The following is a 72,089-nucleotide window of genomic DNA, read 5'->3' on the forward strand; positions in this document are numbered from 1 at the left end:
GGTGACCATCAATTATTGTAAAAGTTCGGTAATGTAATTTTCAATGAGTTAGATAAAGGGCTAAATGCATCAAGGGTATAGGCAGAAAGCAGGAACAGGATTCTAAATTGGATGATTAGCCATGATTGTGTTGAATTTGTATTTTATATAACACTTTATGTTACCTTAGAATATCCCAGAATGCTTCACAGCTAATTAAATACATTTAAAATTACCACTATAAAGTAGGACAGTGGAAAGGAAAGGTGAAGCGAGGAAAGATAAGATCAGGAGACAATTGCTGGATGATCTAGTTTCTGGTTCATCGCCATAGAAAGGGAAAAGAGAGAGTTTGAAGTAAAATTAGATTGCATTGGTCCCAAGGCATGCTAAACCCAATGGCCACTCAGAACAGGAGACAACAATTATACCCATTACTGTTTCAATATTGCACTGGTGGTAACATAGCTGTAACACTTGTGCAACTGTTTAGGATTGTTGTCACAACTGAATTATAAAAAATACACACAACAATTAATGCAGCAATTCACATTGATAAGTACGTTTATTTTCATCTGTCTAGTTACCATTTTTTTTGTGTTAAATGGCAGTCAGTTGTTCACAGAACATGGTAGGGCAAACAGGCAAACATTCAGCTATGTTCCCTGGCCCCTGCTATTGGAGAGCCACAGTTCAATATGTAATGAGGCAGGAAAAGGAAATGGATCTTAAATCACAAGTTACAGTTACTAAGCCATGAAAATAATCTGATGTTGAGGTACAGTTAGCAAGTAGGGCCAGTGTAAGGTCTTTATCTTTTATCCGCGTTTTCATTAGAGCCAGAATGTTACAGTATATTTGAAACCATGATTCCCACGATTATTTCCCCGTAGTTTATTGCACAGCAGCTGAACTGGGTTTAGAGATATACTATTGTGAACTTTGGGCTGCAAAGACCATACTCAGAAGGCAAAAGCTCATAGGCTGTATGAGTAATCAGCTTTGTGAACCCTTGTCACTGTGCTGGATGCAGTCCTCCTCCTGCTCATCGATTCGTCTGACTGAGCAGAAGCACAATGTCATCAATCCCTTAATGTCTGCCTACAGCAGAGATGTTGTGGCAGAGGAGCTAGGGAAGCAGTGACTGCAGTTGCTCTTCAAATGTCATCCTTTCAAAATTGATGTACCAACATTAAGTCCATGGTAATTCATATCTACTGAGGGATGGGTTTTAGCTCATACTGACTGTTGGTGGGCTAAGTAAGGGATGGTCTAAGATGGGACAGTGAATGACAAAGGAGCCTCACACTAAGTACAATGAAATTAAAGAAATGTAATTCACAAAAAAAATCAAAATCCTTGAATAAAAAAGGAATTTAACTTGTTCAGTCAACTTGAAGCAATGGTCACAGCCAAAGTCCTTATTTCAGGCTGGTTTATCCACCTACACTGTACTCTGAGCTGTCAGCATATCTTAGATCTGGGCCAGCTCTTTTGAGGGGCTGTCAGTCGGGGGTGCTTAATTTTTTCTGGGCCCAGTGAGGCATTGGGTACCGTGTCTGGTCAAGTGAGATGTTCAGTCATGAACCCAAATGATTAACATATCCTCTGGTAAATACTTTATCCTGTATCCAAACTAACCAATCAAGTATTAGACATCAGATCGTGGTAAGCAACCAGAGCAGTGACCTTCAACTCCTTACTCCCGTGGGGGCACTGCACTCATTGGGAACTGGGATTGAAAAATGGTGGCTGCTTTGGGTAAAGGGGATTGTAGATTTACCCTCAATTTTATACAGTGATACCATTGAATTTATTAGCCTTTCAGTTTATTGAAGGTAAAAAAAAGCCATTGACCAAAGTTAAGGAGTCCTGCTGTCATTAACAATACATCATTAATCTAGGAGTAAAATGCTGGAACTTCCACACTCAGGAATCCAGTCTTTGTGACATTCGAGCAGTGGAATTCCACTCATAAACAGCTGGCAATTTTTGGAAGCAGTTTATCTCTACTCTTCTTCTTATGTTTCCATTTAATCTTTCGCCAGGTTACCACAGAAAATAGTCAAGAAAGCACCAACTTGTCAGCTGTCCTGTTAGTATCGTACGTTACAGGGAGATTCAGAGTCCAGACCATTCTTGAAAAAGCAAACTGGTTGAAGTGCACAATCCAGTGCATTGTTCGCAGAGTATTCAATGTCTTGTTGCATTATGATTCAATCGTACATAGTTGTAGAGTCTATTACAACACAGGGGAAGACCATCATCCACGCTGGCTTTCTGTAGAATAATCAAACAAGTCCCATTCAAGTCCCATCCCCTGCTTCAGCCTTGTAGCCTGCAAGTTTACTTCCCCAAGTGCCAATCCATTTCCTTTTGCAATCTTCTTCATTTCCACTTTCACCACATTCATAGGCCATGAGCTCCAGGTCCTTTCCACTTGCTGCTTTAAAAGGTTCTTATATGACCCTCTGTTTCTTGATTGGAACCTTATATCTGTGTCTCCTATCCCTTGTCCCATCAACTAATGGGTTTTTGTGTCTTTGTCTACCTTATCTAAACCTGCCATAATTGTATCTACCTCATCACATGTCCTGTTAACCTCCGATGCTTCAAGGAGAAAAACTGCAGCTTCTCCTTCCCTCGTAGCTAACATTGCACCACCCTGAAACCAATCCGGTAAATCTATTCTGCATCCACTGAAGGACCTTCGCTAAAATGAGTTGGCCAGAAGTGACCTAACCAAAGCTTCATTAATGTTCAACATAACTTCCCTGCTTTTGTACTCAGTATCTCTATTTATGAAGCCCAAGATCCCATATGCTTTTCTACCTACTCAGTACCCTTCCGGGACCAGATGCAATCTCAAAAAACGTTACTGAGTTGGTTACTGGGTTCGATAACTCATTGTATCAATCAGACTTGAAACTTGATTGAATTAGATGCAGGAACAGATCTGACTCAATATTTGATTTAAGTGTACTCAATGAGACACATGTATGCTATTCTAAAAATCTGCATTACAAATGAGGGGCTAATACCACTGATCAGAAATGTGACAGCATTGCCTTTGATATTTCTGATCAGAAACCATAGACATCTTGTTTTAAAAACCCATTCTTAAGAACATTAGAATTGGAACTGGAGTAGACCATATTTCCTTTTAAGTGTTTATTCTATGACTGTGACCTGTAATTCTGGATCCTCCAGTCAGAGGAAAACAGCTTTCCAGCAACTACCCTGACAAGCCATACCCTTGATAGTGCCAGTAGGAACACCATCGGTAGAATTAGTACTGACCTAAGTGGACTGTGTAATACCTCACTTGCTTAGGTAGGTACCTTCTTTATGTTCTTATTCTCCCTGTTTCAAAACTTAGCCCAGGCTCATGATCCCAGGGTTCATTTTGGAGATCAGCGGTTAAAAGTTCAAGTGGGATTAATTTCGAGATCGCTGCTTAAAAGCTCAGTCTCCAGTGCTATTGCTTCTCCTCTCAATCACGCATCTGCTACAGAAAAATATAAAGGGCTTAGGATTCTGGGACTGAATATAAAGCACAATGTTTTTTATTGTAATAAGTGCTGGGTCAAACGGCCACATATTCTGGTCTGTTTGTTCTGTCTGGAAAGCTCCTGGGTATTGCTTTACAAATGGGACACATAGTGAGTGTGGGCTAGATATTCAATAAAAGGAAACAGGTTCTTTACAGTGGAACCCAGTCTATCTCTCACCTGAGATCCATTCACAAACACAAGTTCAATTGAAGGCTAATTTCTGGTTGATTTGCTCAGTTCCAAATTGAGGCCAATTAGTTTAACTTCACCTGACAGCAGCTAACTGAGCAGAGAACAAAAATGGAGCCAGAGACTTTCCTGTATATTTCAGAAGGACAACAGGTCAATATATGCAGAACTAAACCAGCAGGGATTGAATTTAAACTAAGGGGTTAAATAACCTGCAAGGAGCATCCACAGGAGTTGTTCCTGCCACTTCTCCAGGGTTTCCAGCTTCCAGTGTAGTTATGGTGTACACACTAGGGCAAAGTACCACAGATACAGCCAGTATTTAATGTCTTATCTCAGCTCAGTGGTAAAAATTACTTCTAGTATTAATAATTATCTTCAAAAGAGAAAAACTGATGACAGTTTTACCTCAAAAATATCCATTTGGCATATTTACATGATTGCAAATTCTCTATATAGCAGTAAGCACTTGACCCAGCCTTTTCAGTAACACTGCACCATATATACACTTCTATAGAATTTTCAGTTTTTGTAAAACCAACATGTTGCAATCCACCTTTGAAGCTGGTAGAGATCCTGGCTCAGAGATAGGGACACTACCACTGTGTCACAAGAATTTCCCTGTGCAGAAGTTCAAGGAGGCCAGAACTGGTCTCACATGTTGGAGCAAAACAGGTGTCAGCAAATTAGCAGCATGTTTTACACTTGCCCAACTCTCCTTTCTGTCTAAGTTGGTTGAGAATAAAACATGATTCCAATTCACTGTCTTACATTTTATGCCACTGTCCAAGACCACTTCCAGCCTGTATATATGCCCTGAGTCCAGCAATTTTTGGCCTTTGAACACAAGCATTACACTTTGTTTCTCTTTTGACAATACACTTCCCAGTAAGCATTTCCAAGTATTAAGGAAGATGCAGAGTAGAAATGGTTCTGGTTGGGCAACAGCGTTGAGTTTCATAATTCTATTGTGTCACTGCTGATACTCAGCTGGTCAATTTGCCTGCAGATCTTGATGAACTCCACTTGTGTTGCTGAATCTGGGGGATCATTTTTATCCATGGTTTCTGGAGAAGACAAAGCTTGAAACTGCTTTGTTAACTGGGGGATACCATGAAGGCTTGTTGGAGAGGAGTCTCTGAAAGATTTTTGCTCAGGGTCAGTAGTTGAGAAGCCCGACTTCTCAGGTCTGGAGCAAAGCACCAAAGAGGATCCATCTTGTGAAGTTCTGCAGATGGAGTTGACAGAGCTATCCTCCCACCTTTCTGAAGACAAGGCTTGTGTCATGTTGAGCTTCTTGAAGGTGTTGGTGATACCTCTGGCAATCTCTGTTCTTTCCACACCAACACAAGATGATGTCCGATATAGGCCTCTGTCTGCTGAATTCTCCTTGAAGACTTCATTGGTGCTCGCTGGCATTGACCTGTTGCCACAAAGGGACATATTGCTTGAACTGTGTAATTTTGACCAATGGAATAGACTTTCGGGAATGAGAGCCTCACTGAAAAGAGCTTCATCTATACTACGTCTTAGATTAATAGGTGAGGGTGGTCTTAGATCAACTGTGGAATCACTGTCTATCTGAACACTGATGAAGGAAGAAGTCCTGGAGGATCCACCATGTTTTAAATGGAAGTCCAGGTTTCTTATTTCACTGGTCTCACTGCTGTGATAGATCAAGTTGCTCTCCTCACCGCTGCTCAATTGGTTGTCAGGCATGGTGTAGAGGGGAACACATTCTGATTCATTTTGGATAATCACATCACAGTTTAATGTTTTCACCTGGTGGGGAGTTGACCATTGATTAGTGTTTGAAAGGATAGGAGCTTTCATGGATACATGTGTTGGAGACAGGCAAAACATTTTGTTCCAGTGGTTACGGTCTGATGTTTTAGAGGTACAGAACAATGGATAGATTCCAATAAGGGACATGGTGAGGCACATCCCTACTTCACATAAGCTGGTACCAAAATGGAAAATCCACCAAGGCCATGGCTGGAAAACGTGATCGCCAGCCAATCCTAGTCGGTATAGAATAGCATATAACTGTAATGCAGCACAGCTCAAGCTGAACACTGCAGTCCACATGGCCAGTTTGGCTACTCTTCCCCAGTGCTCTGTTTCTCTGAGGGGCCCAGCATTTAAAGTCTCCAGGCATGGTGTTGAAGTCTTCATGCTGTAGACCTGCATGCCAACCATACGTGCATGACAGTAAAATGTGAAATACAGGATAGACAAAATGGTTACCAAAACTACAAAGATCCCATGTGACACAAAGAGGAGGAAGGGAGCTTGCTTTAGCAGAGTAATGACCAAGATTGTGCCAATAGTGAGTGTGAAGTGGAGAAAGATAATTGTGGTTAGGAAGCATGAACGCTGGAATCTTGATGTCCCTGCTTGTGGCCCAGACCTCAATGACAGGATGAGGACTACGACTCCAAAAGCAGAAGTAAGGCAAGGGAAGACCAAATCATAGAGAAGTAAGGCAACCATTGCAGGTAATTTGTGCTGATAACAGTAGGCATCGTAAAGGAAGATAAAAGTTCTTATTGAGCTTGTCAAGAATAGCAATCCATTGATAACCATGAAATAACCTAGGCCTGGTGGAGATCTGAAGGGAAGACAAAGGATACCAATAGCAGAGATGACTGTTACCAGGCAAAAGAGTGACCCCAATCCATAAACATGGAGGTCCCATGCCAATCCCCATTCAGCCAATGCAGTGTTCCAGTCTGTGTGGAGGAGTACAAATAATGGAGGGACACTTAGGAAGTGAGGGTTGAAAGATGCGTTTTGTCCTCCTCCTTCAGTGTCAGGATGAATGGTGTTCCAGACCTTATCTGAACTGCAGTTTCCATCCTTATTACCATTGGATACAGGGGTGGGGCCTATATCAGAAGAGTTTTCATCTCCAAGGATCAAATCTAGGCAAAAGAGGGAGAAGTTACAATGTAGAAACACCATAGCTGTAGCACAAGTATCTCAATATTCTACCCACTAACAATGTATTTAAAGCAACACAAACATAGAATTTATTTTAAGGATAGCATGGTGGCTTAGTGGTTAACACTGCTGCCACATAGCGCCAGGGACCTGGGTTCAAATCCAGCCATGGGTGACTGTGGACTTTGTACATTCTCCCCATGTTTGCTTTGGTTACTTCTGGGTGCTCTGGTTTCTTCCACAGTCCAAAGATGTGTAGGTTAGGTGGATTGGCCTTGCTAAATTGCCCCATGGTATCTAGGGATGTGCAGCGTAAGGATGGGGGAGCTGGGTCTGAATGGGATGTTCTTTGGAGTGTTAGTGCAGATTCAGTGGGCTGAATGTCCACTTTCTACACTGTACGGACTCTATATTTCCATCATAAATTATAGTGATGAGAGAATTCTTGGTAAGGAATTTCCAATGTGCAAAACTCCCCTGTCTTTGAATGAAACAGATTGACCATTTAAATCACTACGTAGAAATCAAATCCTTTGTTAACATTTGAATGTATTAAACATCCTTGGCATAAGAATTTTCTATTTGGGTTAAACTCTGGTTAATCACATGTTTTGCTCATATACATTAATATGACTGCATTTTTAAACTATATTAGTTTGAAGTTGTCAGGTTGAGCACTTTGGGGCCAATTCTAACACCAGGTCTGTGAATTAAAATCTCATTGGTTCTCACTGTTGGTATTTCTCCAAAGTCAGAAATCACATGTCACCAGGTTATAGTCCAACAGGCTTATTTGATATCACAAGCTTTTGGAATGCTGCTCCTTTGTCAGGTGAAGTGGAGGGAAGCACATAGGACGGAATTTATAGGCAGAGAATTCATTGCAAGATAATTTCAGGTAATTAAGAGTGTGAAAAAATAGTACAAATGGTGTGAGTGGCTGTTGAAAGGCTGAATAACAAAAGAACAAAAGAGAAGTGCGGTATAAGAACAGGGTTATGGCCATCCAGGTCTGAGCCGATCATCATGCCCCGACTAAACCAGAAAACAAACCTTCTTCCTTTATTTGTCCATATCCCTCTAAACCGTCCCTATTCATGTAGCCATCCAGACACCTCTCAAATGATGCGATCCGTGCTTCCTTCCACTACCTCATCTGGCAGTGCATTCCAGGTTCGTACCACTCTCTGCATGAAAAACGTCTCACACATTTCTCTTAAAATTTGCCTTCTCACCTTGAACCTGTGCCCCCTTGTAAATGAAACTTCAAGCCTGGGAAAAAGCCTCTGGCTATCTTTCGTATCTTTGCCCGCCATAATTTTGTAGACCTTTGTCAGGTCTCCTCTCAATCGCCATCTTTCCAGTGAAAACATTCCTAGCCTTTTTAACCTTTCCTCAAAGCCAACGCCCTTGAGATCTTGCACCCATCCTGGTGAACCTTCTCTGTCCTTTATCCACAGCTTCCTCATCCTTCTGATACCATGGCGACCAAAGCTGCACACGATATTCCAAATGCAGCCTAACAAGGGTTTGATATTGCTGCAACATGTTTTGCCAACTCTTGTACTCCATGCCCTGGCCGATGAAGGCAAGCATGCCATATGCCTTCTTAATCACTTTGGCCACCTGTGTTGCCACTTTTAGGGAACTGTGGACCTGCATGCCCAGATTTGTCTCTTTGTTAACATTGTTAAAGTTTCTGCCATTAACAGTATAATTCACATCTAAAATTGACCCTCCTTGCGTTTGTCTGGAAGACTTTGCAGGTGATCAAAAGTGTCAAACAGCTTGAGTAAATTGTCAGCAGCTGAATAGCAAATAAAGGGATGACCTGTGATCCGACAATAACAAAATATCAAAAATAAGATGGTATGCTCCAAGGTCAGAAATGGGTCATATCAAGCATTTCAAGGTCAGAGGTAATGCTTTGGCATTAACACAGACTTGAAAAGGACACCATCAACAGAATCACCATGATATTTCCATTCAATGTGACCATGATTCTTGTGGTATTGACAAGTTAGTGTTGAATTGTGAGCTATTTGTGCTCTCACCAGGTGCCTAATTACTTCTGGTTTCTGGCTGTGCTAGATTCATTTATTTTTGGATTCTTTCTGCAGTGAAAAGAGACAGATTTAATGTCATCATTCTGTTCTGAACTCAAATTACTGTTGCCAACTCTAGTTTGCCTTCCAGGTGCCTGGCCTTCCTCCCATAGTTCACCCAACACATTCACACATGTGCACATCTTCCATATAAATTGAGAATTGAATAGACACCTTATTGAATGATTATTGACCAACAGTAAAATGGCCTTTCTTCCCCGCCACCCCGTCCAATACTTTTACAGCTAGTAAATTTATGCTAGAAACCTTAGGCTGGATTTTCCAAGGAGTGATATCACATTGAGATTGTCACTCTATTCCTTATTTCCCTAACAAAAGTGCGCTGCATTTCTGATAGGAGACTCCGATGAGGGCTCCTTCAGAAATGTGGAGCCATTCTGACAGGTCACTCATCACAGATCAACCTGGAGGAAGTCAGTCACATTTCCCTTTGTCACAGCCAACTTCCCGAAACGTCAGCTTTTGTGCTCCTGAGATGCTGCTTGGCCTGCTGGGTTCATCCAGCTTCACACTTTGTTATCTTCATTCCACAGTGCCCTATTCTTTAAAGGTCCAGCATCAAAGACAACCACTTTGACAGCTCCTGTGAAAGGGTAAGTACACAAGATAAGTGAGGTTAGACTGTCAAGAGTGTAATGTGCAGGCAAATGGTGAGGTGTTTAGAATTAAGTCATGGTATATTGGATCTAGTGGGGGTGAGGGAGCACACGGGTCCCAATGGTTGAGGAGGGTTGGGTGGGGGGGAGGTGAATATTAGGTCCTGGGGTGGCAGGATGTCAGCTCTGGTGCTGGGGTTGTGTCGAGTCCCAACAGGAGAGTGGATATTAAGTCCTGGGGATGGATAGGGGTATCAGGTCCAGAGGTGGAATAGGGAGGTCTTGGTTCCTGGGCTAGAAGGGGTGTATCAGTTCCTTGGGGGTGGGGAGGGTCCCAAATGGAGAGACGGTGTTTGTTCAGGTCAGGGGGTTTAAGGGGTCTGATGGAGGTGTCGTTGAGGACATATAAGGTACATTGGACCCAGTCAAAAGGTTACTCAGGAATTAGACTAGGTTTTTAATAGTCTGACTTTTCCCAAGTAACAATTTACTTAACTGAAATGGAACCCTCCAAATTCAACAATTTGCTGCTAAAATGTTGTTATTCTTGGGAGAGAGATAATGGGAACTGCAGATGCTGGAGAATTCACGATAACAAAGTGCGGAGCTGGATGAACACAGCAGGCCAAGCAGCATCTCAGGAGCACAAAAGCTGACCTGTTTTTCCAAATCCTGTAGTCATTCATATGGTAAAAGAGGTGAACAGTTTTGTTGAGGTTTCACCAAGTACTGGAAGGTCTACAACAAAAATATATTGCTGGAGAAACTCAGCAGGTCTGGCGTCAACTGTGGGAAGAAAGCAGAGCTAAAATTTCGATTCTGGTGATTCTTTCGAACTAGAAGATCTACATTTCCTGGAGATAGTAAGGACTGCGGATGCTGGAAGTCAAAGTTGATAAAATATGGAGCTGGATGAGCACAGCAGGTCAGATAGCATCAGGAAATCAGTAAAGTCGATATTTTAGGTCTGGACCCTTCATCAATACTGATCTACATTTCCTGAGCTTGTCTGTCTTGCATTGTTCTAGCAACGAAAGCTATAGCAAACAACTTCTGAGACAACACCAAAAAGATTTTTATTAATGTCAATAATTGCTTCCCCTTCCTCATAGGTTGACAATAGGTTCATAAGGTTGATAGCTCAGCACATGAACTGCCCATAATAGAAGTACAGAATATGTTCAAGCTATTCATATGATGTTGCCCTGACTGAATAATGAAGTTTCCTTTTTTACTCCAGGTTCTGCTTTAGGTCTTCATTTTAGTGATGTGGCATCTCTTGCTCAGGAATTAGAGGATAAAGATACTGATGGCATAGGATTAAAAGGTAATGAAGAACATAGCTAAATTCAGCAATGAACAAAAAATAACATTAATCTAGGGCTAAATAGACTGTAAGTTCAATGTGTGTTTTCATTTTTGGGTTCACATTGAACTTGGGTTCGACAAGTGAAACCAGTCTCATACTTACACTGTAAATGGACAAGTGTGTGTCTCAGAATGAGGCAGGTATTTTTGTGGAGGCTGACTGGAGCTTTCCGATGTGAACTGTGATGCATCAAGACGATCACCCTGACCTCCTGAGTTGATTAGGCTACTTAAAATTCAGCTACCGTAATCTTCCAAATGAAGGGACAGCAAAAATCATTATGATGCAGGAGTCTAGGGATTTACTGGGGCTACCATGTAAGGGGTATGGTAAGTAAGTTTGCTTGTGACATCAAAATTGCTGGTGTAGTGGACAGTGAAGCAAATAATATTGGAGTACAACAGGACCTTGATCAGATGAGCCAATGGTCCAAGGAGTGGCTGACAGCATTTAAGCAAGTGTGAGGTGTTGGATTTTGGTAAGGCACATCAGAGCGGTACTTATAAACTTAATAGTAGAGTCCTGGGGAGTGTTGCTGAACAAAAAGACCTTGGAGTGCAGGTTCGCAGTTCCTTGAAGATGGAGTCATAGGCAGGCAGGGTAGTGACGCAGGCGTTTGGTACGCTTGCTTATATTGGTCAGTGCATTGAGTACAGGAGTTGGATGTCATGTTGCAGTTGTAAAGGACAAGTTAGGCCATTTTTGAAATACTGCATTCAATTCTGCTCTCCCAGCAAGAAGAAAGATGTTATTAAACTTGAAAGGGCTCAGAAAAAATTTAGAAGGATATTGCCGGGTTGGAGGGTTTGAGCTATAGGGAGACGCTGAATAGACTGGGGCTATTTTCCTTGGAGCATCGGAGGCTGAGGAGTGACCTTATAGAGGTATATAAAAGCATAAATGACATGGATAAGGTGAATAACCAGGGCCTCTTCCCCAGGATATGGGAATCCAAAACTAGAAGGCATAGGTTTAAGGAGAGACGGGCAAGATTTATATGGGCCTAAGAGGCAACTTTTCATGCAGAGTGACGCTTGTGTGGAAGGAGCTGCCAGGGGAAGTGGTGGAGGCAGATATTATTACAGCATTTAAAAGACATCTGGATGGGTATATGAATAGGTAGGGTTTAGAGGGGCATGGCCCCAATGCTGGCAAATCGGACTAGTTTAATTGGGGATAACTGGTCAGCATGGACAAGTTGGGCCAAAGAGTCTGTTTCCATTCTGTAGAGATCAAGACTGTCTATGGCTCAAAATGGATACTTTTGGATATTTCCAGGCACAGGGAGTTCTCTGGACAACTTATTTGAAGTTGTATTTTGTTGGGGATTCAGCAGGGTCCTGATGTACAATCCCATTAATGTTTGAGAAATGACTATCTGACCATCAGGGTGGATGCTGGGAGGTTGCTTCCATAATGTGGGGAGACTAGGACCCGTGGGCACAGCCTTAGTATTAGAGGAGGTAAATTTAGAACGGAAATGAGGAGACATTTCTTCAGCCAGAGAGTGGTGGGCCTGTGGAATTCATTGCCACGGAGCGCCATGGAGGCCGGGATGTTAATGTCTTCAAGGCAGAGATTGATAATTTCTTCTCGCAAGGAATTAAGGGCTACGGGGAGAGTGCAGGGAAGTGGAGTTGAAATGCCCATCAGCCATGATTAAATGGCAGAGTGGACACGATGGGCTGAATGGCCTTACTTCCACTCCTATGTCTTATGGTCTTATAGAAGATCTGGCCTTTATTTTTCAATCATCCCACTGGCACTTTTCCTTTTTTTCCAGCAGTGTGTTCAGGAGATTAGCTTTTAGTTCCTGCAGACTCCAGAACAATCCTAGAGTGTTGTCAATTCTACCCGAAAGCCAGGCTTTATTAATGAAAAGGTGACGCACTTTAACCTCTTTCCTTTCCAATTATTCAACTTTTCTGTAAATGGGAAAGCACGGTAGGAATGTGCTCAGAGCTATCCAAAGTATTTTGCAACTACATCCTCATTTTTGAAAGGAAACCTTTCATTTGGACTGGTAATCAATTTACAGCAAGGTCTTACAGACAATGTAACCAGTTAACTTATTTCAGACTGATAGAAGAAATTTGACAAGCACACGTCCCTGCTCTTCTTCAAAGTAATAGTGTATATTTCAAATCCACCTAAATATGCAACAACAATTCAATTTAAATTCAGCACACTTGGCAACATCTCTAAATCCTCAGTAGCACACTGAATTGTCAGCTAGAATGTACAAGTCCTGGAGCTGGCTTGAACCTGGACTCAGAGACAAAACAGAGTGACTGAGCCACACAAGTAACTGATGGAATCATCAAATAAAAATAAAAACCCATCTTCATCATTCTTCCTTTTCCCTTTAAAAGGTAAGTGCTATTCTGATTAATCAATACCTTTTGATTAATGTCACTTCCTCTTCTGGTCTTTTGAACCTTCATGGCCTTCTGCATGCTGACCTTTGGCTAGTCATCTGGCTTTCTTAATTGAAGAAAAATTCACTTGTTGAAGTGCAAAGTCAACAGCTTCCCGCCCAGTGTGAAGTCAGTTTTTAACATCCAGTTTTCTGTGTACATTTGAAACTGTTAGGACCACAATCATTTCAGCACCAATGTGCCACAGTTTAATGCCTCCCCACAGACCGTGTTTCACTCAGCTTCAAACAAAAAGCCATTCACTCATCTGATAGTAACCAATGTAGTCCTGACCCTCAAACTTGTTTGATTGAGATTACAGATAAATTACAGGAAGAACATTCCATTATTACTCACAGGAGTTGTCAATGAATTCATTTAGTCTAATGACAGCCTTCATAACTCTCTCTCAACCAGTATGGCCATCACCAACTTTAATGAGATGGCAGGTAACCAGGTCTTATCTTTAGAATGGAGAAACTAATCAGAATGAGTGACGGAGTGTGGTGCAAGAAATACGCAGAGTAAAAAGGATAAAAGTAAAAGGAGCACAAATATATTGAGAGCAGACCACACACACACACAGACATAGACACAGACAGACACACACACACACACACAGGAAAAGAAGTTATTCATCAAGACAAAGGCGTGTAAAGCAAGCACACACACACACACACACACACACACAGTTACAGTTAAACATGAAGGGATATGAAAAGGAAGAAAACAGGAAAGGAGATGAAGGAGTGACTGAAGGAATGAAGCTAAAAGCACACAAAGACTGACAGAACGAAATAGTGCTCACATACAGTGACCCTGTGTCATACCATCCCAGGTATTAATTACAAGTTAATACTGGGAAAATCCTAGGTGTACATTTTTTTAGTTATGAAGTAACAGAGTAAAATTCCCCAGCTTACCATCAAACATTTCTAGGGTGGGCACAGCATGTGTTAGGTACAGAATGAAGCTCCATCCCTGCTGTCCCAGGATGAGGAAGTGATCAGGCAATGTTAGAAAACAAGTGTGTGTGGGCAACAGATAATTCCCAAGGTTAAGCCCATCAGCACTCAAGTTCTAATTTTAAGGTAAGGAAATACTCGTAGAAGCAGCAGTTAATCATCTGAAAGACCCAGACGAGAGTCAGAAGTTACAGGACAGGGGGACCTTTGAAGAATAGGTAATACTGCACTCAGGGAAGCTTTGGGCCTACTGCAACTTTGACACCTTCCTATGAGAATGGAGGTGGCATTGTACGAATCATAAATCACAACAGCAGTTTCAAAGGAAGATAAAATGGAAACTACAATTTCATCCTAATCCAGAAGGAGAGGTTGGTACAGCAACACAGGAGAAGGCCAGAGATAACACGGTGTAGAGCTGGATGAACACAGCAGGCCAAGCAGCATCAGAGGAGCAGGAAGGCTGACGTTTCGGGCCTAGACCTTTCTTCAGGAACTGGAGAAGGCCATTCATCTTATAATTCCTGGCTTAAATCTTTTATAGAATTTTTCCATTGCTGGCCTTTTCCATGGGCCTGTATTTATTTCCCTTCAAATCTTTCACTTCACAGTTCTGTTGTCAGATTTAATCTGTTGTATGTGTCTGCCTATTTCAAATCTGTATCCTCCTGAAGTCTCATTATTATATGCTCCATTGTTTACTACATCTTTGAGTTCCATCTCATTTTTAAACTTTGAAATGATGCCCTGTATAGCCAAGACTAAGTCATTAATATGCATCAAAAAGAACCCCTCTCACTGCATTCCAGGCTACTCCCCTATACACTTCCTTCCAGTTTGAATAACAATTGTTCATCGTTGCTCTCTACTATATTTATTTCACTCTTTGAGGATTCATTTGGAAAACATCAGGAAGAGGCCTAACCCACCAAACTGCTTCCTGTTGTCCAGTCCCACAGTCGGTCCCTGTGCCCAGGAACTTTCTGATGGTGGAGGTGGGTGTAGGGAAGGGAAGGGAGGCTCTATCCGACCTCCTGATTCAAAAGGTCTCTTACTAAAAATATATTTTTTTAAAAAATTTGCTGTGATGAACTAGGAGACAGAAGAAAATTAAAAACAGAAACTGCAATAACATGTCTCTACAGGAAATAGATTAACTTAATTATCTGTCATACTACAAAAAGGAAAATTCTAAATTTAAATTGATGGAACGGAAAACTCTTAGTACAGTCATTGTACAAAAACTAAATGCCACATATGATTTGTCCACTACTGTGCAACTTCCTCAGAAAAATAAATCCTGCATAGAATCCTGACAGTGTGAAAGCAGGCCATTCAGCCCATCAAGTCTACACCATCCCTCCAAAGAACATCTTACCCTAACCCTATATTCACAAAGGAGTTTTTAAATTGATTCCAAAAATGTTGGAGAACACTGGGTCTACTGAGAGGGAGAAATTGAAGGAAATCAATATTAAAGTGAAATGGTATTGAGAAAATAGATAGCATTAAAGGCTGACAAATCCCCAGGACCTGATAATTTACATCCCAGAGTACTTAAGGAAGTGGCCCTCAAAACTGTAGATACATCGTTCAAGATTCTGTAGACTGTGGACAGTTCCCGTGGATAGAAGGTTAGTTATCATAACCTCACTATTTGAAAAAGGAGGTAGAAAGAATACAGAAATTGTAGACTTGTTAGCCTAACATTGGTAGTGGTGTAAATGCTAGGGTCCAGAGGAAAAGATTTAATAGTAGAGCACTAGAAAACAGCATAGATTTACAAAATCATGCTTGACAAATCTACTGGAATTTTTGGAGGATATAACTAACAGAGTAAATGGAGGGAAACTAGTAGATATTAATTGCTTGGACATTCAGAAGGCTTTTGATAAGACCCCACGTAAGAGATTAGCTTGTAAATGTAAAGTGCATGGGTTTGGAGATAGTACGCTAATATGGATGTAAAACCAGTTGGTAAATAGAAAACAAAGAATAGGAACAAACAAGTCTTTTTCCAGTTGGTGGGCAGTGACTATTGGGGAACCAAAGGGATCAGTGACTAGACCCCCACTGTTTGCAATATATATGAATGATTTAGAGGAGGGAACTAAATGTGATAACTCCATGTTTACAGACAGCACAAAGCTGGGCAGAAAATGAACTGTGAGGACGATGCAGTGATGCTTCAGAGTGATTTGGAAAAGTTGAGTTAGTGGGTTTTTGCATGACATATAAAGTGTAATGTAGATAAATCTGAGGTTATCTTCTAGCAAAAAACAGGAAGGCAGATTATTATTGAAGGATAATACAATGTGAAAGGAAAGGGTGCAAAAGGACCTGAGTGTCATGGTACACCAGTCACTGAAGGTAGGCATTCAGTGGAGTCAGTGGTGATGAAGGCAAAATGGTATGTTGGCCTTTATAGTGAGAGGATACATGTAGAGAAGCAGGGATGTCTTGCTACAATAGTGCAGGGTCTTAATCTAGACCACATCTGGAGTATTGACGCAATTCTGGTCTCATTATCTGAGAAAGGATGTTCTAGCTATGGAGTGAGAGCAATGAAGGTTTACCAGACTGATCCCTGGTACAGCAGGATTAACATTTTAGATAGGCTGAGGCTATATTCTCTGGAGTTTCAAAGAATGACAGAAGCTCTCATAGAAATGTACAGCATTCTAATTGCTCAAGGAAGAATAAGTACAGGAAAGATGTTCCCAATGACCAGGGATTCAAGAACCAGGGTTCACAATTTAAGCATAAGGCATACGCTATTTAGGACTGACATGAGGAGAAATTTCTTCATCCAAACAGTAAAAATGGTGAGGCTGTGGAATTCTCTACCACAGAAAGCAGCTGCGGCCAAACATTCAATGTTTTCAAGAAAGAATTAGATATAGTTCTTAGGGCTAAAGGGATCAAAGTGTAGTGGGAGAAAGTGAAAACATGATACTGAGATGGATGATCAAACATAATCATACTGAATGGTCTATTCCTGGTCTTATTTCTATTCAAGGAAACTGCTCAAAAGACCACAGGAGTTAGACTAAATAGATAGGTCTTTCACAGAGCTGCCAAAGCAATAGTGGATTGAATGGACTTCTGTGATTCATACAAATATTCCCCCATTGATAGTTACTGGCTTCAACAACATTAACAGGATCTCCTCCAGAACACTAATGATATGTGTAATTGTAGCTGCCTCCTCTTCTCCCTAGCTGATGACAGGCCTACTCAATAATTCATTGCTGTCTTCTGTAGCTTTCAAATGCTGCATCCAAAGTCTTAAGGGACAGGAGGCAAATTAATAGTGAAATGTGTATCCATTTAATCAGGTTAATGCAAATTAATCTGGTTGTATGCTGTAATAGAGTCCCATAATAAGGTCAGCAGGAGATCCTAACCATACCTGAAGTTGTGTTTGCTGAAACGATTATGAATGTGGTTCCTGTATTGACCTATTGCACAGACACAGTGGTTGACAATGTACAGTGGACAAAGTCACTGCAGACTGATTGACAGTAATAATGCAGTGAGATGTGTAATAAACAGCTTAATCAATGTTCCCCATTTTACACTCTCTTCAAAGTTAAAATGGCACCAGTGCTCTACAGGGCGTTATACAGTTCAGGGTGGATGGCTATGCTTCCCTATCCTTAACACTGTACACTGCAGTCAGCGCCATTCTTCACTTTCTGCACTGCTTTGAAGACACCTTTGATTGAGAAACCATAATCCCCACAACTCTACAGCAACCCAGCATGTATACTATCATTCCTGGGACCCCTCATATTTCACAAGTCATAGAAAATAAATTAACTGCTGGTCACATATGATGAATTGGGAATCTAGATATGGCTAATTGCACTTCTGGTTAGTTAATAAGTGGTTAGAACCACTTTGACCTGGGAGTCTCAGTTCTTATTTCCACAGCATATACATATGCACTTTTTATCTTTCTGTTTTGTCATAGCAATGGATCATAATCCCGGATTACTTTCAGACATGTTGAATTTTTAATCTCAACATAAGTTTTTAAAAGAGGACACACAGCTAAAAGGTGACTGCAGGTATAAATTGACTTGTTATGTAGTAAAGCTTTGTCGGGAACCTTGGAAGGTCACATCTGAGATTGCAAGGCAACTACAAACAGAAACCCATCAAAGGGAAAGAGGTGACGGAAAACCAGCTGGATTGTGATCTCCAGTAGCTACAAATGTATTGAGGAGCTGATTGGTGCTCTCAGCAGAAAGCCATCTTCAGTGGATTATGTCCCAACTTCAGGCATATTCATATTTTAATCTTACAGGATTATGTAAAAAAAAGTTTGAAAATAAATGCAACCCCTGGTCTGTGTATGGTGACTTGATGTCACTTGACTGTGCGCTGTAAAGGTCACAACTTGAAGATAGCCATTTGACACCCTTTCACTGTAGGTATGGAAAGACATTTACAGGGTTAGGAGCCAGAAAACCAGTAAAGTCACTGCTGAAGAGGAAACGGGTTGACATCAGTTGGCTAATTTGCAGAACCAAGAAACTTGAAATCAACTGTTTCACTACGAATGTCACCATTACTGATAATCATCCAAACTAATGGCTGTAATACTGTACCATATACTCTTCATGGAATCCAGAGACTGATTAGTATATTTTTTATTACCATTTCACTTAATTCACGTCTCTAATCTGTGTGTCACATTTTATTATCTTTTCTCATGTTTAGTAAGTAAAACTAACCCTTCTGTTAACTCAAGATAGGATGGTTAATTTTGCTTTTTTAAAACATAAATACATTTAGATAGGGAAAAGGTACCCATAAGGGAAAGGTATCTTTTAAAATTTACTCCTGATTGATCACAACAAAGTTATGTGCAGTTAAGAACATGAGCCAAATAGCTATTTGGGAGTATTATGTACGGAATCATAACAATCCAGGACCCTTGTCTGGAAATAGCTATAACGGTTTATTTGTTTGTTAGTAAAATTGTGGCTTGGAAGACAGAGTGCCTGAATATTACTGATTGGTACAACTTTGCTTTTTAGTTTATTTCACAAGTATGCACAAATAAAGTATTGCGTATAAAGTACTTTCTACTAAACTGAGTGCAAGGGGCTAAAAATATTGGAATAGTAGCTAAATTCATGGTGTCAGCAGTTTCTACAGGACTGGAGTGTTATAACAGGGCAGAACAGCTTTATCGAAAATCCCCTGGACATTGTTAAACCCTGTGAACTGTAAAGCTCCATGTGAACGATTGAGAAGGATTTGTGGGCTTTACAGAATTGTACAGACTCAGCCAAAACTCTCCTTTCACTGGTTTGGAGATGGGCCCTATGTTTATGATGCATAATTTCCGAATGACTGAGCTGAGAAAGTGTTACACTGAGTGGCCCAGGGGGCTTGCCATGTAGTTTCCTGTAGTCAAAACCCAGCTTGGGTTGGGAGGTGGGTGGCTCTGTGTGATTGCTTATTGATTGCTGCTTTTAATGAGAAAAATCTGAGAAAAAATTGAGGTACAGGGAGATTCCATGTAGATGAACTGTTTTATAGATGGTGGGAAACTTATTTTGAGGTAAGAATCTCTTGCCTATCACATCAGGACTTCAATCTTGAACATCAACAGTAATTTCAAGCTTTTTTTCTGGATATCTTTCACTGGAGTTTTTGATTACAATGGGATCACAAATATCTAAATATCCATAGATACAATGAAACTCTTCTATTAAAACTAATGAACCTGCATGTCCTCACTGGTAACACCCCAATTTCAAACCATTGCTTTAGTTTTCAGATGCAAAGGAAATGCTTATGGTAGAAGCACAAGGAATTAATTAAAAGAGTGAAAGAGGAAGAAAAGAGGAGAAAAAAAGATTTTACACGATTGATCAGTCACTGAAGGTGACCTCACTCCCCTCTGTGTCCTCATTCCGTGCCCACATCCTCACTACACCCCATATCCTCACTATTCCCGTGTCCTCACTTAACTATATCCTCACACTCTCCCTGCATCCTTACTGCATGTGTCTTCACTCCCACCATGCCCTCCTCTCCACTGCATTCTCAGTCTCTCATGTCCTTGCTTCCCTAGCATCTTCATTCCACCCATATCCTCTTCCCCCCACTACATCCGCACACTCTTCCACAGCAATCCCCCATTCAATTCAAGAGATTTGTGTGGTCAATAAACACCAACATAGGTCAGAGTTAGTAGGAACTGCCAATGCTGGTGTCTGAGGTAACAAGGTGTTGAGCTGGATGAACATAGCGGGAACCCTTGGGTCCAGACCCGAAACATCAGCTTTCCTGCTCCTCTGATACTGCCTGGCATGCTGTGTTCATCCCGCTCTACACCAACATAGGTCAGTTGGGTCAAATGATTAATCCCTTATTCTGGAAAAAATTTGCACCAAGTTCAACATTATTCAGAAAGGGAAATAACCTCAGAGTGTCCAATCTGTTAAACCCATTCAGATTCTTGTGTGTTACAATGAGATTACTTTTCATTCTTATCTCTAGAAAATATAGACCTAGTTTACTCAGCCTTACATTAAAGGACATATCTTTCATCCCAGGAAACTACCTGATGCATATTTGACATACTGCCTAAGAAAAATACATCCTTCCTAGACATGGTGACCAAAACTGCACTCAGTATTCCCCATTCACTTGCAACAATATCCCCTTGCAATAAAGGCCAACATGCCATTTGCTTTCCTAATTGCTGCTGCACCCGCATGTGGATTCATGTGCACTAAAGTGTCTCTGAACAAGAATATTTATAAGTGCCCATAGTGTCCAGGGAGGTGCAGGCTGGGTGGATAAGCCATGGGAAATGTGGGGTTGCAGGGATAGGGTGAGGTACTGTGGGTGTGGGAGGGACACTCTTTGGATGGTCAGTGTGGACTCGATAGGCTGAATGACCTACTTCCACACTGTAGGGATTCTATGATTCCACATCTTTTAAAAATATTTTCTGCTTTTCTATTCCAATGCTGAAGTGAATAACCTCGTACTTCTCCGTATTATACTCCATCTATCACCCTGTTATTCGATTTGTTAACCTGTCTAGATTGCTTTACATCCTCTTTGTGTTCACCTCAGACCTTACATCCCCAGTCACCTTTGTATCCCCAGCAAATTTGGAATATCGCTCTAGTTCTCTTTGTCTAGGTCATTAATATTAATTGTGAATGGCTGTCAGCAACCGTTCACCAAAGAACACCTCGTGTTGCAGAGTAATTGAGCCTCCCCCTACAGTTTTTCTTCTGTCATTGGGAGAGTTGGTTGGTCTTCCAGAGACTAAATAATTCTCCAAAACAGTTGCAGATAACAGTTTTATTGTTTGGAAGTTTGGTGAGACCAAGTAAGATCCAACCACATCATCAGTAATTTGTTTTATATAAGAGCACCACACATGGCAGCACGGTGGCTAATGGTTAGCACTGCTGCCTCACAGCATCAGGGACCCGGTTCAATTCCATTTTTGGGAGATTATCTGTTTGGAGGTTGCACATTCTCTTCGTTTCTGTGTGGGTTTCTTCTGGGTGTTCTGGTCTCCTCCCACAGTCCTAAAATGTGCAGGTTAGGTGGATTGGCCATGCTAAATTGCCCATAGTGTCCAAGGAGGTGCAGGCTGGGTGGATAAGCCATGGGAAATGTGGGGTTACAGGGATAGGGTGAGGTACTGTGGGTGTGGGAGGGACACTCTTTGGAGGGTCAGTGTGGACTCGATAGGCTGAATGACCTACTTCCACACTGTAGGGATTCTATGATTCAGAAGGTAAAGGAATGGAATATGGAACTTAAAGCTTATACCTGGACTACATCTCCTCTTACCCACCTTCCTGCAAGAATGCGACCCCCTACTCCCAATACCTCCGCCCCTGCCATGTCTGCTCCCAAGATGGGGTGTTCCATTCCTGAACATGCCAGATGTCCTCTTATTTCAAGGACCACAACATCCTCCCTTTGGTGGTCGAAAAGGCTCTCGACTGCATCTCTTGCGTTTCCCGCACCTCTGCCCTCATATTCCCTTCCCCCAACAAAAATAAAGATAGAATCCCCCTTGTCCTCACGCTAGCGGAGGTGGTAGATGCAGCCACGTTAGCATCTTTTAAGATATATCTGGTCAGGTACATGGATGGGTGGGGAGCAAATGGACACAGACCCTGAGAAAATAGATGACAGGTTAGACAGAGGATCTAGATCGGCGCAGGCTTGGAGGGCCGAAGGGCCTGTTCCTGTGCTGTAATTTTCTTTGTTCTTTGTATCATCCCGCTAACGTATCCGATCTGCCATTTCCATCCCACAACCAAAGATATGTTTCCCTCCCCACCCCTATCTGCCTTTCATAGGGACCACTCTCTCCATGACTCACTCATCTACTCCACACTCCCTGGCACCTTTCCCTGCAACCGCAGGAAATGCTACACCTGCCCCTACACCTCTTCCCTCACCTCCATCCAAGGCATTAAACAAACCTTTCACATCAGACAGAGGTTCACCTGCACATCCATCAATATGGTCCACTGCATCTGCTGTGGCCTCTCTACATCGGTGAGACCAAGCAGAGACTCAGAGACCGTTTTTTAGAGCACCTGCACTTTGTTTGTGACAAGCAACAGTACCTTCTGGTCACGAGCCATTTCAACTCCCCCTCTTACTCCCCGGACGCCATGTCCATTCTGGGTCTCCTCCAGAGTCAGCACTTAATATCCCACCTGGGGAGTCTACAGTCCATTGGCCTAAATATGGACTTTACCAGTTTCAAAATCTCCCCACCCATGGACTCATTCCTTGACTAACCCTTCCTCTCATCCTCGTCTTCTTGACCTGACACAACCCATCCATCTTCTGTCCCACCTTGTCACTCCACCCACCTCACTGACCAATCCCCACCACTGCTTACCTCTACTTACCTATCACAATCCCACCGACCTTCCCCAGCCCCTCCCCTCCTCTCTCTAAGTATTTCTGAGCTCCCTTCTCCCTCCCCCATTTCTGAAGAAGGGTCCCGACTTGAAACATCGGCTTTCCTGCTCCTCTGATGCTGCCTGGCCTGCTGTGCTCCTCTTGCTCCACACTGTGTTATCTCTGACTCCAGCATCGGCCGTTCTTACTTTCTCTTTGGAACCACTAGTATTCCAGAATCAGAAAGAGCTTGTATTTGAGAATCTAATTACATCACCACGACATCCCAAAACACTTTTATTATCAGCAAATTACTTTTATTCTGCAGTTAACCCAGCAGTCAATTTGATCACTTTGTGGCGTTATAAATAGAAAGTAAATTATCACATAAACTTTTCAGTGACTGGGAATTGGCTCAGAGCACTGGGAATAACTTTGCTTTTATTTAATTAAAATCCACAGTGTGCTGATTTCAGAGGTTACTGGACAGCCAAGAGAAGCAGGATGACAGATGAGAGATAATGATCAGACCTGTGTGCTGGATTTTACTTTCCACATCCCTGACCTGTATCCTATAATCCGGTGAGTTAGAAAGATGTTAGGTAACCCATCTCCCTTTAGGTGTGTTGATGGCTACTTATGGGCCTCATTCCATCATTCCACCTCTGTAGCTATTTTATGAGTGGCAGGGAATGGTAGAATCATGGTGGGCTTTTGGCAGGCATTAAGGGGGACTATTTCCTTTGGCAGCAATCTCCTGATCCCGAAGATCATGGCCCCCACTTTAGGCCTCCCTCTGGGCTGCGCGCGCGCGCGCACACACACACACACACACACACACACACACACCGCAATCCCGCCCCACGTGGTGGGGTAGGGTTAGCAGGTTGCTGGCTGCATCCCAATCCTCCAGACTTTTCCTGTTAGTGTCCAACTCTTCTGGGCAGCAGCATCTTGTATGGATTTAAGATCCACAGATGCAGCATCGTCGGAAAGAAAAGAAGTTTACATGGATCAGAAATCTTTTGCATCAGGAGCAAAGGGATGACTCCACCCAACCGACTGACTCCACCTGAGTAAACAGTTCACAAATAATTCCTTGAATCATGAATTAATATGGCACACGAGAACGTAGGAATGGAAGCATTCAGCCCCTTGAGCCTGTTTCACCTTTCAATGGCCTAACTCCATATATACCTGCCTTCGGCTCATATCCCTTAATACATTTGCTTAACAGGAAAAAATCAGATTCAGAATTAACAACCGATCCAGCACCCAATGCCATTTGTGGAGGAGAGTTCCAAACCTCTATCACCCTTTGTGTATAGAATTGCTTCCTAACATCTTTCTTGAATGGCCTAGCCCTCATTCTCAGACTATGCCTCCTAGTTCTAGAATCTCTAATCAGTGGAAATAGTTTATTTCTCTGTACCCTGAATTTTTATATTGATATCTTGAAAGCTTCGATCAGAACATTCCTTAACCATTTAAAATCTAGAGAATATTAACCTAATTTGTGTAATCTCTCTTTATAACAACTCCAAAGTCCAAGTGACATTCTTGTAAACCTATTTTGTCCTCCCTCAAAGGCCAATTTATCCTTCTTAGGATGTGGTGCCCAGATCTGCCCACAGTGGGTCTAGCCAGGGTTCTGTATAACTGCAGCATAATTTCTGCATCCTTGTACTCCTATCCTCTAGATATAAAGGTGAGCATTCTATTAGCTTTCTTGAATATTTTCTGAAGTTATTTGTGAATTCCTAAAAATCTGTGCAACTAAATCTCCAAGTCTCTTTGAACATCCACTGTATTTAACTTCATACCATCTAGAAAGTTCCACGATCTATCCTTTTTCAGTCCAAAATGGATAACCTCACACTTGCTTACATTGAACTCCATGTAGGAGTTCAGAAATCACATGACACTAGGATATAATCCAACAAAGTTTATTTGAAAACACAAGCATTTAGAATGTTACTAATTCTTCAGGTGTTAGTGAGAGACAGAGTACCAGACAGAATTTATAAGTGAGAGATCAAAGAATCACAGCACAGGATGTACTAAACAGACCTAAGATTCTGTTAAATCTTTAATCAGTTAGAAGGTTTTAATTGATTGATATGTACATGTAAATCTCTGATTTCCTTTCAAGCCATGGTCCTGAGAGGATTAATAGTTTTATCAATGTAAAGAAGAGGTGACATTTTAGGAACAAAAACAAAGTTTTCTAACCCTGTTCTGAGGAAGGATCACCAGACCCAAAACATTAACTCTGATTTTTCCTTCACAGATGCTGTCAGACCTGCTGAGCTTTTCCAACAAATTTGTTTTTGTTCCTGATTTACAGTATCTGCAGTTCTTTCGGTTTTTACCGGGTGACATTTTAGGTCAGACAATGCATGTTAGATGTGAGGCCTTTTGTAGAATCTGTTTGTGTTTTTGTTTGGAGTCAGACTGGTTTCATTTCGAAAGTAGGAATTTATAAAATGCCATATTGATTGACTGTCTATAAGATGTTTGCTTTTTGAATAAAATGGAATGTATCTGCAAATACAAATTCACTCCATAGATTCACGTGTGCTTGTGCATTTGTGTGTGTCTGTCAGTGGGGAGACAGAGTGTGTGCGACAGGGTTGGTGGGGAGGGGAGGGTTGGGGGGGGAGCAGAGAGAGAGAAAGAGAGAGAGTGTGTGTGTGTATACCATCTTTTAGGTGAGATGTTATACCAGAGCTGACTGCATCTCAAGTGGTTGGGAAAGATCCCTTGCCATTAATTTGCAAGGCAGAGAAAGTATCACCTCATCCTGACTTATAGTCATCTCTCAATCAACCTTGCAAAAAATGTCTGCTCATTATGACGTTGCTGTTTAATTGTGGGAGCTTGCTGTGAACAATTTGGCTGCTGTGTTTCCCATATTACAACAGTGGTCACATTTCAGACAAATGACTTAATTGGTTGCAAAGGTCGCGAGACATCAGTTGGTTTTAATAAAACCTACATAAATGCAAGTCTCTTTTTTCTTTTTGAATAATACTGAGAAATCTGCAATAAAGTTATAATCATTTTAATATTTAGAATGATGAAAGGATTTCCTTTTTCCCTGGACAGCTAATTTTGTATTATTTAATCTCATGCACTGGAAACACAACAGGGAACCTCATTACATAAAATAGCAGACTTTGCAAGTGAATTACAGGTGAACACAATTGAGGGATTCAATTTACAAAATAGCAACCTTTGGGACGGAGTTCTGGGGTACAATACAATGGATGATCACAGAGTTGGATCATTAGTAGTAAATCTGCACAAATCCTTAGTCCTGCCACCACGGATCTATCAATTCATAAGTGCACCTTTAATATAATCCTCACAGCCAGATAATTATTATGTTGCAAGATCATTCTCATGTTAGGGCAAACCTTCGGATGGTTTTCCTTGCTCAAAAAGGGCTGTAGTGTGTAAGTTAGATCATAGAATCCCTATGGTGTGGGAACAGGTCCTTCAGCCCAACAAGTCCATACTGACCCTCAAAGCATCCCACCCAGACCCATCCCCCTAATCTACACATCCCTGAACACTATGGGCAATTTAGCATGGCCAATCCAGCTAGCCTGCACATCTTTGGACTGTGGGGGTAAACTAGAGCACCCAGAGGAAACTCACACAGGCACAAGGAGAATGTGCAAACTCTACAGTCACCTGAGGGTGGAATTGAACCCAAGTGCCTAGTACTGCGAGGCAGCAGTGCTAACCACTGCGACACTGTGCTGCTTTTTAACGTATTTCTTACTTTTTTATTCACATCACAATGAATGAGCTGGGGATGGTGGAGAAAGAGAGAGTGAAAGAGAGGAAGGCAGAGGGAAAATAAAAGACAAAGAGAGAAAGAGCAGGAGGTTATAAGAGGGGGTGATGCAGAGCACATGAGAGGGAGATGCATATGGAGAGCGTGATAAAGGCAGACACATTCACAATGTACAGGAGTGAGACTGAGTAATGAAGAGTAGAATAACTGTGAACAAGACCTCAAGACACAGCCAAAGCTAGAATCACAGTGACTCAGTCAGAGCTAGAGACTGATGCAGAATGAGAATGACAGTGTGCAGTCTGTTGGTATTGGTGCACACGTGCTGGATTCTAATAGGCTTCATCTACAGGAGCAAATGATATAAATCAGGCTCACATATGCACAGAATACCAATAGATGCTGCAGTGAGTCTGTGATCCTTCCTTTTAAGATTTTCCTCACATTTTCTACAACTACTTTTCCCTCCCAGCCATTCACCTTTCAGTCAAGTGATGTTCTGAGTGAATGCTGCGACCTACTGAATTACTGTTACTGAATAACAGTTTTGTTTTTCAGACTTTCTCTTGTCTTTTCTCTAATCCCATGAAAGCCCATTCTACAGAAACTAACCATTCTCTAATTCTAAACTTAGTGGCCATTCTTCGTTTCCAAGCCTGGTCTGTCAGTGTCAAGAAGTATATGAGCTATGAAGACCTTTATAAATTTCCTCTGCCGACCGCAAGGTTTTTAGATTTTTAGATTTAGATTTTAGATTTTATTGTCAAATAGTCGCTTCAAAAGGTAGCAGTTTGTATTTATATAGCACCTACAACATGGTAAGATGTGCTGAAATTACTTGTTGGAGCAGTTACCAAACACTGATATCTTTGGGCAGATTGTACAGTTTCTCCATCCATTTCCTGGCACCCAGAATTACAGTACCTTTAGCAGCCCTCTTCCCCAAGTATGAGTTGATTTTTGAAAGGGTACATTCATAATTTCTGAGCTTGGGCTATACAATTTGACTAAACAACCACTGGGATCCTTTGAAGATGAGAACAAAATCCTGTGAACTGAACACTGGATGGCCCCCTAATAAGGGGATGGAAGAGGATTCGACATTAGCTCTTCAAGCAAAAACAGTGGACACTTAACTGAACAAATGGTCTCCTTCTGGACTACACTACTCTCCAATTCTATAAGCATGCTGTATCAATTATATTCAAATGCATGCTCATTTATTTTTGTAATTCTTTGATTAGATATTCTAAAGGCACAAGAAATAAAACCAACTGGTTAACATGGCACCAATTTCAGTGGTTATTTGAAAACAGTAAATAGGAGCAGGATTAATCCATGTAGGCCCCTTGATCCAGTTCCAGAATTTCATAAGGTCACATCAGCACTTTCCAACTGGATCCCCATATTCCAATTGTGTTAGGTTCTCCACTCTACCAAACATACTCCGCAACTAAGCATCTTCTGCCCTTACACCAAGTGCACATTTATTATGTAATTGGGATTTTCTGAAATTTAGGAATGATTGTTACGAGAAAGTAGAGCTTTTATTTAAAAATCATTGTTTACCTGTTGTCTTTTCCTTGTTCTTTGTTTGGTGAATCTGGTAGTTTGGAGTAGAATGAATCGTTGTTACAGATAAAGAGTCCCACGTGCCTTTGTTGGGAGAACCCATTCCATCTGACCTGCTGGTTGATGCAGTCCTTTCCTGTGCAGTTTTAGAAGTTGTAGTGTTATTGAACAGCTCACCTTCACCGAACTGGGTGGCAGTCTTTGATGTTATAGGGTAAGTTGATGACCTAATGCTTGATTGGTCCACGATCAATGTAATAGCTTGATGTGTAATACTTGTTGAAGTTGGCCTCAAGATTCCAGGTTGCAGTTCTGATACCGAGAAAAGCACAGAACGGTCAGTGTTCAAAATATCAAAGGCTGGTTTACTTGTTGCCTTGGTCTTAGTTAGCAGCTCAGGATTTTGAGTGGTGACTACTCGTTGCTGAGGCCGAGGATACGTATAGATTGGCCCCACTGATCCTGCATGAGAAGGATCTTGTGGAGAATTATGAATAGTTTTCACCATTGCAACATCTATTGGGGAGAAGGACGATGTAGTTGTGGATCCTGTTGGCTGCAATGCAGTACTGGGTGGGTTTTGAACAGAAAAGTCACTAGATTCACCATATAACGTTTTGCTTGTTAACACTGGGCTATTTGAGGGAATGGGTCCTTGAGAATTTCCTTTAGAAAGTAGGATGTCTACCTGGTTTCCATTTGAAAAAGGCGTCATATGTAATTGTCCAGTATGCTGGGGTGTACCAACTTCTTCATGGTTGAACAACACAGCATTCATAGTCTTGTTACTGGACTCCAATTGGATGTGTGGTATCCGCAATGACTCTGTACTAGCTCCACTGTCAACTGGTAACACTGTAGGCACCCAAGATGTCAGCAATGGTCTCGTATCAACCTGCCTTGCTGAGGCATGTGGTCTAGGCACCTTAGAAACTGAAAGAGGACTCATACTACTTGCTGTTTCCGCAGTCAAAGCAGAAGACACAGGAGGTAGGTTTAGTTTGAATTCTTCTTGTCTTGTTGATAAATGGACAACTCCAGTCACATTTGGTTGTGAAGAAGGACTGTTAACTTGAGATACTTCATGTTCCCCAACTTGAAAAGATGCAACTTTTGATCCAATTATTATTGAGGAAATAATATTTGCAAGAATAATGCTTTTGCACAACATAGTGATATTTTCCAGGTGCACTATGAATTGGCCCTTAACTATTTAGAAATAGTCTTCAAGACACCTGAAAAACAGATATATATATAATTAATAAATGTAATAAGTATCCTAAACTTTGTGCTCTAACAATATTTTTGTGCCAATAATGTAAAGGTTCACCTCAATGCAAGTTCAATGTGGAATTATACAATACAAAGCTAGGAGTTCTGCACTCTCTGTCAATTTCAGCTGGTGTAGTGTTAGGTGGTTTATTAATGGTTCTAGTGTCTCCAAATTGCAAAGTGAGAAAAAAGCAGTACAGAAGTCCTGGAAATGTGCCTGTGTGGCTAGTAGGTGAAGATAGGCTTGGGTTTGGCTATGGTGCCTCCCAAAGTTTAATAGCACACCAACAATCACTGTCTGGATTTACATGTAAAATCCTTCACTGACGCATGGAAAATCAATAAACATCCAGCAAAAGATAATGTCTTCAGAAGAGAAAACATAGTTAAAGAAGACTAATTGACAAGGAATAGTATTAATTTAGAGATTCTATCTTAGAGTCGCACACTTGCTATAGTTTGTTACAAGCGTATAATCTTTCAAATTAATTACAATCTGTTGCATTTTGTAATTGCTTTCAAAGATGAGCTCTGTAGTTTATTGGTTTCACTTTTTAAACTTGCAGTTTATCTTACACACCAACTGTCCATATTGGGCTTTAGGAAATTATCAATGAGATCTGTGGTTGCCAATTCTGCAGGAATATGAGTAATCCCAGGATAATTCTGTATGTAGATTCAGCCAAGCACTAAACAAAAACATTTTTCTTGAGAGCTTCCACGCATTAGATGTGGAAACATTGGATATTGAGGTCTGGGAGGGGAGTGTGTCATGAGGATAGAGGTGTAAGAGAATCAGTGGCAGAAGACTGGAGAATGGATAGTTGGAGAGAGGATGTCATATAAACCAATTCAGCAGCCCTAATGATATTCCCTGTTATGTTTTATTTAAAAATCAGTGAAAGTGTACACAGTGGAGCTTACATTGACACAAATGTTGATATACACTCAACAAGCACATATGTATATATTCACAGATAGTAGGAACTGCAGATGCTGGAGAATCTGAGATAACAAGGTGTAGAGCTGGATGAACGCAGCAGGCCAAGCAGCATCAGAGGAGCAGGAAAGTGACGTTTTGGGCCTAGACCCTTTTTCACAAATGGGGGAGGGGACGGGGATTCTGAAATAAATAGGCAAGGAGGCGGAGGTGGATAGAAGATGGAAGAGTGTTTCAGTGGGACATAGATCCACAGAGGTCTTGGCTATACAAATAACACCAGCACGCGCAAATAAAAACATCTACAGTAGTTATTAGCTTTGTATAAGCATTAATTAACACAAGAAACGCTGGCATTTTGACTCTTTTAAAAGAGAGCTACTGAGAAGTATCAGTCAGAATGACTGTCGAACATTTCAGTTAGGACTTGCAATGCTTGCATATCTTTTTACAGAGAACAAATTTTGAGGACTACTGTATTTTGTTTTCTAAACTCAGCCTTCTTCAAAATGTTCTTGAGTGTTTATTCCCTGATTGGAGGTGGGGAGTGGCTTCATGCTTTGGAGTAAGAGTCATTGGCAGGGGATTGGAAGAGAGGGAATCTAATTCAATGCCTTGAGGCTTGATACTCAAATTCTGGTCTCTTGCATGTCCCTATTTTCATGACTTCACTATTTGGTGGCCTTCCCTCAACTTTCCTATCCCTCTTGCCTTTTAAAAAGCTTTTAATTGAGTTTGGTCACCTGTTTTAATATGTAGCTTGAAATCAAATCTCGTTAAAGCTTTTGTGGAACATTGTGGGATGTTTTACCAAGGTAAAATTGTTATGCAAATGCATTTTTTTATCGTCGGGAAGGAGTGATAGGATTCTGCCGTAACCTCCACATTTCCAACCTTGTACTACAGAATTCAATTCATAACTACTTCATTTTAGAAAAAGGAATGTTCTTGCAGATTTAAACTTACCACTACATAAATAATGGCCGTCTTGCTGAACAGGCAGGCAACATTATTATTGACTATCAAGCTTTTATTTGAGTCTAACAATCTGGCCATTTTATTTTGGAGAATGACAGGATTCCAATAATGATTCTTACCCTATTTATGAACATTACCTGTAATTCTGAATTTATGCAAGTTCACCATTCTTCTTGTTCCACATACTGTAACACCATGACAATTACAACACAGTCTCTGAAACAGAAGTCTTATTCTCTGGTTTTTAAAACAATTATTCTGAAGAATCATCACTGGAACTGGAACATTAACTCTGCTTTCTCTCCACAGAGATGCTGCCAGGCCTGCTGAGGTTTTCCAGCAATTTTTGTTTTTGTTTGTGTTTGAATTCCTTCATGGCTTCATCTCTCACTATGCCTTCTCAAATATTATATATCCTTCCCTTCTGTTTTCCAAATTTAGCATTTTATGCACCCAGTCACTTTTCACCCCATCATTGGAAGCCATGCTTTTTGTCACCTAGGTCCCTAGATCACTTATTGCCTCCCTATCATTCTTTAAGATTCTTCTTGAAGTCCATTTCCTTTGAGAATCATTTTAGACATCCCTCCAAATATCCTCCTTTTTTTCCCTGTGCCTCAGTACTTTCTGATTATGGCTCTGAAGTGCCTCAGGACATTTTTTTCTATGTGAGAGGCTATATAAACGCAAATTACCATCATTATGGATTCAAAACGTCCTATAAACACCAACTTGGTAAGGCATGGTGTTAAACCAAAATGAAGTAGAGACTGCCTTGTTGCCCTGGATTTCATGAGCTTCCCCAAGATGATAGAGATTTTCTGAAGACCTGGGGTTGGGTTTTTGTCAATTCCCCAACTCAATTGTCTCTCTCTCTCTCTCTTTGCCCATGAACAACAAACCACAGAGCACCCAAGAAACTGGGCTTTGTGTAAAGGCCATCTACAGACACAGGGTCTGGGAGAGTCATGGAAGGCCCTAGAAGGAAGGCATGTTGTGCAGTTATTATATTTTTCCCAGGTCTTATTCTACAAGTCATCCCTTGCCAACACACATGTCCCCGATTGTTCTCCCCAATCTATCAGGTGTAGTGTGTAGTCCAGAAGCATACTTTAGTTTTAGTACGGTGTCACGAGGGTCTGCAACATGACTGTATTTGCTCAGAAGAGCAGAGCTCATTCTGAGACGGAGAGGGGCATCATCCTTTATCTGTTCTTGGTGTAAGCAGCTAACCAAAGAATGTTCAGGGAACTAACTACCCTTTTTCAAATAGAGCCTTGGGTTTAAAAGATGAAATATGGTCAGATAGACAAGAAACTGTGGGACTTTGGACAATGGAACTGCTTTTCATAATAGTTTGATTTTCAACTTACCCCCAAATATCTGTTTCAGAATGGTCAGAGAGAGCTCCACCAATATTTCAATAGTCATTTTACGTATTAACTTGCTTCATCTCCAGAAAGATGCATTAACATAGTTTAAAATGTTAATTAATATCATCTACAAAGTCACAAACATAACTAGTACAGTTCAATGTGTTAACTAGAGCCACCAACTGATTTTGTTGCTCCAACCTAACCTGTATTGTTTGGCTATTTAAGACGTATTAATATTGTTTAATACTTGGTCAGTATTGTCAACTGAAGGGTTAACTCATTTAATTTGTGAAACAGCATCACTAATTGATGCTTGATCATAACATATATTGTTTAATATGTTACCCAGTGTCATTAACTGGGCATATTGTATAATTATATAATTGTAATTATTATATATTATATACATGAATATATCAAGAACCATTTGGCATATTAACCCTTCTCACCAACCAAACATAACAAGAACCAAATATGGGGCTAATTAAGAAAACCATTCAATGTTCAGCAAAAACGATGAACTCATTAAAAAAAAGGATTTTCCCAGATTGGTCTAAGAGTATCTTACCAAAGTTAAGACAAAAATACACGAGTATTGCTGTGGTATATAATTAACAGCTCCTGCTGCACCGGACTGTAGAACTGCTCTCCCGCTATTACAACGACAAGTTCAAAACATGAGAGCTCAAGACCCACAGGACATGGGGGTGTGCAGAGAGGAATATTTAATCTCGTGTTCTCTCCCTGTCCCAGTCCCTTTGAGATCTCTGCCTGTGATTCAATTGTTTGTATGCCCATCTTTCAACAGTTTAGCGCCAGTCTCTTGCTGATATCAGAGCAACGCATAAGCACCTTCCACTTATTGCGATAATGTTCAATCTGCGGCGCTGAGATCGCTCTATTTCTCATGCACACAGAAACACTCAATTCTAAAAGGCTTCTATTACCTTACTCCAGCGATCACTCTGCCCTCACTCCATCTCTTTTGGAAAAACGTTTTTTTTGTAACCGGCCTGGTCCCCTTGCAGGCTCGCAGTGCGGATAAGCAAAAAAAAAACACAAACAGCACAAAAGGAACGACTGAGTGAACGGCTCGTCCAGCGGCTGTTCAAGCTGGTGCAGAAGCCCGGGAGAGAGGCACGGCAAGGGAAGAGGTGGAATGAGAGGCTTCAACCTTTTTTCTTGTTGCACATTAGAGAGGGGAGGGGGGAGCGGGGTAGCGCAGTTGGTGCAGCTTTGGTGGTGGTCAGTTTCTACATTAGGCGAATGGGAGGAAGTGTTACTGCGACCGAGCCGTGGGACCAGCTTCTGCTGTCAAAGCGCTGGTACTGCAGGTCCAACATTCTATGTCTCCTGGCGGTGTCAGAAGATTAGGAGCTCGACCACTGTTGGCCAAATTCAGGCCACACGAGAACACATCAATTGTTTACTTCTCGACAGTGTCCACAACAGTTCTTAACCAATCACAGATAAACTGGGGAGAACGAACAGAGTGGATTTCGCTCAGCGTGTTGTCACATCAGGGAACTCTCCCTTATATACAACTAACAATGGATTTCTTTGCAAGTGGACTGTTTTCCAGTATTGTTTTCAGTACAGCAAGATTCTCCCCCTCCCCCCAAATATCATACTCTTCTTCCAAAGGATTTTCCCCCCAATAAGCAAGTAATTTCTATTTACATAGCGACCTAATGATGCCCCAAAGCCCAGCGCGATGTGTTCGCATGCTGCAAGATCTGGGCATCAGATTTGGTGGTGAGATACATTGGTGCTACGCAAGTACCAGCCGATGAACATCTCCAGCAAAAGAGAGAATCTAACCACATTTCCCCCGGATATTCAACAGTTTTACTGTCATTTTTATGCCTCATTATCAACAGCCTGGTGGTTACCATTGACCAGAAACTGAACTAGATCAGATGCAAAACTGTGGCTTTGTGTGAGGAAAATGGTGTCCCACAAATTTGATTCCTTTTTTTAATGAAGTAATCAGGATGATTGATGAGGGCAGAGTGGTAGATGTTGTTTACTTAGACTTTAGTAAAGCCTTTGACAAGGTTAGGCATGGTAAGGGAATTAGTAAAGTTGGATCAGATGGGATTCAGGGTGAGCTTGTCAAGTGAGTACAAAATTGACTTTATGGTAGGAGACAGACGGTGGTGGTAGAGGGTTTTTGTTTGGACTGGAGTCCACAAGAATTGGTACTGAGTCCTGGCTCAGTAGTTAGTGCTGCTGCCTCATAGTGCCAGGGACCTGGGTTCAATTCCAGTCTCAGGTGACTGTGTGGAGTTTGCACATTCTCCTCGTGTCTGCATGGGTTTCCTCCAGGTCCTCCAGTTTCCTCAAACAGTCCAAAATGTGCAGCCTAGGTATATTGTGTTGATTAGGTGTGTTATGAGGCGATGGGTCTGAGTCTGGGTGGGAAGCTCTGAGAGTTGGTGGGCCAAAGAGCCTGACTCCACACTGTAGGTATTCTATGATTTCTGTTTGTTATTTATGTAAATTATTTGGATGAGAATGTAGGAAACATGGTTAGTAAGTTTGCAGATGACACCAAAATTGGTGATATAGTTCACAGTGAAGACAGTTATTTAAAATTACAAAGAGATCTTGATCAATTGATCAATAGACTGAGGAGTGGCAGATGGAGTTTAATTTGGATAAATGTGAAGTATTGCATTTTGGTAGTACAAACAAGGGTAGGATTTGTACAATTTACGGTAGGGCATGGGTAGTGCTGTAGAACAGAATGGCTGAAGGATTTGTGTACATAATTCTTTGAAATTTGCATCACAGGTAAACAGGGTGGCTAAGAAGGTATTTAGCATACCTGCTTTTATTGTATGGACCTTTGAGTATACAAGTTGGAATGTAATGTTGAGGTTGTACAGGATGTTGGTGTGGGTACTTCTGGAATACTGTGTGCAGTTGTGGACACCTTGTTATAGGAAGGCTATTATTAAACTGGAGAGGGTTCAGAAAAGATGTACCATGATGTTTGCTGGGACTGGAAGGTTTGAGATATAAAAATACACTGGAAAGGCTGGGACCTTTTTCATTGGAAGGTAGGAGGTTGAAGGGTGACCTTATTGATGGTTAGAAAATCATGAAGGTCATAGATAAGGTGAATGACACGGGTGGGGGCGTTCAAGACAAGGGGGCATGTTTATAAGGTGAGAGGAGATAAAGACTGAGGGTCAACCTTTTTACACAGAGTGGTTTGTGTCTGGGATCAAATGCCAGAGAAAGTGGTGATTGCAGGTTCAGTTACAGCATATAAAAGAAATTTGGATAAGTTCATGAATAGGAAAGGTTTGGAGGGATATAGGACAAGCGCAGGCAGGTGGGACCATTTTAGTTTGGGAACACAGTTGCCATGGACTGGTTGGTCTAGAAGTCTGTTTCTATGCTTTATGACTTGCATGGCTACAAGGGCAAGTCAGAGACTAGGATTTCTGCAACAAGTAACTCACCTCCTGAATCCTCAAAGCCAGTTCTACCATCAATAAAGCATGAGTCAAGAAAGTGATGGCATACTCTCTATTCACCTGAATGAATGCCATTCCAGCAGCATTCAGAAGCCTGAAACCTTCCAGAACAAAGCAATCCATTCGACTGGCACCCAATTGACCAATTTAAACATTCATTCCCTTCACCATCGAATCTTAGTGACTGTGGTGTGTACCATATTGTACACAATGCACTGTAGCAACTCACCAAGGCGTCTTTGTCAGCATCTTCCAAAGCCATGACCTTTTCCTATGTAAATAGAGCAACCGAAACATAGCAACACCAGCAGCTGCATGTTCTCCTCCAAGCCATGCTCCGCCCTGACTTTGACCTATATTGCTGATAAAATCCTGATACATTGTGGATGTCTTTACACCACATGGACTGCAGTGGTTCAAAAAGGCAGCTCACCATTACCTTCTCAAGGGGATATTAAATTGGCATTAAATGCTGACTTTGGCAGTGATATTCATGGCACATGAAAGAATTTTTAAAAAAAACTTTGAAGTGTAGACACTGTTGCCATCTAGGCAATACAGCAGATAATTAATTACCACTATCAATGTAATAAAAGAACAGGTAATTTTTTTTTCATCATGTTCTTTGCAGCATAAATATTGGCAATATTGTCAAGGGAAAATTCCTCCAATCTTCTCCAAAAATAACATGGGATCTTTTATATTCCTTGAGATAAGCTCTCAGTTAAATAAATCATCAGAACTTTTTATCATTTGTTAATTCATGGCAAAACAAGTCTCATTGCCACAGCCACCATTTGTTGCCATCTTTGATAACCCTTGAACTGAGGGCAGTTAAGGGTCGCTGAGTTAGTGCTCGAGGGAAAGCTGAGCTATAGAAAATCAAAAATCCCCAAATACTGAGCCCTTACTTGTTCCAGTGGCAGTCATTACTACCCCCAATGTTTCTGGGCTCGGCTGGGTTAAACTTTCAATTCCTTATCATTGCTGAGCCAAGTACTGAGATCAAGGCAGGAGAAGAGACAAGGCACGTGATGATCAGTAAGTCTGATACAGGAACGTATCATACTTTGAACAGCACCAATTTCTTTTGGAGCTAAAGGCATACAACAAGTTCTCACAAAAAAATGCTTGAATTATGTTTTTTTGATGATGATGAAAGAGGGAGTAACAGATACTTCAACAAGTCAATATCCTGTCAGTCTGACACTGAAGTCTCAACCTTGACTGTAACAGGGAGGATGGAGGTTCCTTGGATGTGCATTGGGTTTTTGGATTGCTAAATCACTCAGATGCAGCATCTGTTGTGAATTTGACTGAGTCATGTTCACTATAAAGGTGGACTGGCCGTATAGAACATTAAAGGAATTTCAAGTGTCCGGGGATTGGGTTCAAAGCGTTGTGCTATTGCTTTCCCTTCCTCTCTAACAATCTATTAGAATCCGATACCTGGGAAACAACCCGACATTTTCCAATATCTATTTTATCTAACACAAACCTAAGAAAACCTTCCCAATCTGCTCAAGCTCTGGGGTGAAACCTGAACTCACAACTGCTGGTGAATTAGAGACAGTAAGAACTGCTGATGCTGGAGTCAGAGATAATATGGTGTGGAGCTAGAGGAACACAGCAGACCAGGCAGCATCAGAGGAACAGGAAAGCTGACGTTTTGGGTCAGGACCATTCTTCGGAAAGTACCCGATGGTGTGAGTGTTTAAAGTGTGTGATGGTGTGAGCAGAAGTGTGCAATGATTTAAATGTGGTGAGTGAGAATTTGGGTGTTTGAGATGAATTTTTTTACAAGGGATTTAACTCATCACCACTCAGTTTGTCTGAGAGCGCTGGTTGAAGGTGGTAAGCTCAATTCTCTGACTCACGCAGTCAGGGGTTGTACGCTGGTCATTTGCACTCTAGTATTGATGGCCACTGTAGGTGCATTGATATTGTGGCCAAACAGATTGATTATCAACCTGGAAATTCTTCCAACACAATGGTGGCAGGCATTAGGAGCAGGACAGTCAGCTGGTGTGCCACTCTTCACAGTGTGGCACCCCTGAAACTGTTTATAGCCTCTGGCTTCAGGCTAGCAATATGGAAAAACAATGGTGTGTTACATCTGACTCATGTGTTGATCAATGCAAGAAGCCAAAGTTGAGACTGCTTTGGTGCGTGTGACAAGGCTAAACATAAACATTTTCATCTGTATTTTAAAATAAAGACTTTTACACATTAAGGGGACTGGAAATTTAGAATTCTTTCTCCCAAAAGGCTGTTGAGACTGGAGGTGGGGTTGTGGGGGGGTGACCTTGGTGAGTGGGGGTGGTAGTGGGGGGGAGGGGTGTGTCACATGCAGTTGAACTATACAAACTGCGAATGATCAATTGTCGTTGAGCAAGGATAGTAAGGATTATGGAATTTAACTGCGTGGGTGGATTTAAGGTACTCGTTGTCTCAAATCTAACTGTTCAAGGGACTGAATAGCCTTTTCCTGTTCCCATTTCTATGAAACACCAAGTGGATCCCAAACACTGGGAGAACAAAAAAATAGAGGCAGTGAACTTTCAGCCATGCTACACATATTGATGAGCTTGGTTGGTGGATGAAACTGTTGTTACCCTGGAAGCAAGGGTGCCCTGAGAATGGTGCATGAGGAGGAAAGACAAAAGGCCATTTTATTGAAGTTAGTAAGGACTATTGTCAAGTGGCCGTAAATCTGTCTCAGTGTCACTCTGTGTACTTATCTGATCTCTTAGCTTTCTTTCTCTGCAGCCCGTATGCTGTCTAAAACCTCTGACTGGGCTGGCATCTGGTTCCACAGGCTGCCTGCTTTCACCTCCAGGCTGTACACATGACACAGACGACACATTGTTGATTGATAATTCATTCTTTTTTAAATGTCTATACAAATACAACTACTGGACAAAAAACTTAGGATCTTAAAAACTTCAGCTTCAGGATTGCAGAGAAAATATCCTGCTCTAATGCCGCAGTGTGATGACTGCGGTAAAATATTGACTAACAATTTTTGACTTCCGTCAACTGTTTTCAACACATAGGATCCAAACATTTTTTTAAAAAGGGAGAAAAAATATTTTAAAAGGCTGCAGCAATCAGATAGCATCAGAGATAATGGGAACTGCAGATGCTGGAGATTCCAAGATAATAAAATGTGAGGCTGGACGAACACAGCAGGCCAAGCAGCATCTCCACAGGTTGAAGAAGTTCGGTAAACCATTAATAAACAAGAATTGGTCTGATTTGACATTAAACACACCGAATCCCTTAAGTGCAGAAAGACACCATTCAGCCCATTGAGTCTGCATCAACCCTCAGCATAGTATTCCACTCAGACCTAGCCCTCCACCCTCTCTCTGTAACCCTGCATAATTACTCCATCCTGCATATTCCTGGACACAATGGGGCAATTTAGATTGGCCAAACAACCTAATCTGCATGTCTTTGGACTGTGGGAGGAAAACAGCACCTGGAGGAAACCCACACAGATACAGAGAGAACGTACAAACTCCACACAGTCACCCGAGGCTGGAATCAAACCGAGATCCCTGGTGCAGTGAAGCAGCAGTACTAACCACTGAATTATTGTCCTGCCTTAACTTTTGAGTAGCAACTTTTTAAAAGTCTGATGCACTGTCCATTGTGCTACAGATTTGCGAATTAATAAAAGACATTGAAATGCAAAATAATAAAATGTGAGGCTGGATGAACACAGCAGGCCCAGCAGCATCTCAGGAGCACAAAAGCTGACGTTTCGGGCCTAGACCCTTCATCAGAGAGGGGGATGGGGGGAGGGAACTGGAATAAATAGGGAGAGAGGGGGAGGCAGACCGAAGAGAGAGAGAAAAGAAGATAGGTGGAGAGAGTATAGGTGGGGAGGTAGGGAGGGGATAGGTCAGTCCAGGGAAGACGGACAGGTCAAGGAGGTGGGATGAGGTTAGTAGGTAGATGGGGGTGCGGCTTGGGGTGGGAGGAAGGGATGGGTGAGAGGAAGAACAGGTTAGGGAGGCAGAGACAGGTTGGACTGGTTTTGGGATGCAGTGGGTGGAGGGGAAGAGCTGGGCTGGTTGTGTGATACAGTAGGGGGAGGGGACAAACTGGGCTGGTTTTGGGATGCGGTGGGAGAAAGGGAGATTTTGAAGCTGGTGAAGTCCACATTGATACCATTGGGCTGCAGGGTTCCCAAGCGGAATATGAGTTGCTGTTCCTGCAACCTTCGGGTGGCATCATTGTGGCTCTGCAGGAGGCCCATGATGGACATGTCATCTAAAGAATGGGAGGGGGAGTGGAAATGGTTTGCGACTGGGAGGTGTAGTTGTTTATTGCGAACTGAGCGGAGGTGTTCTGCTAAGCGGTCCCCAAGCCTCCGCTTGGTTTCCCCAATGTAGAGGAAGCCACACTGGGTACAGTTGATGCAGTATACCACATTGGCAGATGTGCAGGTGAACCTCTGCTTAATGTGGAAAGTCATCTTGGGGCCTGGGATAAGGGTGAGGGAGGAGGTGTGGGGGCAAGTGTAGCATTTCCTGCAGTTGCAGGGGAAGGTGCCGGGTGTGGTGGGGTTGGAGGGCAGTGTGGAGCGAACAAGGGAGTCACGGAGAGCGAGGTCTCTCCGGAAAGCAGACAGGGGTGGGGATGGAAAAATGTCTTGGGTGGTGGGGTCGGATTGTAGATGGCGGAAGTGTCGGAGGATGATGCATTGTATCCGGAGGTTGGTGGGGTGGTGTGTGAGAACGAGGGGGATCCTCTTTGGGCGGTTGTGGCGGGGGCGGGGTGTGAGGGATGTGTTGCGGGAAATACGGGAGACGCGGTCAAGGACGTTCTCGACCACTGTGGGGGGAAAGTTGCGGTCCTTGAAGAACTTGGACATCTGGGGTGTGCGGGAGTGGAATGCCTCATCGTGGGAGCAGATGCGGCGGAGGCGGAGGAATTGGGAATAGGGGATGGAATTTTTGCAGGAGGGTGGGTGGGAGGAGGTGTATTCTAGGTAGCTGTGGGATTCGGTGGGCTTGAAATGGACATCACTTACAAGCTGGTTGCCTGAGATGGAGACTGAGAGATCCAGGAAGGTGAGGGATGTGCTGGAGATGGCCCAGGTGAACTGAAGGTTGGGGTGGAAGGTGTTGGTGAAGTGGATGAACTGTTTGAGCTCCTCTGGGGAGCAAGAGGCGGCGCCGATACAGTCATCAATGTACCAGAGGAAGAGGTGGGGTTTGGGGCCTGTGTAGGTGCGGAAGAGGGACTGTTCCACGTAACCTACAAAGAGGCAGGCAAAGAGGAAATGCAAATCTGTATCACCTGTTTGACTTACACCTCTATGAATAACTTTCACACACTGAATGAAAGAGTTGTTTGAAAACTATCTGGTTTTGAAAAACAATGATGCCAGACATGGTAATAAACAAACAAACTATATTTTAAACAGCAGCTTGGTCAGAGCTGCAGAGAGAGGAAAATAGATTTATGACAGCAGAACTGGAAGTCCCACTCACTCTTTGTTTTATTTCAGCCTCTCAAAAATGATGGCCAGCGATAAAGCAAATAGGAGAAACATTCATTGACCAAGAACCAAAAGAAACCTGCAGTTTTTGCTACTACCAAGGATACAAGACTTCAATTAAAGCTACCGTGGCCTTAGATTAAAACCTAGCTCCTCAAGGACTTGAAAGACTTTTATCTTACTTTTTGTATTATACACAGTCAGCTTTTTAAAACTTCAGCCTTTTATTTGTGTATGTTTTTGGTGTTGGATGTTTATTATAGTCTCTGGGTTTGTTTGTAATAATATTTTTCGTCCTTTCCTTCCAGAAAATGTTAAAGTTAATTGTTTACTTTGATGCCGGTAAACCATTATACTACACTTTTACTTGAAGGCAGATATAGTTGCATACAAAAAATAAAGCAAATCTTTGTTGTGGCCAACCGAGAGGGTTAGAAAAATGGGGAGCTGGTTCACTTCTCCTCACCTGGTTATAGCAGATTTATGTGTTTAAGGTGTACGAGTTAAACTAAAGAATGCTATGCATGCTTCCTAGTTTGTGTCTAGTTCTCCTCAGGCTGTTTAAATGGAAAACAGAGTGAAATGGTTTAGGATTGAGAAGATCATGTTTCCAATCTGGGCCCTTTGAAAGAAATTACAGGTGACCAGCATTTAAAAAGGGGCCAAGCATAGAAAAGGAGATGGCAAGTACATATAAAGGTACCTGTGCAACCCCACACACACACACACACACAAACACACACACACACACACACACACACACACACACACCTGCAGACTAGTACACACATTAATATCCAAATGTACACACGCACACATACATGCAAACAATAACATACACACTTGTGATTCTGTTTTTTCACCATTCTCTTTATTTCCTTTTAAAATATAATTTGTAATTTATTCCAGTTCTAATTCAAGATTCATAACTACCAATCTTCTCCATTACTCTCCCCACATTTGCTGCCAGGCAACTGAATGGTTCCAGCACATCCCATCCTTTTGTATTATACGTTTTGTTCCACAAATTTGCTTAATTATCTTTTAATAGTGAGAAAGTCAGGAAATTAAGCAGGTTGGGTGGAATTGATGCATCAGTATATAGCAGAAGGAATGAGGTCATTTGGCCAAATTGTTCATTTTTGTCCATATTTTCAAAAGCACCTAACATCTTCAGATTTCCTGTGTCAAGCCAGGTCTTGTACAGCAAACATTCCAGGTTCTGAAGCATTTTACTAAACACCTCCATTTGCTTTCTTTCCCCTGTCAATCAGCTGACTGAATGGAAAAACATATCCTTCTATTTGGCAATTGTTCCTCCTACCAACTGTCCAGGGCCAGATTGGAACATAGGAACACGAATAGTCCATTCAGCTCATTGAGGCTGTACTAGTCCATTCAATTTGAACACGATTGTTCTGTACCTAAACTCCACTTTGTTTTGCTAACCTTTATTACTGTTAACTAAATCAAACCTATCAATCATTTTAAAATGTTCAATTGACCTTCAACTTTAACAGCTTTTTTAAAAGAAATATTTGCATTTATGTGGCACTTTCACTATCACAGGATATTCCAGTGCAATTTTCATCTAACAAAGTACTTTTGGAGTATAGTGATGAAAAGAGTCGTCAACAGTGCTATCAAGTGGCACATACTCACCAATAACCTGCTCACTGATACCCAGTTTGGGATTTGCCAAGGTCACTCAGCTCCTGACCTCATGACACTTTGGTATAAAAATGGGCTAAACAGCTGAACTCAAGAAGTAAGAGTGACTGCCCTTGATATCAGTCAGCATTTGACTGAGTCTAGCACCAAGGAATACGAAGATAACCAAAGTTAATATGTATCAGGGAGAAGACTCTCCACTGATTGAGGTCATCCGTAGCAGAAAGAATGCTTACAGCCATAGTCATAGAGATGTAGAGCACAGAAACAGGCCCTTCAGTCCATCTCATCTACGCCGGCCAGATATCCTAAATAAATCTAGTCCCATTTGCCAGCATTTGGCCCATATCCCTCCAAACCTTTCCTATTCATATATCCGTCTGGATGCTTTATAAATGTTATATTTGTACCTGCCTCCTCCACTTCCTCTGGCGGCTTGTGGCTTCTGGAAGTCAATCACCTCAGCCATTGGACATTGCTGCAGGAGTTTGTTGGCATAATGTCCTTGCCAAAACCATCTTCAGCTTCTTTATTAATTACCTGCCTTCCATTATAAGATCAGAAGTCTGGATGATTGCTGATGGCTACACAACGCCCAGCATCATTCGTGACTGCTCACATACTGAAATAGTCCAATGTACAGTAAAAACTGAACAACATTCAGGCTGATAAATAACAAGTAATATTTGAGCCTCGCAAGGGCCAGGCAATGGACACCTTCAATAAGATAGAATCTGACCATCTCCCTTAATGTCGAATGGCCATCATTGAGTCTCCATTGGGATCTCATGGCAGTGAAGGGTGGTGTATTCTGGGAAGGTGGTAGGAAGTGCTTGGTGGTTGTCTTGATGGAATGGCTGGGGATGAGAGCGCCCTGGGGTGTAGACCTTCAGAGGATGCAGTTGATATGGAAAGGCACCCCTGAATGACATGGTCTCCCCAATTCTTTCTGGGCTTCTCCTCCACCTACCTGACCCAACTACTCCCACCAACTACAAAATCCCAGGTACAGCCATTAAGTCACCAATAACTGACATCTTAATGGCTTCATGCACAGCTAGGCCTGGTGGTCTCCCTAAACCTCCCCAGCCTCCCATAAAATTATAAACAGGTTGGGGTCAGCAGGAAGGTGACAGCAAAGTCTAGTCAGAAATTTTGTTCTTCACAGCCTTCAGCAGGGGTATACAAACAGCTTTGTTTTTTTTACCTTAAATCCTGAAATACAATATCAACCCACAATCCTTTGATCAGCTTGTAAACCTCAAACAGATCACACCCTGCTCTTCTATACTGTACTGAAGAGAATACAAGTTTAAATCTTGTCATCTTTCTTTATAATTTAAATATTTTAGCCCTGCTATCATTGGTTTGCATTGGTTGTGATAGTCAAATTCTCTACCGAGACTCACCATCTAGCTGCACCCATAATTTATTCAAATGAGATGTAGGATAGGTCATAGGACTCCACCCCAATGTGGGTCTACAAAGATCAGAAGGAAAACATTTTTGAGATAATGGGCAAAGTCCCAGTTGATATATGAAATGGATAGAGCTGGACCATTAGTCAAACCAAACTGAATGAATTCTAGGTACAGAGCAGAAATGAAATACCAGTTTCATCTTTTTAACCAGTGAATTTATTCCAAAACATCAAGTTAATATACAGCTCTCCCAAGTCAGTACGAGCCGTAATTTCATGGAAAAATAGAATCCCTACAGTATGGAAATAGGCCCCTCAGCCCAACAAGTCCACACCAACGGTTGGGGCATCCCCTCCAGGCCATCCCCATATAACCCACCTAAGGTACATATCCCTGGACACTACGGGCAATTTAGCATGGCCAATCCACCTAGCCTGCACATCTTTGGCCTGTGGGAGGAAACCGGAGCACCCGGAGGAAACCCACGCAGACACGGGGAGAATGTGGAAACTCCACACAGACAGTTGCCCGAGGCGGGAATCGAACCCAGGTCCCTGGTGCTGTGAGGCTGCAGTGATGACCACTCAGCTCTGGAGGCTGGGACATGTCTCTCATATGTCTGTCACCAAACTCCCGAATCAACTAATCTATTTGGAACTTGGTCATGGCAGCAGACTCCCAGAAGGACAACAGAAACACTTTAAGAATGTCTTCAAAGTATCTCTGAAACAGTCAAACATTCCCACTTTAACAAAGTGTGAGGCTGGATGAACACAGCAGGTCAAGCAGCATCTTAGGAGCACAAAAGCTGACGTTTCGGGCCTAGACCCTTCATCAGAAAAGGTTTTCTGATGATCCAGCTCCACACATTGTTATCAAGTATTCTCCAGCATCTGCAGTTCCCATTATCTCATTCCCACGTTAATCTGGTTCAATCAGGGAACTCTGACTGACAGATATAAACAGGGATGTCAGACATCCTGCTCACTCTGAGATCTGACTCTGAGGAAGGTGGATCAGAATCAAGGACTCCCCACATGCAAATAATGGGTGATTCTGTGACAGGATATAGGCCTCTGTGGAGTTATTTGAGTGGCTATGACAGAAAAACACACTCCTGAAGAAATTTGCCCGCAATTGTCATCTTTGAGTTGGCGTAAACATTTCTCACATCATGCTGTTATTTAAGAAGCTTGGCTTGTTCAGTCCTGCCATATTATTTGGAAAGAATGCATTATTTTTCTGGGCAAATTACATTGGGGCATATGAAAAGTAACGATTAATTCTCCTGACAGCTTTGGACTCACATCTTTTTGATTATTAGGAGGCAAACTTTCCCTGAAGTACCAGATAGTAAAAACTTTCAAGGATTGATGGATTTAGTTAAGGAATATTACAACACCAAGCCTCCTCTAATTCTGAGGCATGACCAGTTTTGCTCAGTAATTCGAGGACAAGGGGATTCCTGATTGGGATTTTTGACTGGGTTAAGACAACTGGCAGAGGCGCATTTTTTTTGTTTAACCTGATCTCCCCAGACCTGAGGAGTGAGGCTGAAATGGCAACAGGAACAACAATGCCAGAACAAATACTCAACTAAGCCAGAGAGACATCATACTGCAGGGGATGTAGTTTGGTGAAGGGACCATGAGAATGGCCCTGCATGGTTAAGAAGCATGGTCGGTGTGAGGTCAGGTCCAGTGATGGAGAAAGTTCAGACAGGTGTGATGGTCCTGAATAAACATAAGGATCTTTGAAAGCTGTAAGCTTGCAAATGAGGCTGGATCAAAATGTGCCCACTACCTTGGAACAGTCAGGAAAAGGTGGAAGAAGCTATGGTTTCTCTGTCTCCGTCAACCATTGAAGAGACCTTGGAATGTGAGTGAATGCGGCAAATGTCGCCACCTTGATGCCTTTTTCACTTGAAGAGGAGAATGAACTTCTTCTGAGACACTCTGGGTGCATTACACACCACTCATAACAGAGGCAGAATTGGAGGAACATGATCTGGTGCTAAAACACCCCAGGACAAGCTACAGGAAGAAGGACCAGCCTATGTCCTCAGACTCAGAGGGGGAGGGATGTAGTCATGAGTGATTCATAGAATATGAGTTCCCCGATTGGGGATGTTAATCTGGTCCATTCAGGGAGCCCTGGCTGACAAATATAAACAGGCGTGTCAAACATCCTGACACTCTGAGAGCTAGATCTGAGGAAGCTGGATCAGTGTCAAGAACTTTCCACACTTAAATAAAGGGTGATTTAGTGACAGGATACCGGCCTCTGTGGAGTTATTTCAGCAACCTCTTTTTAACATATTGATTAAATGATAATCATTAAGCAAGGCACCAGGAATAACTCTCTTGCTGTTCCTCAAAATATTCCATCTTAGTTTATGTTCACTTGGAAGGGGCAGCTAGGATCTGAGTTGAAAGCTTCACGTAAAAGTCAGCACCTCTGACAGTGCAGGGTGATAGTGTATCGGAGAATGTGCTTTGATTTTTTTCACTCAAGTCTTCTGAGAACTGAATATATAACCTTCTGATTGAGATGAAAGACTTACCAAAATAACTTGCATTTATGTAGCACCGTTCACAACCACAAGATGTTCCAAAGCATTTTACAGCCAATACTTTTGAACTTTAGTCACTGTTATAATGTTGGAAACACGACAGCCAACATTCTCACAGTAAACTCCCACTAACAGCAATGAAATAAAGATCATAGGCCTGCGTGGTGTTGATTTAGGGGTAAAAATTGCACAACACTGGGGATAACTACTTGGCTCTTCTTCTAGACGCTGACATGGGATCTCTTTTTCCATCCAAGGAAGCAGATGGGGCCTGGTTTAATTTTTCATCCAAAGACAGTATCTTTGACAGTTCAATGTTCTCACACAAGTGCAGATTGATCCTCCTCATTAGCTCAGAATGTTAATCGCAATCTGTATACTACTCCTGGTCACAGAATGGAATGTGCAGTCCAATGTGGGGAGAAACAAAACAACATTCTAACTCAAATGAAAACCGAAAGAACTGTGGACACTATATATCGGGAACAAAAACAAAGTTGGTGGAAAAACTCAGCCGGTCTGGCAGCTTCCATGAAGGAAAAAGCAGAGTTAATGTTTCGGGTGTGGTGACCCTTCCTCAGAACTTTTTGGAGAGATGGTGTGGATTCAAATGGCCTGCTTCCACCCTATGGGGATTCTATGACATTCCAAAAAAAAGTCATTGGACTCCAAACATTGTAACTCTATTTCTATCTCCCAAGATGCTGCTAGATCTGCTGAATTACTCCAGTACGTTTCTGCTTTGATTTCAGGCCCCTCGCAATCCACAGTACTTTTCTTTGATGGTTGTGAGAGTTTTCTATGCTCAAATCAGCAGACGTGTTTCCTAAACCACAGTACTGACAGTGTTTCATTGGCTGTGGAAGGTTTTTCGGGATGTATTAAAGCTGTGAAAAGCATTGTATAAATGCAAGTAAAAGCTGAAAGAACTGCGCTGGCTGTAAATCAGGAACAAAAACAAAGTTGCTGGAAACGCTCAGCAGGTCTGGCACCTTCTGTGAAGAAAAAAAACCAAGTTAACGTTTCGGGTCCGGTGACCCTTCCTTGGAATTGTGTGTATAAATGTACGTATCTGTCTTTCCTATAAATGCGATAAAAGGAGGAGTGGATTTTCACAGGAAGGCAGGGAGCATGGATGAGGTTTAAAATGAGTATGCTGAATCTATATTAGCCAGACATATCTACTCCCTCCACTACCGATGCTCAGCAGCGGCAATCGACAAGGTGCAGCAAAACTCCCCAGACAGCATTTTCCAAGTCGATGATCGTTACCATCTGGTAGAACAAGGGCAGCAATTACATGGGAAGGTCACCAGCTGCAAGTTCCTCTCCAAGGCACTCAGCATCCAGGCTTGGAAATATATCACTGTTCCTTCAGTATCACTGGGTCAAAATCCTTAATGGCATCGCAAGTGTTCCACCAGCCCATGGCCTGCAGCAGTTCAAGAAGGCAACTCAGCAGTACATTCTCAAGGGCAACTAGCGAGGTGCAATAACTGTTTGCTGAGCCAGTGATGCTCACATCACACAAATGAATTAAAAATAAAAGACACTAGAAACATTTAAAATTGATCAGGAGGAATTATTACTCAGGTTTTTTGTTCATAATGGTGATAAGGGACCCAGGCTGGGTGATGTATTCAAGGATATTGAGGAAAATGAAAACGGAAATTCGTGCAAACACTGGCTGTAGTTTTCAGACGTTCTTCAACTCTGGGATGATAGAATACTGGAGAATTGCAAATGCTATGTCCTAGTTCAAGAATGAACACAGAGAAGCCCAGCAGCTGCAAGGCAGTCAATTTAACTTTGGTGGTGAAAAAACATCTGGAAACAATAATTCAGCAAAATCAATAGTCACATGGACAAATGTAGGTTAAGTAAGGAAAGTCAATCTGGATTTTTTAAGGGAAAGTCCTGTTTAACTATCTTGCTAGAGTTTTAGGAAGGGGTTTTTGAGGGAGTGCTGTGATGTGAGTGAGGTGGAAGTCACACAATACCAGATTATAGTCCAACAGGTTTAGTTGAAATCAAAAGCTTTTGGAGGGCTGTCCTTTCATCAATTCACCTGATGAAAGGGCTACAACTCTGAAAGCTTGTGATTTCAAATAAACCTGTTGGACTATAACGTGGTGTCATGTGACTTCTGGCTTTGTCCACCCCAGTCCAACACCAGCACCTCCATGTGTCACGGGTATACATGGAATGATGTTTGATATAGTGTCACACAGCAGACTTGTGAGCAAAGTTAGAGTGCCTGGAAGAAAAGGTCAGTAGCAATGTGGATACAAAATTTGCTGGGTGATAGGAAACAGAAAGTAATGGTTAGAGGACTTTTTTGCTGGGGGGTTAGAGAAAAGTTTGTGGCAGAATTCCCACAGTTTAATTTTGACACTCTCGCTTTTCCTGATGTAAGTTAATCAGCTGGACCTACATGTGCAGGATTAATTTCAAAATGTATGAATGATATGAAACTTGAAAATATTGTTAACTATCTGGATGATAGGATAGGACTTCAAGGGTCATAGACAAGTTGGTGGAATGGGCAGACAGGGAGATGAAATTCAATGCAGCAACACTATTTATTTTGGAAGAAAAACCAATAGAGGAAAAGAGAAAGGTTGTATTACAACAAAGGATACAACTCGAAAGGGGATGCACAAGTAGAAGGACCCAGCCAGTAGGGAACATTACATCTCACTCCTGAGTTGGACCTTATAGATGAAGGATAACAGTGGGGAGTCAGGAGTTACTCGCTGTAGAATTCCTAGCTTCTGACCTGCTGTTATAATCACAGTATTTCAATTTTTGGTTTAATTCAGCTTCTGATCAATGGTCAACAGATGGGGCAGCATTTGGCCTTAAGTTTGTGCATTGTGCATATGTGAGCAATTTTCCACATTATTATGTAGCTGCCAATGCTATGTCTGGAGCAGCTTGGCTTGGGTGCAGCAAATCTTCAGGGCAATTGTTGGAATGTTGTCAGGGTGCATAGATTTTGAAGTATCTATTGCTTTCAATATTTCTCAATAACTTGCAGAATGAATCAAATTGGCTGAAGGCTGGCTGTGTGATTTTTGAAACCTCAGGACAAGCTTGTGATTTTGAAATTCTGTAAAGCTGGTGTGCGATGAATGAGCAATCAATCCTTATCTTATGGACAGTATTTGTATCTTGAGAATGGATTAGACAGAAAGAAATCTCTTCTTGTGATGTAGGAAAGGACAAAGTTCTGAGTTCCAATCTTTATTTTGCAGCTGCTAATAATTAACTGAAATGAAGTGTCAGTCTCAGAAGCTAAGCAGGAGACACCTACTTTTAGAAGCCCCCAGATATTATGATGCTAATTGTACATTTCAAACACTTCTGCAAAACCTCTTTTAAAATTAGACAGTCAGTACTCAGCTGAAGAAAATATTGAAATCCCTGAAGCATTTCTGCAATGTGTAAATGCAACAAATTGTTAATTCCTCCCATGAGTGTTCAATGAGTCTATCTAACAAATATGCACATTGAAAGCCATGGCCAATTCCTTAATTTGTGTTTGTACTGATTGCAAACAGGATAGCAGTAGGACTGCATTTGAGGGGAAAGAAATCACAGCGGTACATAGAATTTACAGCACAAACAAGGCCATTCAGCCCATCAGGTACATGCTGATGTTTATCCTTGACAGAGGCCTCCTGCATTCTTATTTCATCTTACTTTATTACTATAACTTCCTACTACCTTCTCTCTCTTGTGTTTATCTGGCTTTTTGTGAAATTAGCTCCTTGTGGTAACAAACTCTGTCAAATGTATTTCTCACCAATCCATCTGTCACAGATGCGTTTGTCCTTGTCAGTAGATGTGACCACTGTGCATTCAGTGAGGATACCCAGCATTGCGCTGTGTGACACTAACTCTGTGCTAAATTGGAAAGACTTCAGGCAGATCTACCTGAATATTGGACTTCTTTGAAGCACGGTGGGCCAAGGCGGCAGCAGAATAATATTCAACCACAATGTGTACCCCCCCGGTCTGGCATATCCTCCATTTTAATCATTGCCATTAAGTTGGGAAATCAACCGTGGTTCAAGAAGTGCATAGAAGGGCGTGATAGGAGCAGCACCAAGCGTAATAGTATTGACAACACAGCGCGGAGCTGGAGGAACACAGCAGGCCAGGAAGCATCAGAGGAGCAGGAAAGTTGACGTTTCAGGTCAGGACCCTTCTTCAGAAATGGCAATAATAATAAATGGATGATAATAATAACCATAAAGTGTAATAATATTCCTGTATTATCTAAATGTAGCACTAATTAAATATGTGAATTTCATTTACTTCAAGATCTCATGGGTTTAATTACAATTAATCTAGTATGTAAAATACAGAGCAATTGCTGCACACAGCCAATACCCTGAGTCCTACAACACAGACGCTAAGGCTCATGGTCATGTGATGCCACCTGAGCACTTGGCTTATTCACATGTTGAGCTCTTAAAGGGAAATCTCTCCTAAGGTAATAAAAGACTAGGCATTCCTAAAAATGATGTGTCAACCCAATGGAGCCACAACACAGGACTATTTGAATGGCAAACAGTAGGAGAAGCAGGTCTGAACAAGATGTGACTACCTCCAACAACCAGTAGATCAGATCTAAGCACTTCAGTCCTGCCAGTGGTGAATGATGGTCGTCAATTAAACAACTAACAGCAGAAGGAGACTTCAAATAAATCCCCTTCCTCTACAATAGGGGGGCCAGCACATCAATGCAAAAGACAAGGCTGAAACATTCGCAGGCATCTTCAACTGTAAGTGCTGAGATGGCCGTCTTAAGGTATTATTGTGAGACTATTAACCCAGAGACCCAGGCAATGTTCTGAGGACCTAGATTTAAATTCTGCCATGTCAGATGACACAGTTGTATTTTAACAAAAATCTGGAGTTAAGATTCTAATAATGACTGTGAAACCATTGCTGAAAAAAATCTATTTGGTTCACCAATCTCCTTTTAGGAAGAAAAATGCCATCCTCACCTGATCTTGCCAACACGTGACTCCAGACCCACAGAAATGAGGTTGAGTTTTAACTGCCCTCTGAGCAATTAGGGGTGGGCAATAAACAAATGAATTTTAAAAAAAGATGATCCTTTTGGCCTCCTCTGGAGGTTCCCAACATCTTAGATGCCAATCCTCAATGAATTCATCTCACTGCACGCAATATCAGGAAGCAGCTGAAAGCAGTGAGCTTTGCAAAAGTTAAGGGTCTTGACAACATTCCAGAACTAACTGCAACACGAAGCAGGCTGTTCCAGGACAGTAACAGGCTTGGAGTCAAACCTAGCAGAAAGAAAGATGGCTATGGTCGTTAGAGATCAATCATTTCAATAATCAAGACTGCACTACAGGGGTCCCTCAGGGTAATGTCATAGAGTCATACAGCCTGTATAGCCTGTACAGCATAGAAACAAATCCTTCGGTCCAACTCATCCATGCTGACCAGGTATTCTAAATTAACCTAGTCCCATTTGCCAGCATTGGGCTCATGTCCCTCTAAAACCTTCCCTATTCATATACCTATCTGGAAACCTTTTAAATGTTGTAATTGTACCAACCTCCACCACGTCCTCTGGCTGCTCATTCCATACTCACACCACCCTGTATATGAAAAAGCTGCTCCTTATGTCCCTATTAAATCTTTCCCTTCTCACCCTAAACCTATGACCTCTAATCCTGGACTCCCCACCGCAGAGAAATGGCCTTAGCTATTCACCATATCCATGCCCCTCATGATTTTATAAACTTCTATACGGCCACCCAAGTGCTGCCAGCACTCCTGGGAAAATAGCCCCAGCCTATTCAGCCTTTCCCTATAACTCAAACTCTCCAACCTGCCCCAAACTTGTTCAGCAGTTTCATCAATGGCCTTCCCTTCTCATAAGGTCAGATATAAGGAGGTTTGCTGGTGAATGCACAACGTTTAGCACCATTCACAATTCCCCAGATACTGTTTGTGTCCGTATGCAGCAATAACAACGACAAAAATCTAGGTTTGGGTTGAGAAGAGGCAAATAATATTTTCACCAGACGTGTGCCAGACAATGACCATCCTCCACAAGATCTAGCCATTGCTCTTTAATGTTCAAGGTCATGACCATCTCTAAATGTCCTGACTGTAACGCCCTGGTGGTTAGAAATTCTGTGGTCACTAACTCACCTCCTATGTTCCCAGTACCTGTCCACCATCTACAAGGCACATATCAGGATTGTGCTAGAATACTCTGCATATGCCTGAATGGGCACAGCTCCTAGAGCATTAAAGAAGCCTGGTACTGCCCAAACCAAAAGGGACTGCTCAATTTGCACCTCATCCACCATCTTCAACATTCACTCACTTTACCACCAATGCACAGTGGCAGCAATGTGCTCTCTCTACAAAATGCACTGCAGTAATTCACCAAGGCGCCTTTCACAACACATTTCCAAGCCACAACCTCTATCACGTAAGACAAAGGCAGCGTTACTTGCAAGTTCCTCTCCAAGCAACACATCATCCTGACTCGGAACAAGGTTGCTGTTCGCTCACTGTTGCTGGGTCAAAACCACGGAGCTCTCTTCCTAACAGCATTATGGGTGTGTCTACACCCCAACCACTACTGTGGTTCAAGAAGAACGCTTATCACCATCTTCTCCAGGGGAATTTGGGATGGTCAATAAATGCAGCTCCAGCCAGCAATGCTTAATACCTATGAACAAATAAAAGAAAATCCCTAACCATTCCCACGGTGAAGATGATTGTCCTGAATTCCTTCCTGGCTTTATTTGACACCCTGTTATATTTACGGCTTCTCATTTTGAACCCTCTCATGAACAGAAACGTCTCTATGTTTACTCTATTCAAACCTTTCCTAATTTTAAAAACCTTTGTCCAGACAACCTCGATCATCTCTTTTCTAAAAGAGAGCCTCACACTGCTCAATCGCTCCTGGTAGTTTTGACCACACAATCCTAACACGTTCTTCAGGACTTTTTGCCTGGAAAATATAAAAGAAGAAAGCTGTGCATTTCTGTGGGACTTTGCACAAACACTGTATGTCTCATAAACCAATGAATTAATTCTGAACCATAATCACCATTGAATGCACACAGTAAACCTCAACCAAACCAGACTTTTTTAAGGGATGTTGATTGAAGGATAAATAATGGCCAGGACACTGGGGAAACGCCCGTGCATTTCAAAATAGTGCCACGTAGCTTTTACATTCACCTTAGCAAACAGGTGTGGCTTTGATTTAAAGTTTCAGCTGAAAAATAGCACCTGCACATTTTATGTTATAAAGCCAGTTAAACAGCTTGACTGCCCTCGTTTGTTAAACTCACCAGAATGCTACCTGCACTTGAAAGGATAAATTCTGAGGAAATGTTGCAAAGAATAGTTTCTATACTGTTGAGCTTGGAGAATTGAGAGATGACCTATTCGATGAATAAATTGGCATTCAATAGGACAGACACAAAGAAACAATTCCTCCCATGGTGAAATCCGAAACATATTAGCATTATCTTAAAATTAGAGCACTGGGGAATGAAATGAGGAAGTATTTTTGATGGGAGAGGAAATGCAGAAATGTATCTTAAAAATGCAGAAGTACCATTGCTCAATTAAAACTTTTAAGACTGAGATCAACATATTCTTGTTGCAGCAGGATATAAAAGGAGCGAAGGCAGATAAATTTAGTTGAAATGAGGTCAGCAATAACCTAATTGAATGATAGAACAGGCACAAGTAGCTGAATATTTCTGCTATCCCGACAGTCTCAGTGTGAAAATCTATTCTCGGTTAAATTTCCTGATTTCAGTGGATTATATTCATCCATATGGAAAATCTCTCAGAGTTCCTTTTCTTGATCATTTTGTGGTAATCCTCATTGCAATGCTTAACATTTATGAAAATCAGGCAAGTGTATGGTTAGACTGGAAGTTCTCCAGAATTCCACAGCATATTATTTAGGTACACAGTTGAAGATCCGCCCCACTGAAATTTAATGCAGGTCAGGCCTAGGGGAGTGAATGGATAACAAAATGCAGATTGTGATGAGGAAAGGAGACCACTGAAAATATACAAAGTAAACGAAAAAGAAAGACAATCTGATATCCACTTACATAGCATCTTTCACAACCTAAGAATGTCTCAAAGTGCTTTACAGCTAATATCTCATCATGCAGCAGTGTGCAATAATGAGATAATCAATTGAGATGTGAGTTGAGGGATGAATGTTAGCCGAGTGATCTTCCCTGATCATCTTCATAGTCTACCATGGGAGTTTTTTTTATGCTCACTTCAGAAAACAGCGAGGGTCCACAGGTTAATATCTCATCTGCAAGATGGCGCCTTTGATAGTGCAACTCCGACACCTCCAACAGTGAAACAGCACAAACTAGATAGGAGTATCACAGTGATTCTTACTTGAATCTCTTAGGTTGGCAAGTGCTGTCATTGATTGAGCCAAAACTGACACCTTAAAGACAAAACGTAATTTGAATAAAAGACACAAGGAAAGAATTGCCAGAGATCTTTTCAAAACTCACCTCTGTGCTACCGGCCACCGAACAGGACTCTTGAATCTTTGACACCTTTACACCAAGGAATTCCCAGCTGAATTCTGCACTGAATCTCAGCAACGATAAGATGAAGTCAACTTTGATTTTGTTTTCTTCTCAAGCTTCTCCAGTAAACCATAAATAAGCTGTTGAACTATCTTCTTATAATTCTATTGTGTAAATTTTGTAAATATACAGATTGTTTGAAACATTTTTATCTCTTGCCCAACAGTGATACATCTCTGTATCAGCTGAAAACTTTTATGCCTCTGACAGGCTGGGTTCGCTTCTAATTTGACTGAATAGTTTTATGCTGATATCTCACTCAAATCACATTGGAAAGGGTTAATGTTCTGCAGAGTTCCAGGCATCTTCACATTGCCTGAAGTTGTTGTCTTTTTTACACAAATAGCTCTTTCTTATCTTTGTACCAATGTGATATTTTTCCTTTCCTCCTTTCCAATGATGTCTCATCACAAGATCACAACAGTCATAAGACCTTCAGATGACAAAAAGGCTCTTTGTCCCAAAGAAAAACAGAAATTGCTGGAGAAACTCAGCAGGTCTAGCGGCATCTGCAGAGATAAAACAGAATTAACATTTCAAGTTCAGTGCCTCTTCTTCAGAATAGGCTCATCATCTCATTTGATTTTATCCTTCCAGAAAAATGCTCCCATCTACTTTCTTAAGTGAAATTTATATCAGTACTCAATTAACTTAGAATTTGGAAGATCCCACTACTGTGAGCCGATTACTTCCATTTAGATAATCAAATCTAGCTCAGTTCTTCCACATAATCTTAGACATAGGTTAAATTGGCAAGATGTGTGTCCCCATAAATGCTGTTCGCTGCCATGTCAAGATAGCAGGCATTCGGCTTCCATGAAAATGTACATGCATGACCGAAAGATGTGTGATAAAGGTCTTATTATTATTTGGGAACGTGGGTCCTAAATAAGTGGCAAATGGAATTTTGGCAGTTAGCTCTGTGAAAGTTGTCTTTTTTTAAGGGTCAGAAATAATTTACTTTCAGCATTGGGTCAAAACAGCCTTTGCAAGAAATCATGATTAAGATAAATAACCAAGCAAGTGAACTGAGCAGAGATAATGGGAACTGCAGATGCTGGAGAATCCAAGATAATGAAGTGTGAAGCTGGATGAACACAGCAGGCCAAGCAGCATCTCAGGAGCACAAAAGCTGATGTTTCGGGCCTAGACCCTTCATCAGAGAGAATTGATTAAGTGTTTACTAAGTTGAGCTTTTGTGGCCTGCACATAGAGGGACTAGGGGTCAGGAGCCAGATGCATATTCAGTTCAGAAGAAAAGCTTAAATACACACATGTGCTGTTTTAGAAGCATCAAAATAGTTAAAGTCAGAAAATATTTATTGAGTTAGCATGTATTTGTTTATCTTGGAGAGGTGGAAAGAATTCTATCTAGTGAGGGTGCAAAAAGTCATCAAAAGTATGCATTTATAAGTTTATTAATTCAGTGAGAAATTAGAAAGTGAAGAAAGGACTGATACTTCATTAGGGTTGAGTGCCTATAAAGAATGTTGCTGGGAGTAAAGGGTTGAATCTTTCCATGATCCTTATAAAATCTTGCCAAATTATCTGTATATACACATTTGATTTTCTTCTGAGTTATAAACTTATGTTCTTTCATAAAGAGCAATTTGACATCCTTATACTGAATGGCTGACCACTACACTAACCAAACTGCCAAAATATAACTTATGTTCAATCAATCCATTCTGGGAATTTGAAGAATTTCACTCTGAAATCTGACTTGTCCAGTGTGACCATCAACAGGGATCATAACAAAAAGTCAAAAATTGAACTGTTAGGGTTCAACAGTCAGTCAACATTCACTATTGGCACACGAAGGTAGAGACCAGTTCAATAACTGTTGGCCTATCTGGAGATCAGAGATTAGCATGCCCAATGTTGCAAATGTACAGACTTTCCAGTACTGGTAACTGAACCACATTCAAAAGCAAGATTGTTTTCTTTTTAAAAATGCTTTATTCACAAAATTTATAAATGCTCATTACATAACAGTTCAAATTTGAAATTACATAAAATATCACACTCTGTCATGTTTCCCTACACCAACAATTAGAGGTTACATTTACAAAATATATTAACATGAAACATACTGTGGTGCAGTCTCAAGTATTCCAGAATTTGTGAGACTTTTATATGGTTCCCAGCTTCTCAGTCTACTAAGGTAGGAGGGGTTGGACATTGTAGTCTTTTCCCTTGAGTCATTGTGGCACCTGCTCCAAGCTTTACCCTCAGCACATATAGCCTGTGGGGCCCATAAATTGGAATTTCTGATGGGATTTTATTCGTCAAACAGCTCTGTCAAATCAAACATGTGACAGGAAAGCTTAGCCTCTCTGAAATGAACTGTACAGTGATTGTCTTCTTTGTCCATATAGGTACAAAATACTAGGGCAATTTAAGGTTACCACACATTCCCCAGTGCGATCATGAGACAAAATTCTGGGCTTGCATGTTGTCACAGCAATAGTTGCTGTGGAGTTCAGACTGATTTCTGACATCTGCAAGGCCCCTTTAAATGCTCATACTTTTTCCTATAGATGGTTTTGCCTTAACTGGCTGCTCTGTGAGACTCGATTACTGCTGCAAAACCTCCTGTGAAAAGTTAGTTTTCTTGTTGGAGAAGCTTTGCTTTCTCATCAACATTCAACTCCTGTTGATTTCCAGTCAAAAATTAATGGAACCCTTTTGCAGTCCCTCAGAAATTGAAGCCTATTCTCAGCTGCCTTCATATGCCATGCCCCAAATTTTCACTCTGGGTCACATGAAGTCTGAGGCATTAAAATGGGTACACAATAAGAAAACATTTGGGAAGCACTGTGCTCGGACCAAATATCAAAGTGTGTGGACAGGTCCAGCATTGGCTTAACTAGTGAAGGGAGTCATTACCACATACAGATCTGATATCAGTTTTAATCCCCAACCTAATGCTTAAGTCATGATCTATGCTCTAGAATTCACTCCTTAAATCTCTTCACTGCCTATCTTATTGATTAAGCTATTAATCATCTATCCTAAGAACACTTAACATGGCTCAGCATGAATAATTTGTTTAATGTTATACCTGTGAAACACTCTAGGACCCTTTACTATGTTATGGCACTATGTAAATGCAGTTGTTTCCAGTTCACAATGAGGTATCTTCTTAACAAAGGTACTGACTATCCAAGCTGCATTCTCAGTAAGGTAAATTTGATTTTTAAGCCTGATAACTAGGCTTCAAACTGAACAGGTGACATTTATATACGATGTTGTTTTAAGGTTTAGAAACCCTTTCCCCTTCCTCAGGAAATACTGACGTGTGCGTGAGAATCATCATATTACGTCTGGCAGCATCTGTGGAGGAGAAAACAGAGTTAATGTTTCGGGTCTGGTGACCCTTGCTGTGTCAGTTCTGAGGAAGGTCATCGGACCCGAAATGTTAATCTGTTTTCTCCTCCACAGAAGCTGCCAGACCTGCTGAGCTTTTCCAGCAACTTTGTTCTTGTTGCTGTGTGTATATTGGCTGTTGTGTTACTGACAATACAGCAATAACACAATGGGCACTCCAGAGTTGCCCGGTGATCATTGACTGTCCGTGTATTGCCCCAAGGTTCTACTTCTGCATGACTCAAGATTGTTCTAACAATAGGTTGCATGGTGAGGTTTTCATCCCACCAGCTCCAGGAACTAAGGGCACAATTGTCCTAGCTCCTTTTGAAGATTGTTTTAGATGTGCGGATTTGGGATGAGAAAATATATCAGAGGTGACAGTATTTGAGAAAAGGAGTGACAGTGTGTATGGAGAAGTGTATTATTGTTAACTGAATATTGGGGGATGACTACCAGAGGAGCTAAACATACTAGAGTGGTGAGAATGGTAGACAGAGGGGGCTGTGAGTATTGGGGATCAATTCAGGTCAAGGAGTGACGGTATGACAGAAGAAAGGCTCTCACTGAGTCAAGAGAGTCATGCCCCACTTCAAAAAGTGAGGACACAATCCACAATCCATACGCCCAAACCTTCCTCACGGTGGGACCTTCCTTAATTAATCTGGCTCCAATGGAAGATCCAGCAGCATTCAGGAAGCGTGTGTTATCTTACAAAAGCCTTGTGGAATGCCCTGCTCTGACATTTCGTAGATTGGGAAGTAGCCCAGGAGGTAAACTGGAATTGTGGGGAACAGCGCATTGAAAATTTAAACTTCCCGCAGGCATTTTGCAACATTGAAAACGGCTGAACCCGGTGTGCGTTGCAGCGCTGAGGGAGCGGCTCTGTCGGCAGCACCGCTTTCTGCTAACAGTTTAAAGCGACTGCACTTGAAACACGTTTGATTGGTAGTAAATAGTTTTGGCGGTTAATGCAAGCCGCCTTTAGCGAGCGCAAGCGGTAACCGATGAATCGGCACCTCCAGGAATCAGGAAATGGTCTGCTGCTTGCGTGTGACAACTGTTAGTTTCCGAAAATTCCTGATTTAGTTTATTCTTCTGTCATTCGGTGCCCTCAGTAAAACTCAATGGAAGCTGAAGCAATGCCTCAGGTGAAGGATATGACTAACCCACCCGCGCCTTGTGCCTTCAGTCTCCACCTTTCCTGATCTCTCAATCCATCGAGCCAGTCATTGCTCTTCTTCCCAGAGCTGTTTACTGACAAGCTGAAGGTAAGAGAGATACAGCAACTGCAGATGCTGAACTTTTTAATTCTCCGGTTGAATTCTTCCGTGCATTTTTCCTTCCAGCGTAACGTTATCACGTTCTCAATTGACTGACGTGCCTTGGCAGTAAATGTCGCTGTGAGGATGTTGTGTTTCTCTGTCTCAAAAATCGGTCTACTTTTCTTGGCCTGCGTCTCTCTTTCTGTATGAATCACAGAATCATTACTGTGTACACCGGGGGCGCGGGAGGATATTTGGCCCATCATCTCTGTGCCGGCTCTACAAAGGGACAGATCACCGAGTGCCTTCTCCCGTTACCTAGTGCGTTTTTAAAATATCCATTTTCTGCAGATTTCTGAAGGGTCTAGGCCCGAAACGTCAGCTTTCCTGCTCCTCTGATGCTGCTTGGCCTGCTGTGTTCATCCAGCTCTACACCGTGTTGTCTCAACCGTCTATTTTGAGTGCATCGATTTGAACCCGTCTCCTGCACCCTCTAAGGCAGTGTCTTTCACACCCTAACCACTAATTGTGATGAAGCTTTTCCTCATTTCCCTTTTGCTTTTTAGCCTGACCCCTCCGGTTCTTCACCCCCCCTCTCTTTTCACTCTGTCCAGAGCTCTCCTCGTTTTGAGCACTTCAACCCGATCTCCATTCAGCCTCCTCTGCTCCCAGAATTTCCAGTTTATCTTCATTCCTGAAAGTCCTCAGGCGTGGTTGGAATTATTTACGTAAACCCTTTTTGCTCTCTCTGCAACACCTTCACTCCCATTCTAGAGTGCACCTTCCAGAGCTGGACCAATACTGTGCATGTGTCCCCCTGTCCATGTACGTGTGCATGTAGGAAAGACAGAAAATGCTGAACAGCCTCAGCAGATCTTGAGTTTTGAAGCAGAGAGCCATACTGGACTCTCTGCAAGTACTGCCAATGCAGGTGTGTTTCTCCAGTATTTTCTGTGTTTGTTTCAGATTTCCGGCATCCACAGTATTTTACTCGTGTGTCTGTGCCTGTGTGTGTGTGTGTCTGTGTCTGTGTGTCTGTGTCTGTGTGTGTGTGTCTGTGTGTGTGTGTGTGTGTCTGTGCCTGTGCCTGTGTGTGTCTGTGTGTCTGTGTCTGTGTCTGTGTGTCTGTGTCTGTGTGTGTGTGTCTGTGTCTGTGTGTGTGTGTCTGTGTGTGTGTGTGTCTGTGTGTGTGTGTGTCTGTGTGTGTCTGTGTCTGTGTGTGTGTGTCTGTGTGTGTGTCTTTGTGTCTGCTTCTGAGTCATAAGGCTTGAACCCTGAACCAGGTTCAAACTTCCTCCAGGGATCAAACATAGCACTAAGATTCAAATGTGTTTCTGAGGGAATGTTGAATTTACCATTGGTACTTTTTTTTTGGATGAGATTTTAAACTGATCTCTCTGCAATAGATTTTGCTGCACTGTTTTGATTCGAAAAAGAGCAGGGAAATAATGCTGGATTTATTTGCTAGTAGTTAACCCTGAATCGATATCACAAAAAAAGGGTTATTTGGTCATGGTCACATTGATATTTGTGTGAGTTTACTTTTGTGCAAGAGAGATAGTAAGAACTGCTGAGGCTAGAGTCAGAGATAACACAGAGTGGAGCTGGAGGAGCGCAGCAGACCAGGCAGCATCAAAAGAGTAGGAAAGCTGACATTTCGGGCCAGGATGTGGAACATTCCCTCTTCCGCAGCTACACTGGCACTATATCCCACCTCTTCCTCCATCACATTGATGACTGTATTGGCGCTGCCTTGTTCTCCCAAGAGGAGGTGGAACAGTTCACCCACATTACTAATACCTTCCACCCCCAACTTCAAGCTCACCTGGACTATCTCTGATACCTCTCTCTCTTTCTTGGACCTCTCTGTCTCCTCAGATGACCACCTCAAAACTGATATCTATTTCAAGCCCACCAGCACCCAGAGCTACTGAGACTACACCTCCTCTCCCCTGCCTTCCTCCAAGAATGCGATTCCCTTCTCCCAATTCCACCACCTGTGCCACATTTGCTTTCAAGATGAGGCGTTCCACTCTCGAACATCCCAGATGTCCTGGTATTTCAAGGACCGCAACTTCCCTCCTCTTCAGTGGTTGAAAACACCCTTGACAGCATCTCTTGCATTTCCTGTACCTCAGCCCTCACACCCCCTGTCCACAATAAAAACAAAGGCAGAATTCTCCTTGTCCTCATGTATCACCCCATTAACCTCCGGATTCAATGCATCATTCTTCACCACTCCCACTGTCTGTAATCTGACCCCACTATGAAGGGTATATTTCCCTCGCCACCCTCAACAGCCTTCTGGAGGGACTGCTCTCTCCATGACTTCCCTGTCCACTCCACACTCCCCACTAGCCCCACCACCCCAGGTACCCTTCCCAGGCAACCGCAGGAGGTGCTACACCTGCCCCTACACCTCCTCCAGTCCATGCCCCAAAAAAAACCTTCCATGTCAGACAGATGTTCACCTGCACATAAGCTACTGTGGCCTATTGTATCCGCTGTTCTCGATGTGGCCTCCTCTACATCAGTGAGACCAAGCAGAGGTTTGGGGACCGCTTTGTAGAACACCTACGCTCAGTTCGTGACAAGCGATAACACCTCCCAGTCGCAAACCAGTTCAACTCCCCTCCCAATCCCTGGACGACATGTCTATCCTGGGCCTCCTCCAGTGTCACAACAACTGAAGGAGCAGCACCTCATATTCCACCCTGGAAGCCTACAACCCAATTGTCTCAATGTGGACTTTCACCAGCTTCAAAATCTCTCCACTCCCAACCTCATTCCAAGACCAACCCTCCCTCTCAACGCCGCTTCCTTCACCTGTCCATCTTCTCTCCCACCTATCTGCTCTTCCCATCTCACTGACCAATCCCCACCACTTCCTACATGCTATCGCCATACCGACTAACTTTCCCAGCCTAACTCCCCCGCTATTAATTTCAGAGTCCCCTTCCCCTCCCCCACGTCTGAAGAAGAGTCCTGACCTAAAATTGTATCAGAGAGAATGGGAACTGCAGATGCTGGAGAATCCAAGATAATAAAGTGTGAAGCTGGCTGAACACAGCAGGCCAAGCAGCATCTCAGGAGCACAAAAGCTTATGCTCCTGAGATGCTGCTTGGCCTGCTGCGTTCATCCAGCTTCACGCTTTATTATCCTGACCTAAAATGTCAGCTTTCCTGCTCCTCTGATGCTGCCTGGCCTTCTGTTCCAGCTCCACACTGTTACTTTTATGTAAGTTGGCTGCCAGACTTCCTATATTGCAACTGTGATTCAACTTCAAAAATGTTTTATTGGTTGTGAATTTACTTTAGATGCTATCAATACGAGTCTATTTTAGGGGCAGAGATTTTCTGGCCTTACTTGTTGGGCATGAAGATAGGCTGGGTGGAAATAGCAAGCACCTCAGATTGAGACTACTCCCCAACACACTGCTGCCACTGGGGACATTTCTCAGGTGGGCAAGGATACAGCTGCCCACTGAATGTGGGAGGGAAACAAACTTAAATAATTAAGGTCCCAATGGGGTGTGATTTGGAGGGCAACAGGTATTTTGAGAGCAAATGAGCAGCCCCCTCCCCCACCACAATGTGCACAAACTGAAGAATGTTCACAGGCAGAAATTCCATTCCACAAAGAGGGGTCTACCACCGTACCCATGGCCCGAACACAGCTGCCAAAAGGGGTTAGTTCTCTGCTGTGACGACCTCTTGCTTGCCTCTCTGTATTCATAGTTTAAATGTATGTTTCTGAGGTTGTCTCTGTTTTGTCGTGCTTGCCTCAGCAGAACCCACTGCTTGCTGTGTGTCTATCAAGGTCCTGGAACTGGTGGCCCTCTGATTGGGCCTACAGCATCAAGAGCCCACCTTTTAACATTTATTGAACTGTGCATAAGAAACAAACCATGAGGCCACCTTCTGGAAAACAGCCCCTTCCTTATTCTGGTTTCAAGTTCTAGTTTGGAAACCTCCTGCATTGATTTGACTTATTGTTGTCACATGTGCCCGGTTACAGTGAAAAGTGTAGTTTTGTGTACTGTCGAGACAAATCGGACTTTAAATATGTACATCAGAGTAAGAGAACAAAATGCAGAATATAGTGTTTACAGCTGCGGGGAAAGATCAATTCTAATATGAGAGGTCTGCCATTGGTCCCAACACTTGGGTTTTGAAGCCCAAGGGAATGTCCTTTGTGCACATTTGCGTGTGCTCCTGCATGTGCCCACAGAAGTGTGTGTGCCTGTGTTGTGTTTGCCAGCTCTGGTTGGAAGTTTGATCTTGTGATATTCTGAATATGTGACATTCAACTGTATAAAATTGGATCACATGACACCTATAAATGCTCGCACATTTATCTTCTGTAGGTTGGATTTAGTGTTTTCAAGTCTACCAATATCTTAAATAAAGTATGAAGAAGCTAGTACCAAGCAAACATGTTTACAGATCCCTCTTATGGCCGTGTTCCTCCCATTCTTAGTAACCACTTGGAGTTCTGCATCTCTCTGAGATTTTAGCTCCCCTCTAATTCTCGCCTCCAGTGCATCTGCAATTCAAATCACTCTACAATTACTGGTCATGTCTTCAATTGCTTAAGCCCTAAACTCTGCAATTTTTCCTAAACCCCTCTGTCTCGCTCAGTCCTCCTTTTAAAGTGTACCTTAAACCAGCCTTTCTAACCACATTATTAACTCCACCCTAATGTCTCTTTATGTAGCTCAGTGTCAAATTGTGTTTGATAGCACTGCGGAGTGAAGCACTTTTAGGCACCTTACTGTGCTACAGATGTTATCTAAGTGCAAGTAATGTAATAGTCTCAGACTTTCGTCAGGAACAAGATTGAGTCATAGCTAGGGGAATGAGTTTTGAACAAGTACTGAAAACAATAGTATCAGAGATGATGGGAACTGCAGATGCTGGAGAATTCCAAGATAATAAAATGTGAGGCTGGATGAACACAGCAGGCCAAGCAGCATCTCAGGAGCACAAAACAATAGTTTGTGTTTCCGAGATAGTAGAAACTGCAGATGCGGAAGGGTCTAGGCCTGAAACATCAGCTTTCCTGCTCCTATGATGCTATTTGGCCTGCTGTGTTCGTCCAGCTCTACACCTCGTTATCTTAGTTTATGTTTCCAGTTTTTAATTGGAGGAAACCTTGATCTGGCAGCATTGAGTGTTGGATAAGCAAACTGATAGCTTAGCAACAGTGGAGGAATTGAGAGAATGGTGGCATCATAGTTGTGAGTGTCAGCATTTATATTAGTGCTAATGTGGTGCCACTGAGTGGCTGCATATGTATGAGACACTGTGAAAGCAAAGGAGTGATCCTTGTGAACTCTAGATGTAATGGTGCAGGAGTGGGACAAGAAACCACAGCAATTGATTCTCTGGTTGGATATTTAAGAATGGAACCAGAAGAGAGCAGCCTCCATCCAGCTGGAGCACAGAAAGTGTTAGTTGGGAGGAGAATGATGGAATTAGCTTTGTCAAAGACTGCAGACAGTTTGAGAAGGACGAAGAAACAGTATTTACCTTTGTCACAGCCTCATAGGTAATTTGTGACTTTGGTAGCAGGTGTTTGAATTGCTCCAACCATGTTCTTCAAATAGAGTCCTGGGAAAGATGTGAATGGATTTTGGAAGCCACAGAATGTTCTTCAAATACAGTCCTGGGAAAGATGTGAATGGATTTTGGAAGCCACAGCATGTTCAAGAATTTTGGAGAAGGGATGGGTGTTTGCAATTAAGATGGGATCAAGATTTGAATGTTTTTGAGGAGGGATGATGACAGCAGATTCGAGAGAGAGAGAGAGGGGGACACTACTTGAAAGTAGAGAACTGGTTAACAATATTGGTGAACATGAGGACTGGACAGACCCAGTTTAGTGGGAAAGGGGTCAAGGGAGATGTTGCGCTGTTGGCTGTGAGGATAATCTGAAAACTCTGGCCAACACTGTATGCCAGAAGGCTCCACATATGTCTTTGATCTGCTGCTGTTTATCAATTCATAACATAACTGAGCCCTTCCCCAACACTGCTGTGAAGGAGGCTCATTTGTCTGCTCTGCCTGTTGTTGACATCTGGTTATGTTAGATTTTTCACTTCAGCTTCAGTCAGCTTCTGAGCAGTCGGTGGTTACCTGTACTGGGGGGTTTGAGGTATAAAGTGAGGTTGGATAGGCTGGGCCTTTTTCACTGGAACGTAAGAGGTTGAGGGATGACCTTTAGAGAAGTTTATAAGGAGGACCATAGGTAAGGTAAATAGCAAAGGTCTTTTCCCCAGCATAGGGGTGCTCGAAACTGGAGGGTATAATTTTAAGGTGAGAGGGGAAAGATTCAAAAGGGACATGGGGGGGCAACCTTTTCACACAGAGGGTGGTTTGAATATGAAATGAACTGCCAGAGGAAGTGGTCGGTGCAGGTGCAGTTACAACATTTAAATGACGTTTGGACAGGTACATGAATAGGAAAGATTTAAATGGATATGGGCCAAACACGGGCAAATGGGACTCGTTTCATTCGGAAACCTGGTTAGCCTGGATGAGTTGGACCAAAGAGCCTGCTTCCATGCTGTACAGCTATGTAATTTACTTGACTACCGTCTTTCTGATCCTCCAAAAGATTCTCTGCACCCCCTGCATTGCCATTTCCACAGAAATCAGTTTTCGATTTGTTGTCCGTGTAGAAATTAGTTCCTGTGGGGAATGATTATTTGTAATGTAAAAGCGGCCTCAGCTCGTGTATAAATGCAGTCACTGGGGTCAGCTGACTGCAACAGGCTTCACTGACTCTTAACATTGCCAGGCAGGGCATGTGAGGCAGGCTTGGGGCAAAGGGATGAGGGGGAGGGGAATAGGGAGGCTGGACGTTAAGGTGGAGGCTTGGAGGGTGGAGGGCAAGGCTGGGGTGGTGAGGGGACAGGAAGGTGGTGGGGGAAGGCTGGAATGTGACAGGAAAGCAGGAGTTGAGGGGTGCGCTGGGAGTCTCGTGGGAGACGTGAAAGATGAGGGGTGTGCTGGGAGCTAGGGAGCGATGGAGGCTGGGGATTTAAAAATGGAATTGCCCTTCCTAGAATAGATCAACTCTTGTCTATTGCTGCCTCACTGCTCAGTTTCCTCCCAGAGTCAGAGACCATCTTCTCTGTATAAGAAGGAGGTATCTACCTCTGTGGATAGCCACTGGATAGATGCCACTGCATGGGACTTTCTGCTGCAGCCTCACAGGCCTCTCAGTCAGATTCCCTGGTCACTTGCACTCAGTAAGGGATATGATCCAGGTCACTGAGTCTTGGCCTCCCATTCCTTCAGGTAGACGCAATTCCAAAGGTACCAACTTTGAGACAGATGCTTTGTGTCACTTCTGAATGATATTAAATTTCCCTTTTGGTGTATGTGCATTTGTTTGCAGCATTCGCTGTTCACTTAAAAAGTATATTTATATTTAAAAGAATAATAACAGAAAATGAACCTATCACAAAAGTTGCCTCTGTCCGAGCAGCCTCCCTTCCCCACCCCACCGGCCATGCTTTACCCAGTCCCAGTAGTCTCACTCCCCACGTCATTAAAACAAAGCGCAAAACTATATGTTCCTACACTCCAACACCTGCCTAGTATCCAGTGTTTCCCTGCTGTGTCCTGCAATACTGCGCCCTCAAAGCAAGATCCTTCTCACTGCTGGCTCTGAAGGATACTGTTGTACTATTTGGAAGAGTAGGAGAGCTCCTTGTGTCTGCCCCAGTATTTATCTCTCGGTCAACGAGAACTTGCACTATACAGTACGGTTATTTTCCTAGAGTGACCCAAGGTGCTTCACAGTAGTGGAATTGGTCAAATTTGACTCCAAGCCAAAGTGGAAACAGAATGACGTGACAAAATGCTTGATCAAAAAGGTCAGTTGTACCTCAAAAGAGAGAAGTAAGAAAGTGGAAAGTACAGAGAGAGAATGTCAGGTGTTAGCACCATTTAAAGCAGTTTGTTGGTGATTTATGTGATCAATGTTTGTGTACAAAGTGACTGCCAGTTTTCCTACATTGCAACAGTGAACATGTTCAACATACAAGTACTTCATCAAGCATTTTGGGATGCCCTGATGTCATAAAAATTGTCATATATTTCTTTTTTTAATCTCACTCAATCAGAGACAATGCCTGCAAGAAGGAAGGACTGTAAATTTGGCAGAAGGGGGACTGACTCTCCAGAAATAATTTTTAATCCAAAACACAGGTACAGACCGTGCAGAGTTTCAAACTCAGCGGGAGAAACGTTTTGTTTCTCTATTCAAAATGCCAACAATACAAACCAGTTTGCTGCTAAATAATAACAGGACGAATCAGTTGAAAAGCCATGAACAGGATCATGTAGTCATTGGCGTTAAAACCACTCTGTATAAAGTCCACCATCAGTCAGCGGGATTTACCGATGATGATGATCTGCTGTCACGTGATGTCCCAATTTTGTGGATTAAAGTTGAATGGCATTCTGTCGCCAATGCTTCGTCCAAGCTGTTGTCAGGACTCAGAATCTTGGTAATCCCCATGATAGCAGGCTGACTTAGATGCTTAATAATCAGCTAAATACACATTCAAAATTAGAAACGGAAAGTGCTGGAAACCCACAGCAGGTCAGGCAGTATCTGTAGAGAGGGACATGAATGACAGGTCTGTTACCTTGCACTAACAGGTTTTGTGCACGCACAAAGACCAGGCAGGGGGAGACAGACAAAGGGATTGGGATGAGGTCTGGAGTGATTTCAAAGACAACAGGAACGATATTGCAAAGCGAAAGGAGATGGAAATGGCACAGGTGAAAAAAACAAAAGAAGGGTTTAATGGAGGTATGGATAACAAAAGAATCAACACCAGATGCTGCCCAAAAGTAGGGGACGGGTTTTAAGGTGAAATGGTTGAACTCAATGTTGAGCCTGAAGAGTGCTAAAATACCTAACCAAAAGAGAGAATATCACTAGGGCTGGAGGGTTTGAGCTACAGGGAGAGGCTGAATAGGCTGGGGCTGTTTTCCCTGGAGCGTCCGAGGCTGAGGGATAACCTTATGGAGGTTTATAAAATCGTGAGAAGCATCGATAGGGTAATTGGACAAAGCCTTTTCCCCAGGGTAGGGGAGTCCAAAACTAAAAGGCATAGGTTTAAGGTGAGAGGGGAACGATTTTAAAAAGGGCAACTTTTTCATGAAGAGGGTGGTACATGTGTGGAATGAGCTGCCAGAGGGAGTGGTGGAGGCTGGTACAATTAGAACATTTAAAAGGCATCTGGATGGGTATAATGAAGTGGAAGGGTTTAGAGGGATATGGGCCAAATGCTGGCAAATGGGACTAGATTTATTTTGAATATCTGGTCATCCTGGATGAGTTGGACTGAAGGGTCTGTTACCATGCTGCTCTTCTGTATGAGGTTGTTGTTCTTCAAATTTCCTTGTTCTAATGTGGCTACAATGTAGGAGATTGAGGATGGAGAAATAAGAGTGGGAGTGCAGCTGACGATGGCAGGAGGCTGTAGGCTGAACAGAGGTGCTTGTACACAGCAATTACCCAGTGCGTTTTTGTCATCCTAGTGTAATGGAGACTTTATCTTGAGCAGCAAAAACTAAACTTCATGAAGTTCAATGTTGAACTTCAAATGGACATGGACAAGTTGATGGAATGAGCACACAGGGTAGCAGATGTGGAGAAATGTGATACAATTCATTTTAGTAGTAGTAGTAACATGCAGCAATAATAAAACATAAAGGGCATGATTCTCAAGGGTGTGCGAGAGCAGAGGAGGATGTGTACATGGATAGATCATTTGAAGGTGGTAGGACAGGTTGAGAGTGTGACTAATAACACCTACCGTATCCTAGACTTCATTAATAGGGGCATTGAGTTCAAGAGCAATGATATATTGTTGAACCCATTGCTTCCAGTTCTGGGTGACATATTTCCAGAAGGATGTGAATGTATTTGAGAAAGTACAGAAGAAGACTTGTGAGTGGTTTCAGTGGGGAATTTCAGTTATGAAGATAAATTGGAGAAATTAGGAATGTTTTCTTTGGAGAAGGGAAGGCTGAGGGGCTGAGGTATTCAAAATCATGAGGGTCTGGTTAGAGTAGGTAGCAAGAAGCTGCCACTTGTGAACGGTCAGGAACAAGAGGACACAGGCACAGTTTAACGTGATTGGCAAAAGAGGCAAAATTGATATGAAAAACAACTTTTTCAGACAGTGATTGTTTAAAGTTTAGAATTCACTGCCTGATGGTGTGGTGGATTTGATTGAGGCTATCACAAGAGAATGTCCATCTGAGAGGGCCACTGGAGCTTCGGATCAGCATCTAATCTGAAAGATGGTACTTCCCGTAGCACAGCAGTCCCTCAGCCCTGCACAGTGAGTTTGATTCAGGATTTTGTGCCCAAGTCTTTACAATGGGGTTTGAATGCATGACTTACTGATTCAGAGGCAGGAGTGCTACAAATTGTCAAAAATGAGGTAACTTGTTGAAATGTATGAAGCTGTTCGGTAGGCCCTGAACTTGTGAAAGCGCTATGCAAAGACAAATTTTTGTGCGGTTATAGCAGTCCCAAGAAAAGATATTCAGGCACCTAGTATTAATTAAATGGGTGTACAAATGGGAAGAGAATCCAATCATGGTCTAGCCAAGTATGTCATTGTTACATTCTTATAGCTGCAACAACTTACATTTAAATAGCACCTTTTAAAATAAGCATCCTTTTAAAGTAAACACATCACAGAAGAATTATCAAAAAAAAATTTAGTACCAAGCCATTTACAGTAATAATACCAAAGGTTGGTCAACAGTTAGGTTTTAAGAAGCATCTAAAAGGGTGGGCGAGACAGATGGAGATGTATATAGGGATAGGAGGGAATTAGAGTCTCGGCAGATGGATGGTGGAAAAGTGAGAATCAGATACATGAGAGGCCTGAATTAGAGGAGCACAGTGATATGAGAGAACTGTGGAACTTGAAGAAGTAACATTGAGTAGAGAAGGGCCATATATAGATTTGCAAACAGGGGTGCGAGTTTTAAGATCAAGGTGTCCCAAACCGGGAGCCAGTGTAGATCAGGAAACACAGTGAACAAAGAACAGGAAAATATGAGTAAATGTGAGACTGTTTTCAGTTCTGCTATCCAGTTCTTG

The 72,089-nt window shown here is 42.2% G+C and overlaps 2 protein-coding genes across 3 annotated transcripts in view; one reads left to right on the plus strand and one right to left on the minus strand.

Moving 5' to 3' along the window:
- Window positions 1-525: 525 nt before the first annotated feature.
- Window positions 526-34,311, minus strand: LOC125463353 (proline-rich transmembrane protein 4-like). The gene is made up of 3 exons (XM_048554562.2): window positions 33,945-34,311; window positions 28,429-29,666; window positions 526-6,646 (listed from the first exon to the last, which is right to left on the minus strand). The coding sequence occupies exons 2-3, from the start codon at window positions 29,600-29,602 to the stop codon at window positions 4,680-4,682; spliced, it is 3,141 nt and encodes a 1,046-aa protein (XP_048410519.1). The 5' UTR covers window positions 29,603-29,666; window positions 33,945-34,311; the 3' UTR covers window positions 526-4,679.
- Window positions 34,312-60,370: 26,059 nt separating this feature from the next.
- The window catches only part of si:dkey-5i3.5 (uncharacterized protein LOC565091 homolog), a 25,376-nt gene continuing 13,657 nt past the window's right edge, over window positions 60,371-72,089 (plus strand). Inside the window, exon 1 of one of the 2 annotated variants that reach the window (XM_048553722.2) lies at window positions 60,371-60,949. The gene's annotated coding sequence lies outside the window, so the exon portion shown is untranslated. Of the gene's footprint in view, window positions 60,950-61,762; window positions 61,875-72,089 lie in introns of those variants that run through there. The other variant, XM_059654520.1, reaches the window with a different exon arrangement.

Source organism: Stegostoma tigrinum, chromosome 25 (genome assembly GCF_030684315.1).
Source record: "Stegostoma tigrinum isolate sSteTig4 chromosome 25, sSteTig4.hap1, whole genome shotgun sequence".
NCBI classification, from domain to species: domain Eukaryota; kingdom Metazoa; phylum Chordata; class Chondrichthyes; order Orectolobiformes; family Stegostomatidae; genus Stegostoma; species Stegostoma tigrinum.

Bases quoted from the DNA above. Each gene is read 5' to 3' on its own strand.
- LOC125463353 (XM_048554562.2), bottom strand. From the start codon at position 29,602: ATGTTGTGCAAAAGCATTATTCTTGCAAATATTATTTCCTCAATAATA. The intron at 6,647-28,428 runs GTAAACAATGAT...TCTTTTGCCTAG, and splicing joins GAACAAGGAAAAGACAACAG to ATTTGATCCTTGGAGATGAA.